Below are 72,089 nucleotides of genomic sequence, written 5' to 3'. Positions count from 1 at the left end.
AAAAACGATTTAAATAATTTAAAAAAGGTATAACTCACATTAGTTATGATTAAATAATAGATCTCTTTTTTTATATAAAATAAGAAATACAATATACAGGTTGAAATCAAAATTGTTAATTATACGTAAAATTAAGAATGTGCCCATGCTATAAAATATATAATATTAGAATAAAAATTTCATGAATCAAAAATTCAAAACGAAAGTATAAGCCATACTAATTTAAAAGTTGGATTTGCTACGTTAATATCGGTAATTTCAAAAATATTTTTCTTATTTATCGATCCTTATTCCTTTGGAAATATATTCAATTTCAGTGACAGAACACTCAAAAGAATGGTAATAATTTCGATATCACCCTTTATATATGTATTTATTTTACATGAGAAACCTATGTTTTGAGTCCGACTCGCACTTAATCAGATTTTTTAGTTGACATTGGGCTTTATTATATATTGCTTTAAATTAGGTACTTTATACAACAGGTTTATGCTTGCTCCTCGATGTTGACATTTGCGTGACATTTCGAACTGTATGCTAGTGACGTGGAGCCGGTGCGTGTGCGCAACTACATATATGAAGAGCTAGTTTTACTTATTGTACACAAGCTACATAATTTATTAGATTCCCTTTAAGACAAATCTGTCCTTTTTAGTTAGCTTAAATAGCCGTCCATTTATAACAGAGTGAAGATTTGTGGTTAAAGACACTGTTTTCAGGATTTAAGGAGTAAATTTCGGATAACTCGTTATTGTTTGTTACCTCTTTTCGCCGTAATAACTCAACTAATCGTCTATACATACGTTAATTAATATATATAAATAAAATTGTACATGGTAAACGATGTATAAACAAACATATATAGACACAAGCGTATTTAGAAGTGGGCCGGGTAAACCATGCCGCATCCCAGAATATAGAGGGAGTTTACAGTTAAGTATATGCAAAGATAAGTCTAAGAGTATATATGCTAAATGAAAAAGTAAAAAATAAATAATATTATTATGCGCCTTTTTAAGCCCTCCCCCCAGCTTTAATAATTTTAAATACGCCAATGTGTATAGGAAATTTTTCGTACCTATTAAGCAAACGAAGTCGAATGCGCAATTAGAAAATACTCGTATATAGAGTTATGTCGACTTAAAAGTTTTCCAATTTCACTAAAAGTTCTTATATTCTATATCTGCATAAAAATCTGTCAGTTGAATGACTGACTGATTGATCTATTAAAGCACAGCCTAAATCGCTAGGATTAAAAACTTGTAGTTTATTTAGCATGCTTGCATCAACATATCCCCAAGAAAGGATTTCCCGAAGTTCTCACTGAAACGGAAAATAACGGTTCTGTAATGGACGAAGTTGCGATATAAAATTAGTCGCTAAACTAATTTATATACATTTGGCCTCGTAGTGTAAGTATATCAAAAATATAATAAGAGGGTTTGACCAGACAAGCGGCCGAGGCGGCATGCAGACCGACCTTCGTATAACACTAGCTCGGACACTTTCACCTTACTACCATGTTAGCCCACTTGCGCTTATGGTTTAGGTACCCTAACATTACACTAAAGGACGATCAGGACTCTCCAGGTATGCAACAAGTCTTATATAAACTTTTAAAACAACTTATTACAATTTTGATGTCAAGTATGACACTATCTACAAAATGCAAATCTGTCCAGAAATCACGGAAAAAATGGCGTGTCAAAAATAACAAAAACGAGACTAGCCAATAAATTCATAACTTCTCTTTTAAATTGGTAAAAAAAAAGTTCTTTGTCTTCTATATTTAGACATAAATAAATGATGAACTATTGCCGTGAAGTCCCGGCATAGAATGAACCATCTCTTCCTTTCCCGTGGATGTCGTAAGAGGCAATTAAGTAATGTTATTGTCCGAAAAATGGTGAGCAGTGTCTCTTTTAAAATATTACCAAAGGCTAACTACTGTCGCGAATCCGCAAGCCTGCAAATCCTGCAAGCGTAGCAACTACTGGCAAAACCCCCTTAATGGGTGAGACCTATGTTCAGTAGTGGACAGTTAACAGCTAATGTGATGATAATAATAAAATGATGCTCTGTACTATTTTTTCTATCATAGTATATACAGTACTCGAATTTTTAAAAAATTGTGCTAAGCAAAATAATAGCGGCTTCAGTCATTACTAATATATATAAGAGGCAAGACTTTATCTATTTTTGTTTGTTTATAATGAATAATCTCATAATTGTTTAACCTATTTGAAAAATCTTTCATCTTTAGAAAGCTACATTATCAGCGAGTAACATATGCTATATATTATTTAAAAAAGATTAGAAATTTCGAAGAAAATTACAACAATATAAGCCAAAGTATCTAAAATTTTTCTATTAAAGCTAATATAAAATATTAATTCATCTTTATATATCCCCGTGCAAAGTTGGGGGGGATCGCTGGTATTAATTTAATTAACTGTAGATTTAAAAAAAATTTAGACTCGGTTTAGAATTTACGAAGACGTCATGTACTAGGCATAAACTCTCTTCTTTTTGGAAACCGCTTAAAATATTAACGCCTCCTAAAACAACTAAAGAATAAAAAGGCGTAGTACCATTTTCTTACTCCGTTAATTTTAGTTTATTAATGACATTAAGAATAATTTGATTCTCATTTACATAATAATACAATAATTTGAAGGGCAATTTTGCCCTCACGGATTTCCGTTATTATCACTACTCCGTTGATAACTATTGTAAGAACGCTACGTACAAATACCTACTTTAATCAATGTGTTTTAATTTAAATGTATAAGCAAGCTGTTTTTAATTTGTCGCCTATGATACTAATGTACCAGCTGGCTAAACATTAAACAATTATTGTAATTATGCCCATAGCATCGTTTTGTTTCTCAAGGTTCATGTGCAACAACCGTCAAAGTTATTTGTATCGGGAACAATAAACCCGTGACAAAATTATTATAATAGCAAAGATTATTTATTTTAGCAAAACTTGCATACTACACTACATATTAGAGAGTCACAAAAAAATAAAAAAAAATTACACTCTATGGAACAAAAAAATAAACAAAACCAAAAACAACATAATGCAATAAATAGTGTGCATGCTTTGCAGTTGTATTTGCACTATTCTCTAAAAATTACTATATTCCAATTTACTACCTATTATACTTATTACAACTAACCCTTTATAGAGATCATTAATAAGTCTATAATAGATCATCATCATCTTCTTACCCTTATCCCAATAATTTGGGGTCGGCGTAATATGATTTTGTTCATATTACAAAAAGACTTGGTTTTTAGTTTTACTACCGGCCACCTGCCTGACGTCAACCCTCTTTGGGAATAAGTCTATAATAGATATATTTAATAAACAGTATTACTTGTATAGTACAAAATAACGAATATTATATAAATGAAAGTGAGTTCCTTTGTTCGTTTAATTATTTGTTTCTTACCTCTTGACATTTTAGCGACTCGATCAGGTGTTATGAAATTTGATATACACGTAGTATTTGGAATGGATGAGGACATACGATATTTTTTTTATCCAATCACGCAAACAAGTCGCGGATAATTACTAGTAAAATTAAAAAGATACACGACTTATTTTATTAAGCTGTAATATCAGTTTAAAATTTGTCACGACAATTACATAGTAACAGTAGCAATACGTGTTATATCGCAATTAAAATTATAATCTATAGTTATAAAGTAATGAGTTACGTATTGTAGATGTAACATAACAGTGAAATAGCATTACGTTTAGTTACATCTACCTATCACACTATATATATCACATTATATTTTTATTCATGAATTGTATTCATAGAATACAATTCAATATTAATAAAAAAAAACATTGTATTAAGATTTTCTTTCTCAAAAAAAATCTTAAAAACAATAATCTTTCATTACCCCATCAAGGTTTACAATTGTGAGCATATATATTTTATTTTACTCAATTAGGCTTAAAAGTCTAAATTTACTAGAATAACATTTGGTAGTTACTTAGAGCACCACAAATTACGTTATATTTTAATTTCTGTGTACAAATTTAATTTCTGAATACAATAAATTTTAATCGGATGCTCATCATTAAAGTCGTATTTGAAATATTTCTTTCCTACATATAATTATAATAATAATCTTATAACTCTTTCATCCATGACATACTCTATTCTGCTAAAATCTATTGTAATACAACAACAATCATCTTTTTATTCATGACTCGGTAAGAAACATCATCTCGGTCACATTCATATTAAATGGATTACTTGTAAATCTGCTTATAAGTAATAGAGAAATAATCATATATTTTAACAAATGCAAACATAATTTCGAACGTTCGTTACAGTAACTCATATAATAGTATTCCATACAAGTATAATAAATTGCGTAAATTTATAGTAAATATGACTGTTTAGACCTAAGGGAATATAACTATTCCTTAGGTCACTGTTGAATAATTATGATAATTTATTATTGATACATATGGATTACTAGCTTCCACTTTGTGACTTTGGTATTCCATGTGTAAATCGTGTACTAAATTTCATACAAATTATCAACAAATATCTGGACATCTAACAAATGTTAAATTTTTAATATTAGTACGATTATATGACATAACATAAGGGAAGAAAGTTTTTAGAGTGTGTATAGAGTCTATAGTCAACGTACAAATGTTACAGCTCTATTCATGTCAACCTATAGCTAGCTGAAAGTGAAGGTAGGTAATACCACTTTCGCTAATGTTCGTCGCGCCCCGTAGACTCAGATTGATGCTTCGTAATTTTTTTTATTTAGTCTTTTTTAACTTTCTATAAAATATAGACTGGACACTTACTTGACTATCATCAGATTAGTTTATTGTAATTTTACAGACTTATATTATTGTATTTATTTTATTTTCTTATAAGTAGTAAAAACTTTTTTTTTTTCAAATTTTCCTGTGCTGTTCATGACATGTTCACACAATAAATTACGGACATTAACTAATTAAATCAGCTATCAGAAACCAGCGGCCCATGGTTGTTTGTAGATTTTCATTTACAAAAGTTTTCAACCAACTTCAAAAGGAAGAAGATTCACAATTCGGTCATATTTTTTATGGTTGTTACCTCACAAGTCCGTCAGTTCTAAACCGATGTGGAAAATCCTTTTTTTTTTATCTAAACTTACAGTAGCCCAGTTTTACAATCAAAGTACCTGCTTTTGTCCCAATTGTTTTTGTGGGAGAAAATCTTCAAACATTTTTTATTTTATTGGTTACAACTTCTTAAACAATAAATATTTTTTTTAATAAGTATAGTTGTTTTTTTTTTAATTTTTGCGTAAGTTTATAATTATTTTTCCTTATTTTTTTCAAACAAAATGTTTTCGCATTTTTAGTACTATCGATATAGGAGACAATTGTCATAAGTTTAGACAAGTGCGGTCCGCTTTTACTTCAACTGGCCACTAAGCGGCCTTTGCCTGCCAAAAATAGCTTTTCAATAAGTACCTAGGTGGTAGAAATATCGTATGTTTATAGTATAGCCTTCGTGGTACAGAAAAAAGTATTCTGGTAGATAGAGCTAATTTTTTGTATAAAATAATTATGAATTTCACATAAGTGGAATTCTTACAAAATATAACCTTATCGTATTTACTTGGAAAATGCTTTATTATTAAAATAACAAATTACTAATTTACAGTACGATATTAATAAAAATTGCTGAATACTTTTATTATTTTAATCTCAAAATATCAAAAAAATTAAATATTCTTAATGGGTTAAAGATATTAAACTAACTTGAAGAACATTGTGAAATTATTTTTTATGTATACAAGATATTTATATATTATTTTATAAGCTGAATGCGGATTTCTGTTACAAAGTTGCAAAAAAGAAAGAAACATTTAAATGTGGTCCGAAAATTATATAATAATATATACTTTTCAAAATAATAAAGCAATAATAGTAAGAAGACATATATTATCTGGCAAGAGTATTCAATTGCAGTTTTCTGTGTCAACTTCAAATGAATTAGTTTATTATTTCCTTGTAAATAAAAAAAAAAAATCAATACTCTGTGGAAATAACAGAATTAACGGTTTCATTTAGTTAAAAAGGCATAGCGCCTTACCCTTTTAAAATCACTTCGGAAACGAAGCTGAGTCATCTCAACTTTTTAATATTACTTGACCATCAGTTGCATTATTTCCGGCATCGACGCTCTCACTCTTGACAGTAATGTAATAATGGAGTATTACTGCATACAAATATGATAGTATATAGGTATGTAATATAGGTATTCTATATTGGATATTATTGCACTTATCTATGTGCTTATTACCTTCAAGCAAAACTAATGTTGGTATTTCAACATTGAACGTGAAGTAATAAATCTATTCGTAAAGGAATAAAAATTATAACACTTGCCATTGTGATGCAAACTATTCTGTAATTGCCTTTTTAATGCAATGGTTACCTCCAGAAATCTACATATGCTTAACATAATTAGTGCTTTACTAATCAACACTGCCTTGTGGTCCCGGCATAGAATAGGCTACTCCTTCCTTTCCCGTGGGTATTGTAAGAGGCGACTAAGGGAGGGCGAAGAATGGGCAGCAACGTCCCTCTTAAAACATCTTCTAAATCTCACTGCGACTACCAATCCGCCTGCCAAACGTGGTAACTACTAGCAAAACTCCCCAAGAGGGAGTCTCATGTTCAACGGTGGACAGTTTAAGGCTGATACATATTATCTACGCATTCCATAAAATGAAAATGAAGGGTATAATTTTGCGGTACACAAGTAAGATTTTCAACATTATATATATTATATATATATATATATATATATATATATATATATATATATATATATATATATATATATATATATATATATATATATATATATATATATATATATATATATATATATATATATTACTCCTAAATTCATAGTAACTGTAATATACAGATCACATATCGAATCAGCCGTCGTTTTATGCATATTACTCCTTATAATATAGTAGGTATGTAGACACAATACACTTAATTCAAATTTATTTATTATAAGTTAACAAAATATATAAAAAAATTATTAAATAGCTATCTAGGTACTGAGAGAAAATATTAAACGGTTAAGATGTTGGTATGTTGAAAAAAATTATATGCGGCCAAAGCTTTGGTCTTATCAAATTGAAAAAAATACTTATCAAATTAAGATCAGAATTTATGAAAATATCAAGTCACATACCTTGAGTACAGAAAATATAATTTCTAATACCGTTTAAGAATACATATTTTATTACTGACAATATTATCTATTTGAAATAAGTAGGTATTATTATCTCCGAAAACCGCTGTCATTAATCCAAAAGATTAGATTAAATATATTATACATAACATAATTGACAATGGGCGTCTGTACACTCTTTTGAGAAAAAAATGTTTGAATGAATAAATTTTCTTCATTAATTAAATAATTACAGATATGCAGGTCTTTATAAATGCTACGTTATTTGACAAAAATTATTAAGCACTTATATCCATGGGCATTAACTCTGACTAAAATTTAATTCAAAATTTCTGTTTACAATTTTATATTGAAAAAATTAGAAGAGTTGACAAAAGCAACTTTACAGAATAATATTTTTAATAAAGTCAAATGCAAGCGACTATTAATAATATTTTATAATATTTATATTTATTATAATAATATTTTATATTTATTTACTCTAAATACCTATCTACCTATAATAATGGTCTAAGAAATTTATCTAAAACAATAAATAATCAATTATCTTTGATATAAAACATACGTATATGTGTAGCAGTAAAATTAATAGAGTTAAGTGCAAAGCATACGCAATTAAACATATAAATATTCAATCATATAATATTTATCTTAATCTAAAGACAATATATATTTGATAAAAATTGTCATAATAGGTTTTAGGGTTATATAAAGTTTGTATTTTCAAACTGACTTTTGAGGCGATAGAATATTTTATGTATTTAATGTATTTTCGTGTATTTTATGTATTTGTATGATTTCAATTTCATTCCAGTTCTCAAAACGCAGTTAGTAGATTCAGAAAATGAAAATATTATTATTAATTATATCTCGAAATCGATTCGATTATCGATTACATTAATATATATCTATTATCTACGATAAAACTAATGTACATATATTTATATGTGACTATGCTATTAGTGGCTGCCTTGTATTGAATTTAAATTCCAAGCTAATTCATCATGGTCATCATCATCATTATTTCAGCCATTATCCGGCCTCTACTGGACAGGCCTCCCCCATAGACTGCTATAAGGAACGTTCTTGAGCCACCTGCATCCACGACCTTAAGTGCATTGCATTATTATACTATATATATTTATTATACTACATATATTTATATAACTCCATTATATAAATATATATTTATTTTTGGTACTACTATATCCTCAGGTACTACAGCAATACCATACTATTATACCTATGTGCTTACTCAGGTATATGATCAAAGGGATGTAGGCAAAAAATCCGCGCAAATTTATGTCGTCAAGGTGATTACCACCTTAAGCATTGAAGATAGCATCGTGAGGAAGATAATTTATATGATATATATATAAATATACTAGTATATACTATATTTTATATAAATAAATAAATAGTTTTAACTGTTTAGCTATTCGAGAACTAGATCATCTACTTTCCCAGCGAAAATTTCTGAAGTTCCGAATATCCTTAATCTGATTGAATAAATATTTATTTACCTGTTATTAATATAACAGAAGCTGCTATTTTAACTATATATTTTATTAACACTAGTTCAAACCTATTATACTGAATTAGTAACCAATATATGGAAAGTATAAGCAGAAATCAAGTCAATGCACAACTGAAACTGTTGGGTAGATAAAAAAAAGAGAATTTTGCAGAGTTTCTTAACTAAGTTCCTATAATGTAAGAGAGCATTAAAGAATTATTAAAATTCTCATAGAAATGAGAGTTTCGCATTCCGCTCATGCGAATGCCGACTCTTGATTCCGTGAAATACAAATTGATAGATACATCTCAACTTTTATTATTACAAATTTAAAGCAATCTCTGTAATTTCTTTTATTTCAATGTAATGCATGGTCAAACATACTTGCAATGTAAGTACCTATTTACACATGTGTAATATTGATTTATAGCAACCATAAAACACTGTAGATAATATAGTTATCGCGTGATGCAGGGGAATTGATATTCACTTCACTACTGTTACGCTTAATAGGCATTTTGTTACTGTTGGGTGTTGTATTAAATCAATTTTAATGAAAACATTAGCAACTAGTAAAGGGTGCAGAATAGAAAATTCCTCAAATCTAAGATCTAGTAAACAAATATAAGTAGCTGTCTACTTTAAAAGCAAAGCTCATTTACTATTTATTATACGAGTACGTCACACATAATAAATCTAAGAATAAAACTTCACAATAAAAAAAGTCACATCTAAAATATAATATATATATTTATTACATGTTATTTTTTACATAACAGTAATGGCAAATAAGCATACGGTCTGCCTAATGATGAGCTGGAAATATCAAATAAGGATTTAAGAAACCATAATTTCTGTACGTGTAATGTGAGTACAATAACGTTTATTTATAAATAAATCAAAGATTGATAACTGACAAAGGAGTAGATATAAAGACTTTGTATAAAAGTCGATTGCTTGGGTACCTCTGTCCTATTCGTGTTTCTACCGTGAAGCAGTTGTGTTTCGGTTTGAAGGGTGGGATATGGCGTGAATTTACAGGGTACAGAGGAATAACATTTGAGTCTCAGGAATGGCAACGCATGGGGAGATACAGAGATATCATGGGCGAAACAGTCTACTCTGTTATGTCCATGGTACTGCTCTTGTCTATAGGCGACGGTTACCACTTTTCATCAGGTGGGCCGTATATATATATATATATATAAAATTGCTGTAAATTTGTTATATTTTATTTAATTTTAAATTATAGAAGTAATAAATTGCACACATTAAAATAATAAAAACGAAGGTCTCATTATGTAAACTAAAAATTAAATGCCAAGGACAAAAATATTCATTAATACCTAATTTATATCAAGAATTCTTTTCACTTAAATACCATGTATTTTTAACAAATTGAAATATATAGTAGTAAATATATAACTGATTATTACTAAAGTATCTATCTTCTATTTAAGTTTGCTATTGTAAAGCTATTTTATTGATTTTGTTTAATTAAATACACAGTCAACCCCCAAACTCAGGAGAAAATTTAAGACACTCTTCTAATAAGTTTAACTGTCTAACAAAAGAACAATTTAAAAGTGACTATAAAAAAACAACCTATTGACGAGTATAATTGAACCAATAATTTGCCTTTCACTTAGCATTCGAATTTGACACGTACACAAAATTTCGAATATAGTATATAGATCAAGTAAACTCACCTTGCAGGGGTTCTAAGATCAAACAAGCCCAATATTACACAAGTTTTAATTCACAGTGTTATCATAGTTGAAACGGATTATGAATGTAGAACGAAAGTGACAGTTTCCGTGTCCGCGGCCAGCGAATTTAATTCGAGTAAAAGTGCCAGCGGTAAGAAGCGCGGGGCGCATGCACTCGCGACGACTACTCGCTTTGGAGTGGAAGCCTAGAGGCTGCCTTAACCGACTGACATACGAGTTAGTGCTGCCACACAGCCTCAGGTTCATTTATTATCACTCTTGTTTTCTATAATATAAAGAAGAACAATAAAAGTCGGTAAGTAATATCGCTATGAAGTTTTATTTGTTTAATTTCTTATTGTATTCTGCTATCTAGTCCCAAACTTCGCTTTCCTTTGAAAGATGGATTTCGCTGTTTTTCGAGGCTTTAGAATTTTGTCCCAAATATATATAAGAGCAGAAAAATGCCAAAAAAAGATTAATAGACTATTTATTTCGTATGATCGGAAAGAGAGTGAATACTAAGATAACTAGAGAAATAAATAATTAAGAAAAAGAGAAAATGCAACAGGATGATAATAATAACTTGAAATATGCTTCCTTATAATTATATAATGCGGGGGGAAAGGGATTGTTAGGAATGGAGTCAAATAGCCTCATTACTAGCAATATACCCTGTCAGGTCGAACTCCACGTGATTTCCCCTGGAAACCATTGTGGCTGATTCTGGTTGAATTCGCCAGGATGGGCTAACTGACCTGATTTCATTCTCATCAATCATCTATTACTGGTGCCCCGCTAGTGTGTACAGATAGCGCAGACGGGTTACCATACCATTATCACCCATTAAAAAAAAAACTACATAATTGTAACTAGAATAAAATTAAGAGTAGCAATGCCATAGATGGCGCAATATATACTAGGTATGTGATTATGATGTGTATAGTTCGTCTCCATGAACGACTTTTATTAAAAAAAACAAAATGTTTTACTTGGGTAGGACTTATTTTTTTTAATTTTTAGTTTATTTTATGATTTCTTGTATCTTCAATTAATCAAAGTTACTCAATTATTGACAATTATTTTGTATTAGTCAGTATGGAACTCACGAGCTCCGTTTAGTGGGTCAGGCAGAGCCGTGAAACGACAGGTTATAACACTCACCACTGTAATTATAGCACCTTACTGCTTGCAGCTAAATTCTTACTTTATAAACATTTTTATTTTTTCATCTCGTTGACTATTTAGCCACCATTTTATCTTTCATTACTTTTTTATATTTCTGTATATAAAATGTATTTTTACTTATAAGGAGACAATAGCGTAATTTACTATATAATAAATATTGCAACTGATCTCTTTTTCTATAGTGTAACTTGTCTCTATATAGTTTATCAGGCGTTGACGTAGTTTTATAACACATTTTTGTTTTTATAAAAATACCCGATACTATCTTTAATTCTTTTTTTTTTTTTACTGAACCCAGGCAAGGGCGTAAAATTTAATTATTTTCACATTCTATATTTTGTTTTCATCCCAAACCATAGACGTAGTATAACATACTCGCGTACTACTCGTGTATAATTTAAAGTTCAGGCACACATATATAATACCAATTACCAATTTGACAATATACCGATTTATTTCGATGTTAGCATTTTTTATATTACCTGCAACATTTTTAATTGTAAACATATCATTTCTTGCTGTATCAATACTTTATACAATTGTGAAGCAACTTACCTAAGCATTACATAATATATATTGCAAAATTATTTAAAAAACATGTTTGCAACCGACATATCGAAACTAGATGATCTGTTTTTTTTTTAATGAGTGATAATGGAACGGTAATCTCGCCTGCGCTATCGGTATACGCTGGCGGGGCACCAGTGAAGGATGATAGGTGACAATGAAAGCAGGTCAGTTAGCCCATCGTGACAAATTCCACTAGATATAACCATGATGGTATCCAGGGGGAAGCGCGTGGAGGTCGACCTGACAGTGACGGTGTATTGTTAGCAATAGGTCAGTTAGACCCCTTTACCAACAATCCCTTTCCCCCCACTAGATGATCTGTTAATGTTATGGTTAACAAATTATAAATAAATATGCTCATGCCTATAGTTCATAACGAGATAGTTAAAGGTACTCGACATACAACGTGATATAAGGCGATTTTGTCACAATCATTATCACATTACACAATTATTATCAATGAAAAAAGATTAACAAAAAGGGAGCTTAACCTTAAAATGTTTTTCAGTAAACTCGATGCAAGTGATGAAGTAAATTGGTGCTGTGTACAACTATACAGAATCCAAATTTTACTAATTGAAATAAACGTACTTTGATTTTCATGGACTTTTTATTATTGTACTAAAATTAAGTTCAACTAATAGAACAGTTTTTGTTTTTACTTATTAACACTATAAATTTTATTTACGCTGAAAATATAAAGATAATTAAATTAATTAAATTCATACTTAAATCGTCTAATCTATACTTCTACACTACATTATAAAGAGAAAAATGCTGTCTGACTGACTCATCAACGTACAGCCGAAACAAGTAAAGTCAGAATTACCAAATTTAGACAGTAGACTTCTTATATGAATGTGATAATAAATAAGAAAGGATTTTTCAAAATTCAGTCTCTAAGGGTCTAAATACAAAGATGAAAGTGTGTGTGAGAAAGTATATTTTAACTAACCTAACCTATTTTCTTGAAATTAATAAAAATGAATTTCAGTATTTCTCTAAATTCATCTCCTAACTGTATATGTAAAAATACTTTTTTACATTAACATTACGAAATTTGTTTTACTCTTTTAATAATGTATATATATTAGAAAACAAAGATTTCATAAAAATTCAAGGTGTAAGTTAAAGGATAAAAATTAACGTGGAAGTTACGACAAATATAAAAACACTACAAATAAGAAAAATGTACTTCATACCACGGTGTGAAGTGCTAATTTAAAATATTAATTTATATTTTTATCATTTTGTCTGTGCCAAGCCAGGGCAAGTCGCTAGTATTCTACAATAATTGTATAAAAGTTCATTATCATTTTGAAACAACATATCATAACCTAAGCTACCACAAAATAAAAAGTAATACCTACAAATCATTAAAATATTGTTTAGTTTATAAACTCATACTTTCAGGAAGCAATTGCACAGCCCATACCATCAGGAATAAGAATATGGACTGGAACGCTGGATCGCCGTATTGGTAGCCACCCCCAAGTAATCCTTTATAATACCCTTATACGGTTAAAAATTAGGACCACATCTAGAAGCAAGCTAGTGGCAAAAACTTTTCTATAAATCATTTGCCTTTTACCTTCGAAAACAAGCAAAGTTACGTTGATCTAAGAAAAATGTACAACCACAATATAAAAGTGTAATTGTTATATTATCGTTTTAATTTCAGTTATCTTACAAGACATTAATAGTTTTAACTAACTTCAATAAAGGTGGACGTTTTGCAACCAACATCAAAAAGAAGGTTTTGAATTCGACTGTAATTTTGTTTTTATACATATATATATTCTAAGTTATTTGCAATTCATTTAAATGGGCATTATTAATGAATTATCACAATAACTAAGTGATTTACAAATCAGACAACGTTAGACTGAGATCAGGGTGTCTCAAGATCAAATCTCAACTTTCTGAAATTACAAATTCATGTTTAGAATTTGTACCTCTTATACATTTATACCTCTTTATAATTGGTGACCATGAATTTGTATTATTTAATCATTGCTGTCAATATTTGAACTTTAGCAACATGGATTTTAATTATTTTATGTATCAATTAACCTAACTTTATGGACAGTCATTATTATATATGGTTTCTTCCATACATGTGCTTACGAGTATATTACTTGCATACACCCACTCTAACTTGCCTACTTCGCTTTGGAATTATAATTTTTGTTTCTATAAATAAAATCCGTTATAGGCTGTATTCATAAGAAACTTAGCATGTAAGTTATTTTTTAAGAGCTGTGGATTTTGTATAAAATAAAATAAAAAAAAGAACATTTAAAAATTGCCATTTGCTTCGTAATTTAGAAGACACGTAAGATCTACGTTCGGTAGGCCACGTCAAAGACCTTCGTGTACAAAGAAGGTAATTTAGAAAATCAGTCAAAAGTTTCTACACCAGAAGTTGACACCCTCGCAATCTCACTTATATTTTATATTTTAATGCATATTTTTATACAATATCACTCTTATTATACAATGATTTCCTTACGTACCTACCTACATCTTATCGCCTCCGTTTCTAATCTAGCCATACGATTTTATACAGACTGACTATATCTATATGTGGCTACTAATGTAATAAATATTATATTATGTTATAAAATTAAATATGTTTATACTTCCTTGTAAGAGATATCCGAAATTAGCTTGCACGTTCACCATAAAGAAAACGCCATGTGCCGGCATTTTAGAACACGTCCGTTACCATTGCCAAAAACAATTCTTGGCGTTGACATTTCTAGTACGGTTGAGTTCCGAAGTAGTCTGAAGAACAAAACAAGCTGGCGTTTAGCAAGCTCTGAATGCTAAATAAAGCGGTGCAGCAATTCACCCCTGCACAAAGACTGCTATTATAGTCATAAGTCCAACCCCATATGGAGTACTGTTCTCATATGTGGGCAGGAGCTCCTGGAAACTAGCTTAGTCATCTTGATGTGGTCCAGATGCGTGCTATGAGAATTGTCGATAATCACAAGTTAAATAGGCGGTATCAAGCGGGTGCTCGATACCGCTAATTTAAGGCGAGATTTTGCTTTACTTTGCCTCTTCTACTACCTGTATAACGGATTGTGTTCTGAAAAACTCTTTAATATGATGCCTATAGCTACTTTTTACCATCGTACTGCTAGCCATCACCAGGGAATCCATCCTCACATTTTAGAATTGGAATTGTCACGAACAGTGCGGTTTCAGAGGAGTTTCCTCCGCGAACACTCAGGTTGTGGAATGTTCGCCAATTTCCCTAAAAAAAGCCTTAACAAGAAGATCCCTGCTAATACATTCCCGATTTTACAGACATCCATAGACTACGGTAACCCCGTTTACCATCAAACGGGCTGTATGTTTGTTTGCCATCATATTAGTATAAAAAAACTACATTGCTATAGAAATGTACCTACTAAACATTCGTGTACCACTTTTACTACGCGTCCCTTACAGACTAAAGGCCTTTGTGATTCATTATTCAATGCACACATCTCTTGCTTGATCCGCTTTCATAATCTGCTCTTTCAATCAATGATATTGGTACATATAACCTTGCTAATTAATCCTGTACTTCTAATGCATAAAAACATAAAGATGATTTTTATTTTATTTTGTAATGGATAAACTCAAAAACACTTAACCGATTTTAAAAATTCTTTCACTTTTATAAAATCCTTTTATCAGTGAATAACATAGGTTATATATTATTTTCAAAAAATTAAAGATCCCTACGAATATTACAATATTGTAACCCATAGTATCAAGTATTTACCTATTAAAGCTAATATAAAATACTAATTTATCTATCTGTCTACCCGTGCGAAGTCTGGACGGATCGCTAGTTACTAATTCCCTTTCTCCCTATAATAGTCATTAGGTACAATGCAGCCTAGTTGCCTTATACTATTTAATCATTATTATAAATACTAAAATTAATGCTCCTTCCACTCAAGATTTGCAGTAAGAAATCTCTTACAGAGTTAAGCTTCCCTGTTGTACATCTTTACTTAAAATAAATTATAGTAATGTATTTTTTTGTGTACAATAAATTATAAATAAATTAATAAATATATAAAAACTATATCGACAATGAATTCATTCAAACCAATGTACTAACACACATTAAACTACCTAAGTACCTAAGACACATTAAATGGAGAAAACGTCAATGTTGATAGTCTATAAAACTAACAGTAACAGTTTTCCGACAACCTTCATACATGCTGCAGCTGATAGGAATAACAATCACTATTAAAATGTACAGTTCCTAATTTAACTTTACATATTGATATAATGAAAACAAAACAGGACAATAAACAGTGAAATTAGATGTTTAAAGCACAAATAAGAAGCAATTGATATCTAATTTATCATTAAGAAAATTTTGCACAAAAGTAGACAATATATCAGAAAACGTAATATCTTTTTTTATAAGCGAATTTCAAATGGAGGAGATTCTCAATTGTTCCCTACATTTTGGATACTACACGCTTACATCACCCATTCGAAACCAATTTTATTGTTTATTTTTAATATCAATAGGATTTATTCCCGTGTTAGTCCCAATCATAATAATGTCAAGATTAAACTTATTTTTCAATATGTAAACTCAAATTATTACTTGTGATTAAATCAAATGATCTAAGCACGAAACAGATAATAACATTTCTGTATTGGTGCTTTGATACGTAGATTATTTGTATTTGCAATTGACTTGGAAATGCATGAAGAGTAACAGTTGGAAATGGAATTACGATAATGAATCAGACGAATGCGATACAATGTCACAACGAGACTGTTTCCAGCGTCCAATGAACGAAAAGGTATTGTATTATTACGGGGCCGCAACAAGCCGCGACTCGCTGACTCGTGCAATGCAATCCTCAAGCAGTCATAATGACTAAGAATATATAGACATGCCCAGATAAAAGAATTCTAATAATATTTTAAATCTTAAAGTTTGTAAAGATGTTTGGATGTCTGTTACTCAATCATGCTTAAGCGGCTGAACAGATTTGAATGAAATTTGTTACACGGTTAGGTTATGTTATAACACATAGAATACTTTTTATATACTAATTTATGCGGGCAACGAGGCAAAAATAGCCAATAAATAATAATGAACTGTACATATACCTGCATCCTGCAAGTATATGTAGAGTTAATTAGTTTAGGAGATGCTTGGAAGAGGTGGCTCATCGTAATACTAAATCGTATTTTGGACCATAATTAAAACTGTTACATACACTTTTTTAATTGAGAAATGTTACCTGGAAAAATTGATAAATTTAGATATGCCTTTGTTACAGAAAATCCATATGGTTAGCACCCGTAAACGCTGGAAACATAAGAATCTAGATAATTTAAAAGTCAACAGATCCACGATTATAGTTATAGTTTAGTTAAATTAACACAAAAACACTCCCTAAATGAAATTCTAGGTAATTTCAACAACAAATCAAAACTTTCAATCAATTATTATTTTTTATTATGAAGTATAATTAATATTAATAATTTAATTAATATGAATTATATTATTGGACCACAGAAAACTGGCTTTTAACAGATTACTAATACTAGGAAATTAAATGCTGACCACTGCCAAATAGTATTAACATAAACGTGTTATTATATGTTAGGCATGCCATGCGGATGCTAGTTCGCATTATAGACAAGTAAATACATAAGCACTTATTTGTTATTTACCTACTACGAGTATACCTATTGTTTGTTCTCATATAAATATGTAATAATATATAATGCCATGTAAATATTAAGCCGTGTAAGTCCCAGTATAGAATAGACCACCCTTTCCTTTCCCGTAGGGGTCGTAGGAGGCAAATAATGGAGCTTATAGTCGAGGGATAGGCAGCAATGCCTCCTAAAACATCGCCAAAAGCCAAACTGCGTTGCCAATCCGCCTGCTAAGCTTGGCAACTACTGGCAAAACTGGGGAGTTTAATAAGGGGTTATAGAAAAGACTAGGTCCAGCAGTAAACTGTTAACGGCTAATACTTGTTTGTCATTTTCAATGTTAGAATGTCATTAAATACTTGAAATTATAATATTTATTAGCAACCTAAAGATGTGACTTTTCAGGTTGCACCCACGCAAAGATTCAAATAAGATTGTGTTCTTAAAAAAATACCATCTTTAATTCTATCAAAACTATTTTTATTTAAAAATTAAACTACTGAACCGGTTTAAAAAAAAACTCTATGAGACCAATCTATGAGTGTATCCTTTCAGATAAAACCAGAGTTATGAGGTAACAAGGGAGGTTGAGAACCTCCTTTTTTAACTCAGTTGAAAAATATAGTTTTGTCAAGTCGACTGAACAGATCTTTTTAATTTAAAGAGTTTTCTATTGTATCTGTCTAATAATCAATTAATAAATACATATAATAAAATCGTAACTGGTCGCTGTCTGTACAAAAAAGATATATAAGAAAAACTATTATATGGGGCTTTATGAACGCAATAGATCGCAAAACAATTATTTTTAGAATATTTGTCTGTCTGTAGGTTTATGCACGCTAATCTCAGAAACGACTTAACCGATCAGAATGCGGTTTTCACTAATGTGTTGCAGTTTGCCTCACTTAATATATAGTGTTTATTTTATTTTAATCGGTTCATAAATAAAAAAAATCACATCAATCTAAAGAATCACATATAAAATATATTTAATATGTCCATTAAAGTAGCTTATTTTGTGAAATCTAATATTAAATTATTAAAGTAGGCATGACCCTATTAAATAAAACATTAATAATTTCTACCATTTCAGTTACAATGTGTGATGTTACACATTCTTCAAAAAGAAATTCTCTATAATATAGAGAACTAGCGCGATTTCGTCTACGTGACCGGAATGTGTTAACTGACCGGGATAAAAAGTAGCCATGTCCTTCACCATCCTATATAGTACCTGTATTCAAATATTTATACTTCGTGTTTGGTTAAACCGTTAAGATTACAAGAAGTAACAAACATACAAATTGACTCAACTTCACATTCTTGATTATTAAAAAGTATTCTTACTTTTGTCGGGTGGTCCCAGCATAGAATAGGCCACCCCTTTTTTTTTCCGTGGGTGTCGTAAGAGTCAACTAAGGAAGGGCGATGAATGGGCAGCAGCGTCCCTCTTAAAACACCTCTAAAGCCTAACTGCGGTTGCCAATCCGCCTGCCAAACGTGGCAACTACTGACAAAACCCTCCAAGGGGGAGGGTTTATGTTCAACAGTGGACACTTAAAGGCCGATATAACGGTGATTCTTACTCTTATTTATTTAATGAAGGTGTTTCATTCGTACGTAAATTGTATCACTACAATTTTTAGTTATTGGGCATTGTTGAGTCTCCTCAACAAAATACTGATTAGCAATTCAGAAAACCCGAATGGACAATTTTGCACTATTTAGTGTCAGCGATGGATATTGCTTTTATTACGTATATCGACTAATAATCAAAGCTTACTGATATTAGTGATAATGTAAGGTGTAATAGGTAGATAGGTAGTTTATCTATACAATTAATGTCGTCAATGACATTCATTATTTTAAAATAACATTAGTTAATTACATCTAATAAGGAAGAACATTCAATAATTATATTGATGCCTATTTTCACCGTCATTAGTGGTCATAATTACTGACTCATTACAGTTATCAAATATTAAATTTAAATAAAGAGGCCTCTAATTGTTTTTAAGCCAAACACGAATATCTGCTAGCAGCGAAGTTTCGATAAAAAAAAATAACAACACAGTCACTTAGTTCAGTGTCGCAAAGTAGTTGCCAGTTATGTTTGGGTCTCTACAGTCTTCTGTTGCGTTGCTTTGAATTATATTTTGTTTTCACTTTACCTATCAAATACTATACCATACGCTATGTCTTACGCGTTTCTCATTGTTGTTTCCGTGGCTATTACTGTGAAATTGTTATTTTTAACTTTTTCTATGTATTTCACATTGAAACAGAGACGACGTTCAGCAACTCTGGTGAGTAATTTTAAAAAGTTATTAATATTTCGAATCGTGTTTAAATTTCTTTGGAAAAATAATCTGTAGTTTGACTTAGACTACAATTAATTTCACTATTAGAAATTAATATTTATTATATTTATATATATAACTTATGAGATTAATTAATTTCCAAACAAGCCGACTATGAAAAATGGTCACTGTTAACAGTACACATTAACAGCGCTATGTACATCACAAAATAATACTGTGTTGCTTTTATTTTAATGGTGGCTATGGAATATGTGTTCATGTACAGGAATTTCACCGCCATATTTTATTTATTCTTCAAACCGAAGCCATTGCAACACAGACTTGCCAAAACAATATGCAAGTACGGCTAGGAAACTACCTATTAGTTTTTTTCTAGGATTCTCTTTGTTTAATACTTATCGCAAAAAACCTTTAGTGTTGTACGGCCTTATGCAACCGACAAGTTTTATAATAGACTAACGTCTTACCCCGTTATAGCAGGTTTATGAAAATAAACAGCCTATGTTAATGGCTGATTAAGTATTTAAGATTTTTCTTTAGGAAAAAGAAATCAACTTTCATTTCAAATTCTACCATTTTGAGTGGCATTTACACTCTCAACATCAAATGAAATCGAGACTGAAACAAAATAACAACTGATTTCGAAACCTATTTCACACTATTCCCGAAATTTATCGTCATTTCATCCAACCAACTTTAGTTCTGTGCGTCACGCTATAAACGAGGTTGTTTGCTATGACCATGAATAATAAAAAACGTTCTTACCGAAAGTTAGAACAGACTGGAACTGTTACGTACTTATTTGAAAAAAGTATTCTGCATATCAATTTATAGTTCATTTACTCAGATAAACTGAAAGTAATCTGCATGGGCTCGCCTGTTACTCTTGAACTAGTGTCTATGAATTTGATGGATGATAAAGGAATTGTAACCCCGCCTGCGCTATCGGTATACACTGGCGGGGCAACTTGAACTAGTGTCATTAAGCAGCTCTATATGCATGACTGTGATACGATTTGAAGAAAAAAAATCTTTATGATAGAAAAATCACAAAATACAGGGGAATTACACTGTAGTCCTCAGAAATGTCAACGCATGATGAGACCGAGAGGAGGCACAGTATATTCCCTGTAATGTCGATGGTGTTGTTAAGTTCATATCTATAAGCGAAGGTTATTCCTTTCTAATTGGAATAAAAAAAAAATTAAATAACTCCACAGTATCAAGCAGGTACTAACCTTAAGGACCGATCTATACAAGGTGAAATGAAATTATTAACTTAATTTAAAATTAAGTTAATAATTTCATTAACAGTACTCTATTAGTGAAAATGAGCATTTCTCACAAAAAAACATCAGATGAAAATAAAAAAAAAAATACCTTATCTATTGATACCGAATTTACTAATGGCATGCATTGCTTGTTACAGTCTGATCAACAAACTACAAGACGAAATAGGTCTATGGCGATAAATTGGAAGCACATACCACGGATGCTGTTACCGAAATCATTATATTGCAGCGATGTAAACAATAGTAGTAATTATACCAATAAATTATGATTAATATAAACCTACTTTTTGTATAATTTTTAGTGATAATCTTTTGCACTAAATAGGTAGGCTGTGCAAACCTACCTACATGTCATGTCAAAGTTTAGAGAATTGACATAAACAGCTTTACAGATAATATTTGAAAATTTTATGACACATTTTTTGTAATAATCGATTTCACAATAACAATTCATGACATGTATATGATAAAGTGTAGGATCTATTTTAACAAATACATCAATATAGCTCAGTTGCTACATATAGATTGTTATAAAGAATGATATCCGCGTGGCTAGGCCAGGGTTTAAAATAAGCACTAATTTTAAACACTGATCTAGACTTGCGTCATCTCAAACTGAAGGTAGTATACCTTCAGTTTCAGATGACTTATATCCATATACCATTAATGGAACTGTCATTATGACAGACCCATTAATAGTTTCTATAAATATTATTCAAAAAGTTGAACTCAACAATGTACTTATATAATTTTACAAGACCTAAAAACTACAATAAAAACAATCATTATTTTATATATTACTTGTATATTGTCAGCTTTGTATCTTTACATAATACTTAGCTTTATGATTGTACAAAAACTAATATAATAGGAAATGTTTGTATTTAACTATTATGTAATCTAATATTTACACTATTATATTATGTGCTATTTACATTCTTTCATTTTCATATTTGTCTACAATAACTATTTCTTGAAATTCACATACTTCCCAGTCATCAATGGTTAATCATAATCTTCTACTAATAGAAAAGTCATATCTCTAACAGCTGTCGGCCATTTTACAGTCTTTTTTTGTAAATCAAGTTTTAAATTTTTATTCTTATATTGGAGAGCTTTTTTCACAATCAATCTATTAAATTCATGTACATGTGGATGATTAGTATATTCTGATACATCCATCCATTTGCAATCCTTAACTTCTCTTGGAGAAATAACTATTTTGTCCGAGAGTGCCCTCATCATTAACAGCATATAAATATCAGAGTTGCCAAACATCATATTATGTGTGTGTCTAAATGTAACCAAAGATATAAAAGCTGCTTCCACGCCAGTTTCCTCTTTCACTTCCCTTACAGCTGCCTTCGCAATGTCTTCTCCTACAACATAATAGTATTGCATTTCAATTTGTTTATTTATTTATTTTTCTTTATTGACCACATTACAAAAAAATGTCTGGTACAAAATGCGGACTTAATACTATATAGCATTCTCTCCCAGACAACCTTTGGCTAAAAAGAAATTTATTGTGCAGTTATTATATTTAAGTATCACAACACATACAATGGAGAACTACTTTATTTATTTATTCATTAGTACAAATATGTGTACAGGGCGGACTTAATGCTAAAAACATTCTCTCCCAGTCAACCATAGGGAAGTGTCAGAATACTCGAATGTGGTACTACTAATTATTGATATACATACATACTAAAATTACATATATAAACGAATAAATATATATGAATAACAAATATACTTACACATATATGATATATACTATATTATACACGAATTTGGGAATAATATAAAGTACTACTTCACATTATGATTAAATAAATATACATACATGAATACATTAAACAAATATTACATAAATATACATACATACTTATAGGATTCTATACAATAACACAAATAAACAATGATAGAGATCAAAAGTGAAATTGATGATGAAGATGATGAACTGCTTTCATAGATTTTTCAAAAGATATTCGTATTTGTTCACATATCATGACTATAACCAACGCACATGTCACATAGTTACTAAAATTTTTACACTTGTGCAAATTTTAAAAAATATTACATATATTTTGTATTATAAGTGAATTAATTTTATAAACAACTTCATATAATTTTATCCATAACTGAGAATATTTCTATTAACATTTCGGTGATAAAAAATCAAATTAGTCTATGTTACGGCGGTATTACAGTGGCGCATGTTAAAGAATCAATATCGGCAGTTTCACCTGTGCATAATTTTTTAGTACTTTGCAAAAGTTAAACTAATAAAAAATGATAACAATTTTCATATAAAATAAAATTATATATTACCACATGAAATACAGTGCAAATACATTAATAAACCCACAAACAATAACACATTCAAAAACGCTTTTTTCACAGGTGGTAATATAAGGAATATTTGGATAATATTCTTATGGTGATAGTAATATTTATTGATAATAACAAAATTAAACTGTAATCTTAAGCGAAGAATTAATTATTTATCACTCTAATTAGTTAATAAACAAACATCAAAACTGACTAAATTAATACTTGTTATCTAACATGTTAACATGTACTATTCCCTTATTCATATAAGCTGCATGTATCACAATCTTGTAAAAATCTGGGACAAACCAAAGGCCAAGTGATATCTATTATATCAATATAAATATATATTACCAAATATTTTTAAACCAAAGTTCAATTCATGTTGTACTCTATTAAAGTTACAATTATTAATGTATAAACAGGTTCATACCTCTTTCAACATAGCCACCCGGGAGCTTCCAATGTGGATATTCATAATGTTTCTCTGATATAGCAAGAATCTGGCCATTATCATTGAAAACCATTGCACCCACACCTAAGTTAGTATGTGCTGCTGGTGGCAGATTTGGTTTAGAGTCAGCTGGCAGCCATTTGTACATCATTACAAAATCATCTCTGGCATGATGAAAAGTAAAGCCTTTCTAAGAATGTGAAGCCTTCATTTAAAATAAATTATCACAAATTAATTTTATGTTGTATGTTAATAATCTAAATAAATTATACATAATAATTAAAATATTTTTTTAATTGTGATTGTTAAAGAAATATGTAAAAATCGCTAAATAACTGTCAAATAATATAACATGTTAATAATTTTATTATTAAAAATATTTTCTATTAATAAATTAATTTTTCTTTTACTTACATTTGCTAATATAGGTACTTGGTAAGAATCATCAATGTTAACCTTAAACCATACACATCTTATTTTTTCTGTTTTCCATTTTGTTAATGATTCTGTAGGAAAGAAATATCATGATATTATAATGTAACAAAGCAAACTAATCCTCACTAACATTTTAAATGTTAAAGTGAATATTATAAATGTTTATAATATGACTTTAGTCAATTCATAAAATTCATACTTAATTTATAATATTAAGTATGAATTTTATGCATAGCATAGTATGGATCTTTGTAACATTTGTGAAGAGTCTCACAATCCCAGTCTTTTCTCTTTATAAAAATTTGGATTCTTTTAGGAGGACATTTAAGTACTCACCATGCAGCTTTTCAGCAAAGTTCTGTTGATGACATTTCTCCTTGTGAGAATCAACAGTAATTCCTTTAAATCTATCTATTTCACCAATAAAAATCCTTTGCACAATATGATTAGAGTATTTACAAATCCTGAAATTTAAAAAATAACAGTGTTTAAATCATTATAGCTTTCTATATCAAAACATTAGTGGAACATTTTCCACTAAAGAAATTGCACTTTGAATAGTATAATTGTTACATGATGAAAGGTTGTTTAAATATGGAATTGGAATAGAAAAAATGCAAAACAGTTAGGTCGTTATTTTAATTTAAAACTATTCCTTTTGGCGATAGTAGTCTGTTTCTAATGTACATATTTGTGCAGCATAAGAAAAATACAGGTAATAAAATAAAGGCAAGATATACATATTATAATTAAAAATTTTAATGCATCGTTACCTGGGTATGGAGGCTCTATGTTTATTCAGGAAATTAAAAATATTAATCATTTTGAGATTACAATTTATATAAATAGATTAGGGAATAGGTATAATATAAAATTAAAATAAACAAAAATAAAAATATTTTCAATATAGATACGTTCGATAATCATCGATGTTCAATGATCATCTAACGACAAGGAATTACATAGAAGGAATGATAAAATAAAATCTGTAATCATATGATTGCCTCCTTCCTTCTTATGGAAATATTATTAGTAAAAAGAACAAAAGATACACCATCGGTTGCTATTTTTCTCAATTCATAACATGCTAATGTGTAGAAATGTTCGATATGTCAATTATTTGTCAATGACAAATTTTAAATTACTAGATTATATATTCGACACAGTTTATGTAAAAAGTATGCAAGTAAGTTGTACCACTAGCCTGCTATGAATTGACAAAAAAAGTAACTGATGGTGTATCTTTCGTATTCTTTTTATTAATTATTTTTGCATAAAAAGAAAGGAGGCAATCATATGATTTAGTTTTTGATTTATTATTCTTTCTTTGCAATTCTTTATTTTTAGATGATCATCAATGTTGAAAGGAAAAACTACGATATTTTAATATCGATGTTGCTATACGAAAAATATCGTAAATTGATGTTAACGTTAACGATAATCAATTATAACATTTTATATCAATGTTACTCACAGTCTCACGAACGATCAATGCAACATACGAAACAAATTATGTATTTTATTGTTTGTTGGTTATATTTTATATTGTGTGGTTGTACGTGCGTCGGACTATTTGAGTACTATCGCGACATCAACGCCATCCGAAAGAATCTTTTCAAAAACTGGCTCTACTCTTTATCAAAGAAATAAAAGATTCTTTTTTATCAAAATTACATTTCATTCAATCAGTTGTAAAAAATATTGGATTATACAATAATTTATTCTGTTTCTTAATTAATTTTGAACGATTTTACTGTATTTTATTGTGTTGTTAATCTGTGCTAAAATAATACCCAAAATCGATTTCGGTTTGTGATGAATATCAAACATCGATGTCGAAATCAATGTTTTTCAAATATTGATTCCTATTTGAATCTTTTCAGTTTCTTTTGTGCCGTCATGTGTCATTAATGTCAATTTGACATCTGTCATGTGACAACAGCTACAAAACCACTCCTACCTAAATTCGAAATAAAATACTTATCTATCATATATATTTGCCATACTACCTAAATACAAACTGAATTTAAATATCTATAATATGCAGAATAATACTTACCTAATAATGTAATATAGTTTCTCTAATTTTTTAATGTAATGCTGGAGTAAATGTAATAAATTGCAGGTATAGTATACACAAATTATCTTTTTAGGACACCTAATTTATTACCATAATTTTTAATTCATCTCTCTCATTTTTATTAATCTTGTTTTTGTATCTGAATAAAAAAATGTTATGTTAGAAAAGATAATGATTCTTTTTTTTATTTTAGATGCCTACTTATTTCAACTTATACTTCTTATAGTTAAAGTCACCTACAATGAGTGATAAAACGTTCAATGGTGAAGTCGACAGATACAATGGTATTACAGTAGACTCTCAGAGTGAAAAATGTGAAAAGCATGAGCTTACTAAGCGACTTTGCGGTAGGTAACATCATGCCCAGCTGAACATATACATTTTTTATACTTATACTACCAAAAGATTTTGCTTTAACATGACCTAAAACAATTTTTCTATAAAAAAAATAAAAATCATAGATATATTTAGGTACACCAGCTTTAAATTTAGATTTCAATATATTTACCTATATGATTATTAATAAATTGTATTTATGTAAAAGTTATAATTTCCAATTACAGCCTCACTTAAGAAATGGTCTGAGGAAAAAAGAAGATGCATTTGGTTTAAAGTTCACATCAAAGATGCAGAATGGGTCCCTCTTCTAGCAAAGGTATAAAAATATCTTTACATAATCAATAATTTTCTATTCACAGTAAAAAAAATGTAAGGTACAAAGTTCACTCTAATGGGAAAATGTCTGCTTAAGAAATTTACATTTGAACATAAATAATTAGATGCCTAAATGTATAAAAAAAATAGTGAATTATGTATTAAATTTATAAAAATACACTTATTTGATTGGTTAAATCATTATGAGCCTAAGAGGTAAATATACATATATTTTAGTTAGCCCTCATAGCTTTTCTCTCATTGTACTCACAATCATAATGTAAATGTTTGTCATTGCGTATTAACATATTGCATTATATACTTACTAAAGTGTATCTCTCTGCCTATTCAATACTATAAAGATAAATATGAAAGTTATTACATTACAGGAGGGTTTCGACTTTCACCACTCTAGGAACAGTTTTGTTATGATGTATAAGTGGTTACCCACTGATAGTAAGTCAAATCTCCCTCCAGCCTGTCACACAAACTTAGGAGTTGGTGGTATGGTATTCAATAATAAAAATCAAATATTGGCTGTTATGGAAAATCATATTGATTTCCCTCATTGGAAACTTCCTGGCGGATATGTTGAAAGAGGTAATATAATTGGTTAAATAACTTTTAATAAAAAAAAAAAAAACTTAGTAATGTTAGAAGTTTCTAAAACATAAATCATCAATTAGGTATACCTTTCAATCTTAGAAATTTTGTTATGCTGTAATGCTGTCTCCATTGTTATTTATAATTGAAATAATTGATTAAATTGATACCCATTTTTATTTAAGAATAAACACCCCATATCACAAACTCATATAGTCATCTATGCAGTTCATTAGTTACAGTTTTTTTTTTTGCAAACACAGCTTGTTGCTGAAACACTGTTGATTGTCTTATCATGTATATGAACAAAAACATTCATGAAATTTATGTTTAGTTTTGTATCATAAAATACATTACATGAAACTTTTATTTCAAACTTTATCAGAAAATAACTTTAATATAAATTGTAATATTAAATTACAGGAGAGGATATAAAGGATGCTGCCATAAGAGAAGTAAAAGAGGAAACTGGCATTGACACTGTCTTTGAATCATTAGTGACCTTCAGGCACACTCACAACATGATGTTTGAAAATTCTGATATATATGCAGTAGTTTGTCTGAAAGCAACTTCAGAAATAATTACAAAATCTGATATTGAAATTAAAGAGTGTAAATGGATGGATCTAGAAGAGTTTCTGAATCATCCACATGTACATGAATTTAACCGTTTCTTAGTAAGACAAGCCATGGATTTTAAACAAAGAAAACTTAAATTGAACTTGCATAAAAATACAATAAAAGTACATACATGGTCAAGAGAAATGACTTCTCTTGTTTTGGAAGATTTATGATAAACAACATCTTAGTCCTCAGGAATGGCAACCTGTGATGGATATTATGGGTGACAGTCTACTCTATTATGCCCATGTTCATATCTGTAGGCAATGGTCACCACTTTCCATCTGGTGGACCATCAGCTTGTTTGCCAATCTAAGTTACATAAAAAACATTGATCATTATCATAATTTTATCTCTTTTGAGGTCTAAGTTATATACACACACATATAAATGTATAATTTTACATTTATACATTACAGTAAGTATTGAGTTTCTTGCAAATTCTTCAGCAAATAACAACATACCAAACCCAGTAGTAGAATCATAAAAAAATATTTAAAAGGCCTTTTAAAAGTCTTACTATACTGGAAAGCATAGTATTTCAAAAGGTTAAAACATTTTGTAGACTCTTACAGTTATAATGCAAGACATTGTAAACAAAAGTGTACCTGTGCATTAAGATGGAAAACAAAGATTTTTATGATAGTATATGTAACATGATTGTCATAGATATTTGCATCAAATATAATACTAGTACAGAAGATACTTTGTTTTTGTAAGGAAATATATAAAGGTATTTTTAGTGAGAATCAATGGTATCAATTTTATATGTATACCTACCTCTACAATTACCAAAATTGCTAATTATTGAATCAAGTTATGCTTAAGTGCCTTTATTACACATTTTGCCATAGGTACCAAGAGTATTAAAAAAAATAAATTGGGGCTGCCTATATTTATATTATCATAATAAATATGATGCTAGATAAAAGCCGTGACTTGATCTGATTCTTTTATGCCTTAAATTATGTTTATAAACTTACAGTCTAAGAACACCACCTACACGAAGTTCTTAAGGTAATTGTTGTTATTAGATAAATTTTATAGCTGAAGCTGGTTTGAATTATTCCAATAAAATCCAACAGCCGTAAAAACAATTGAGAATTGGATTCGTTTTAAATATTTATAAGATGACAATCATACTGACAGCAGTCTCTTCAGGCAGCAGATGTTAAAGACGCCAAAAAAGGCAAATGCGGAAAACAATTTCCAACTCATAATAAAATTTTTATGGTGCCTTTTAAGAGGCACGGTAGTAGTTTTGACATTTGCAATAATAGTAGATGTTTGAGAATTTAGGGATTATTATTTATTTGACATAAAACCGAAATAAAATTACATGAAGTGATAGCGTCGACCAAAGGGCGCAGGAAGGTAATATCGTATTATCCTGATTAAGGGGATAGAACCGGCGCTGATGGTAACAAAAATATGTAACTAAATGTATATGTTCATGATATCTTTGCCAATTATTAACCGATTTCGATAAATATGTTTACATTTAATAACGCTTACTACTTGATGATGCTATATTTTATCACGATTGAAATCGCTGTTTATTTTATAGTGCAATATCTTAAATTATTTTGTACCTAAATTATTTTATTGTTACAATTTTTTATTATGATTTAATATTGTGATTATAGTTTAATAGCTGATTATAAAAATGAATTCATTGTTTAACCTTGTTTGACATTCCTAGTAATAAAGGGTCTATTGTTTTTAATACGTATATTTTATTTAATATACTTTTACCAAAATAACAGTTGTACGTTTATTTTAGAGAAAAATGCTTGTAGTAAATTATCTACATACCTATATCTAACTTTTTGCTAATTATTGAAATGAACATCAGTTTTCACGGGACACAAACCAGCTCTTTCCTAATGTTTTAATAATTTTATGTAATTTCTATTTTATGAACCATCATAAAATAAAATTATAATCATTTCGACTTAAATATATTAGAAAATCTGTTCATATTGGTCCTTAAAATAGTTTTCGCCGTGATATTAAATTGAAATTTTAAGTTTAGAATTTATCTAAAATTAAAATTTCAATTTGAAGCCACAAAAACCAATCCTCTAATGCTCACATTGACCAATAATAATCGGTCAATATGAGCATTAGCTTATTTATTTTCCAGAGACTAGCCCTTTAAAAAGATGTGGGCTTTCAGAAATATCTTTGCAAAGCTTCGCTCGCTCATATTCGGACGGGTACCAGACAATTATGAAGTGAGAAACGCTAACTCGAGGATGGCCTTTTATATATGTCTAATAGGTGATGATTCCCACATATAAATGAAGAATAGATAGAAAATTCTTTGAATTTTAAATTACGCCAAATCTTGCCAATATAAAGAAATATAATAAATCACTTGCTCCATAACATATAATACAAAAACATTTTATTACTATGAACTTATTCCATGTTACTGATAAAATTTGTCCAGTAAGTACATATGAGTATATATATAGCTATTGAACAAAATTATTTTATTACCGAGAATGTACTAGGCAGTTCACAGAAATTGCTACGAATAATTTACATCACATACACACAGAGGATATTATACTAACTCGAACACAGCTGAAAATTTATACAAATGAGATTACAGATAGGTTTCATTCCTTTTGGCAAAGTCAACATTTCGTCGTAAATTTGAATTTTGTAGAAAAAAAAAAAACTTGCTGCATTGCTTCAACCCCTGACTGACCTTGGTAAATGCAACTAATTTGCGTATTTTTTGTAATTATAAATCAAATTCGTATGGTGCCATGCCAATTAACCCTCGATTTATTTTTTACCAATTTTATTACAAGTTTTGTATGCAATTATACAAGAATTTTCAACAGTGTAAGCAAAAAATATATTGTGATAAAAGCATTACATTTCAGAGTCTCTTCAATTATCCTCCTTGATACTTCAACCTAAATTGAGTTTAAATATTGGTTAAGTAAGTAAATATACATCTTATATGTTTTGCCAATTATTAGTGTTATTATAATTTTGGCGTGGATCTAGTGGCAGAACTGTAAGCCAATAAGCAGTTAGCCAGTTACAACTGCAAGTGGTCAAGCACTGCAATCAGCATTCTGGTGTAAACTACAAATTGTGTCCATATACTAACTTTAGAATGATAACTAATATTACCACCAAAACACTGAACAAGGCGACGTAAATTTACCAATTTATTCCATGGTTTTACGAAATAACGTTGTCATATTGCATATATGCTATCTAATTAATTCTTATATTATTAAACTTTAATTACAGTGACATTTACCAAATAGAATCGTAACACCAGAACTTCATTTACATAATAAAAATATTGTTATACCTACTTTAAGTGCCTATTGCTAGACTTTGAGTATATAGTGAAGCTTAGAATTTACTGTCTGCTGCGTAATCTTTTTGTTAGTTATAGGTATATAAGAAAGATAATAGGAACTAGTTGATTTGAAAAACTTATTTAATAACGGTTTCTCGTAATATTAAGTGGCTGCCCACATTCTTTCAGTTCACCCTTTGACTTAACTAGTTAAACTAGTTGATGTAAAAAAAGTCGAATTAAAAAGAAAGTAATTCTTTTTGTATTATAGCATAGTGAAAGTTGGCTTTTACTATAAAATGAGTAAGACTTTTATAGAATTAAGTAAGTGTAATTGACAATTTCTCACAATCAAAGGTTTGTTGAAGCAAAATTATTAAATCATATATTAATTCAGTAATGCACTCCACAGTAATAAACTTCTATGTTTATCTACTATTAATCCCTCATCATATATACACTGTACATAACATATGGTATGTTGTCCTTATTTTAACAATTTCAACCCAAGCAAAACAGGGATATCTTCACAAATCAATAGTTAAAAAAAACTCCTGCCAACAATACATTACTGTATTAAAACCACCAACCTCAATTGGTGGCAGTTATTTAAATTAAAGAAGAAAAAGAAGCTGTTTTAGTATTTTTTGTTTTTAGATTTAATTACCTGTCACCTACACCTTACTATATGTTATAGCAGAATATTAGAAATATAAAACGATTTAACACATTGATATAAATTTTATAAAGAATTAAATATTAAAATCTAAACATATAATCATTGTTACATTTACAGACAAATGTTTTCCTAAACCACTATCTAAGCATTATAAGTAATGAATGGCAAAAAAGTGTTTAAGTATACAAGTTTTCAAATGTTGGTAAATATAAAGCCCTTATTTAATTTGTAATGTGGCACATTTACCGTTTTATGTATATGTACATTTAATGTTTACTTATGTGAGTGTGCATGAGTTTTGTTTGTTTAATGGTTTGTTTTTAGGCATCTTTACTCACTATATACTCAAGAGTTATATAAAATAATATCAGAATAATTAACTGTAATTTTATGTAACAATACTCAGGATTAATGAATAAATTATTAAATTATTTTGATGAATATAAAAAAAAATAGTTATTATGACTAAAATTGAACTTTAGATTGATTATTTCAGCTTGGGCTGATATGTAGATGGAAACGGATACAGTTCTATATAATACATTTCAATCTAAATCTGGAACTGTGGCATTATGTTCATATTCTCCATCTTCATCAGAACTATCAGCATCACCAATAATAGATTTTAGAAGGCCCCCAAACACAGAGTTTGGATTTCTGGTTTTACGTTGAACTTCTATTCCAAACCAAATACGTCCAATGTTGTCTAAATACACTGAATAGTTAGGGTCTCTTTTTATACTTATTGCATACCAACTTCGAAGTATTTTAAATTGATTTACATGTCTTCTGCAAATAATATATACAAAAAACAGCATTAGCTATACAAATAATATATACAAAAAACAGCATTAGCTATACATTAGCTATATATTATACTTATTTCTATAATATAATCATAAGAGTAGGAATTTTCAATAATTTTTTGGAAAAGTTATAATCATTTTTAAAATTGATGTCTATTTCATAGTGATTGGTTAAGCCAATAAGGTATAAATAAAAATTAAATATTTTATACTTACTGTTCAATTGCTCTCAATAGAAACCAGAGGAAATTTAATAATGGAAATAAATATGGAGGGCCTTTGTCATTTTTTATAGTAGGATGTGATTCAGTATATTTATCAAATGTTTCTGTAGCCATTTGTATATTTCTTAGGCAGAGAAATTGCAAAACAGCTTGAGCTATAAATAAGTCTATTTCTGATTTGAGGCCTTTAGTTGTGTGTAATTCTACTAGCATGTTAGCATATGCTGCTCCATCACTTGAATGCAAGAAGTGTTTATGGGCTGCAGTGTATTTCTTTTCCTTCCAATACACTTCTGCAATTTTCTGAAAATTAAAATTATCCAAATTTAACAAAAATTTAAAAAATGGCCCACCATTCTAATACTGAACACTTTAATTTATTAAAAATAATATCAGAAAAACTCCTTAATAATAATTAAGTGTTATATGAATATAGTAATATATGTGTAATGGAAATATAGTGACAGGTATTTATGCATAATATTCAAAGCTAGGTTTTAAGTTTTTTTATTATAAGCAAGATAACAAAACACTGAATGCCATGATGTATGCTAGGTTGACAAATTGAAACATCATCAAAAAATCTAACTCATAGAGGTTTATATTTGTAGAATAAAGTGCTAATAAAATTTAAAAAAAAATCATTCACTATTATTAGAGACAAATAAGTCAATAATAAATGTTACCTTGTGAAGTAAGGGATGGCCTTTTTTATTTGCATCCATTGACCATTTAACTGCATTAGTCAAAAAAATTTCTCTTTCTGGTATACTTGAGCTCATCATTTCAAAGAGCTTTGCTAACTTTTCGATCCACTCCTCACAAGGTTTGATTTCTGACTTATTTAAGACATCTATAAGCAATATTGCTAAATCTGCGCCACTGCCTTGTTGATCGTGTTGTAAAAGTACAGTTGATCCTTTGTGCAATAATTTTAATAATTCTGCGTATTTTTTCTGACTCAAATATCTGAAAGGTAGTATAATTAGAAACTAAAAGTTACCTTTGCACTGTGAAAACAAATAGGTATTGAAAAGGTATGATTAAAAATTTTCACCTGAAATATAGCGTTCTATACATTTGATGTGCTTCATAATATTGTCCCGAATTGACCGAAGCTTCTAACTTATCTAAAACTCGCACTACACCTCTTTCTCCACGCGTAGCCATAATTTATTTTATAAAGTTTATCTTCGATTTCCTATGCACTTTATATCAATTTACGCCATAACCACATTTTTATGAAAAGTCAAATCATTCAAATGTCAGTCAAACATAAAGATCAAAAAGTCTAATTAGGTCAGATCTCTTCACAGTTAGTGAATTCACCAGAACATGAATAATGCTCCATAAACGATCAACTGTGAATTTGTGTTTACACTTAAATCAAGCAAACAATTATTACCTACCCTGTTATATCATTATCTAATAAACGACAATAATGTATACTGAGACTGTTAGCACTAAAGCTGATTTTCGAGCATTTATAGTTTATAGTAGTTTATATTTACTGAAGTTCTTACTGGTGAACTAAAATGTTCATATCAATCATTTTATTATTAGCTATTTTTGATTTACATACGTATTCTCCATATACTGTGTTATAAATTAGACTTAAAATATTTCACGTCACTAATTTAAATTTCATATGCTATATCAAATCATATGTCACTCCATATACGTCGCTTCACAAAGGTTGCTCTAAATCTTTAAAATCAAACTGTCTATGATTACAAATCACTATAAACGAAATCGCAAATAATTGTTGCATTCGGATTTGTTCCGGACTCATCGGCTTCACTCGATTAACAGTAAAGTGACCTTAAGAACAAGAAATTACATAGAAGGAGAGATTAAATTGTCAATTCATAACATAGCCTGCTATATATATGCTATGAATTTAATGTATAGAAAATGTTATACGGCCGTATAATCCTACCAAATTTAGATACAACCTGTTTGCATACTTTCTACATAAACTGTGTCGAATATATAATATAGTAAAATTTGTTATTGACAAATAATTTGCATATCAAACATTTTTTATACACTAACCTGTTATGAATTGAGAATAGCAACTGATGATGTATCTTTTGTAGTTGTTGGGAGAAAATAAGTTTAACAACTAACTTTGTTTATTTACATATATTATATAAACAAGGTAAACATTAAATACAATGGAATATGTAAAACATAATATATAAAATCGGAAATTAGGAGTGTAAGAGGCGAGCGATCGAGATGGAGAGAATGACAGCAGAAATGAATGTAAGAAGTAAACGTGGCTGTCATGTCTGTACGACCAGTTCGAAAAAAAGAAAGAGGTGAAATATCTATGTACAATTTAATTAACCTACTCTATGGAAAAGAAAGTAATGATGTTGATAAGTGGCTATGAGGGGATGGAAAAAGGGCGGGAAACGTAAAATTTGGCTGTCGAGTTTTTCTGAATTATTTATTTATTTTTATTATAATATCGATCAGATAAGTTACAAATAGCATTGATATTAGTTTAATTTTGTATATATTAGTTTTGTGTAATAGTAGCTGTAAACTAGGTAAGTTTTTGTATATATTTCTTTTTAATATATGGACCCCCCGGATGATCCCGGGGGCACGGTCCCCGAGGTCGCTCTTCATGTAATTATTAGTAATAATGAGGACTCTATGGACACAGATTGCTCTGTTAATATTTCTGATAATTCTGGAACAAAACGAAAACGTAAATCAGTAGCCGGCAATGTTTGTAGGCATTGCAATAAAAAACGTAGGAGGAATCGAGGAGGTGAAAACAATAAGAATAAATTTTCATGTGAATGTTCTCAATTCAACGAGGAAAAGCAGCAACAATCTTCTAACAATAATTTAATAAATAATCAGGAGAATAACTCATCTCGTCCAAATAACTTTATTAGTAGAGTTTATTATGAACCTCATGATTCTGCTCCATTCACCGTTCACATACAAAAAGTTTTATCATCCCCGGATGATAATTCTTCACTTCACCCAATAGCCTTTGGTCGTTTCCTTCAGAGAAATACTTTCAAAAATGTAATTGATGGTAGTCTGAAAAAGATAGGGCGAAATAGATTATCATTAGCTTTCTCTAATTATACAGATGCTAATTCTTTTATAAATAGTGTGGATTTAAAATCTCATAATTATAAAGCCTTTATACCAGCATTCAATTTAACAAGGATGGGAATAATAAGGGGCATCCCAACTGCCTGGTCTGATGAGGAAATTATAGAAAATGTTTCAGTTCCATTAGGTTGTGGCAAAATTTTGAAAGTTAGGCGTTTAAAGAGAAAATCTCTTGTTAATGGTAAATCTGAATTTGTAATGACTGAATCTGTTGTTATAACTTTTGATGGTCAAGTGTTACCTAAGCGAGTTTTCATTTGTTATAATTCATTGCCTGTTGATTTGTACATATACCCTACCATTCAGTGTTATAATTGCTGTAGGTATGGCCATATTAAAAATCAATGTAGATCTGTTCCACGTTGTTACAAGTGTGGTCAGGGCCACTCTGGAGAATCCTGTTCTGTCCAAGAAGAAGATTTTTACTGTTGTTTATGCCAAGGTGCTCACCAGGCAAACAGCAAAAAATGTCCAGAATTTTCAAGGCAAAAGGCAATTAAAGAAACAATGGCTAAAAGTTGCATCTCCTATGCTGAAGCAAGCAAATTGCATGCTCCTTCTATTAAATCATATGCTGACACTCTAAGATCTAATCCAGTCATTGTAAATAGTACAGTAAACTCAAACCAGGATGGAATTCATAATGTAATTTCTCCTCATTCTAATAAATCTTATAAAAAAACCGTCATAGAAAAAATTCGTCGTCCTCCAAAACCCTCCTATGGGTTTGATCGTAGTGAATATATTACTTTAACAAAAGACTACAATCCTCCTGCTCCTGCAGATGGATGTGGTTATAAACAGCAGGATGAATCTAAACAATCTATTTCTGAAATAGTAATAGCTCTTTTAAATTTATTAACACAATTTAATATCATTCCACCGTCCAACGTTGCTTCTCTTTCAAATGCATTCATTAATATTTTAAATAATAAAAGGAACGGACAACCAAGCCAAAGTTCTGCAGTGGAACTGCCGTAGTGCAGTTAGTAAAAAAACAGATTTAATCTATTTAATAAACATGTACAAACCTCTTATATGTGCTCTTCAGGAGACATGGTTAAAACCCGTATCTTCATTTAGGATACCTGGTTATGCCTGTCTCCGTGAGGACAGATCTGATGGGTATGGTGGTGTGGCCATATTGGTCAGACATCCTTCATCCTTCACCCATATTCCAATTTTAAACCATAGTAATAATTTCTCATTAATTGCTGTTCAAGTTGATAATATTTGTTATGTCTCTGTATACATTCCTCATCCATCCTTATTAATATTTAATGAAATTAACAATATTATTTCTACTCTTCCCAAACCATTTTTAGTTTTAGGTGACTTTAATGCTCAACACCAATCCTGGGGTAGCTCTAATAGTAATTGCTATGGCAATGAAATCTTAGATTTGATAGATTCTCTCAACCTATGCATATTAAATACTGGTTGTCCTACCCGTCGCTCAATGCCTAATGAAGGCAACAGTGCTCCTGATTTATCCATATGTACCCCTAATTTAGCTTCTTCTCTCACTTGGCTCACATTATCTCTATCCTTTGGTAGTGATCACTTCCCTATTTTAATTACTTTTCCTTTCAAATTACAACCAACATCAAATTATACTTCAAGTAAGAAGTATAATTTGAATAATGTGGACTGGGACCTGTATTTAAATTATATCAAAAATAAAATTCCTACTCTTCCTGTAATATCTACAGATAATGAAAATGAGTGCTCTGATGCTTTTATAGCATTACTAACAGAATCTGCAGACCAATTTTTCCCTAAGATAGGTAACTCAAGAAAAGGGATCCCATCTCCACCATGGTGGGATAATGATTGTACGGTGGCAGTTAAAAAAAGAAAAGAGGCTGAGAGAGCATACAATCTGAACTCCACATGGGATAATTTTAACAAATACTCTGAGATTCTTAAAAGTACTCGTAAACTCTTAAAAGATAAGAAACTTGCAGGATGGCAAAATTTTTGTTCTTCAATTTCTCCTAATGTTAACCCTTCAAAAGTCTGGAGTAATATTAGAAGGTTTAGAAGTGCTTTTAGAGATTCTAGGTCAAATGTTCTTCTGCCCTCACTTATAGAACCATTTTTAGATAGGCTGGCTCCTCCTTATGTGCCAGAAAAAGGTTTGTTAATTAACTCTTTAGATATTTCCCAGTTAGATAACACAACACTTGGTTCTCCTTTCACTCTAGGTGAATTTAAGGCAGTATTATCTAAGGTTAAAGATTCTGCTCCAGGTGAGGATGGAATTCCATACTCTTTCTTTACCCATCTTGACAATCTTTCCCTCAATTATTATTTAGATTTAATTAATTCTATTATGATATCTGGTAATATCCCTAAATCATGGAAGTCACAACAAATAATCGCAATTCTCAAACCAGACAAACCTCCTTCAGATACTGCATCTTATCGCCCTATAGCCCTTTCTTCAGTTTTAATAAAATTGGCAGAACATTTAACAAAAAACCGATTAGAATGGTTCGTTGAGTATAATGAATTACTATCTAATAGTCAGTATGGTTTTAGAAAAGGGAAGAGTACGCTTGATAGTTTAAGTTTGCTGACAACTGATATCCGCTTAGCTTTCACTGAAAATAATTCAATTGTTGCAGCCTTTCTGGATATCAAAGCCGCTTATGACAATGTCTCCATATCTCTACTGAAAAATAAACTTATTGCTCTAAATATTTCACCCATCTTAATTAATTTCATCATTAATATTTTAACAGAACGGTCAATTAGTATTGATAATATTGATGTCAAACACTCAAGAGTTCTTTGGAAGGGGCTTCCTCAAGGATCAGTGTTAAGTCCCATTTTGTACAATATATATACACATGATTTAGAAAATTCAGTAGTCAATGATTTTAAATTTAAAATTAACATTTTACAATATGCTGATGACCTTCTTTTTTATGCCATTGACAGTTCTGTTCAGAAATGCTGTATAATTCTTACAACAGCATTAGAGCGTTTAAAAATTTGGTTAGATAAAAATAGTTTAGAGTTGTCCGTAACAAAAAGCTCTATAGTTCATTTTTCCAGAATGCGAATGCCCCCTCCAATTACAATTTACTTTAATAATAAATTAATTCCAGTTAAATCACAAACGATCTTTTTAGGATTAACTCTAGATTCAAAACTTTCGGGACTTCCTCATTTTGAAAAAGTTGCTCTAAAGTGTGAAAAATTACTAAATATATTAAGATGTTTATCCGGTGTCTGGTGGGGTGCCCATCCATATTCTTTGAAACTAATCTATAATGCCATTATTAGAAGTATTTTAGATTATGGTACTTTTCTCTTAGAACCGTGTAGTGCGGCTGGGTTAAGAAAATTAGATTTAATTCAATTTAAAGCGCTGAGAATTATTACTGGAGCTATGAAATCGAGCCCAATAAATGCCCTTCAAGCTGAATGCTGTGATCCTCCTTTAAACCTGAGACGTCAATTTCTTTCAGATAAATATTTATTCCGTATATCTCAATATTCTGAACATCCACTTTTTCCTAAATTACAAAAGTTGACTGAATACTGTGAAAACATGGATTATTGGCGTCATAAATCCACTCCTTGTCTGGTAAAAAGTTTTAAAAAAATTTCTTCTTTTTCTCCTCTTCATAGTTATCGTAAGTTCCCGTTTTTCTGTGCATCCTATGAAGCATTAACTCTCTCTCCAGAAGTTGAATTAAATATTAACATAACTAAAGGTGATCCCAATGCAAGTGTCATTTTTAACTCTTACATGTTTTTCAATAAAAAAGACCATCATCATATTTTTTGTGATGCATCTAAGCATGACTCATCTGGATGTGTTGGTGTTGGAGTTTACCATAATCAATTCAATATAGTTCAAAAAGTTAAACTTCCTCCTGAGACATCTATTTTTACAGGAGAATGTTTTGGTATGTTCAAAGCCATTGATTACGTTCTGACCATGAAACTTAAACAATCGGTAATCATCAGTGATTCCTTAAGTGCTTTACAATCACTATTGCAGTCTCCATTCAAATCAAATAAAATCCATCCGGTAATTATAGAAATTAGAAGGTTATTGCAGATGTGTCTTTGTAGAGGGTATTTGGTCTCTTTCGTTTGGATTCCAGGCCATTCTGGTATTCTTGGAAATATGACCGCAGATAGACTTGCTAATGAGGCTATTGGGTGCGGTGATATCTTTCCTTATAAAATCTTCAGTCATGACTTGGCGGCTTTGCCTGGCTCCTTTCTCCGAAATACTTGGAATGAGTCTTGGCCTATTAGCTGTCAAGTTAAGGCCCATCATTACTTTAGTATTCAGCCTATTATTCCTTGTAAACCATGGTTTTACCCTATTAATAGTATTAGTAAACGTGCTACGTCTTCTCTTATTAGAATGAGACTTGGCCATGTGAGTTCCCCTTCTCATTTGGCTAAGTTAAAAATTGTGAATAATAATATATGCAATTGTGACACAGATGTGGGTGATTTGAATCACATTCTCTTAAATTGTCCTCTCTATGACCATTCTATTCTTTTCAATTCCCTGCTTTCCCTCCGTATTCCCTTACCTACATCAGTTCCAGTATTATTGTTTCTTGATAAATTAGAAGTATATAATTTGATTTCATCTTTTATTCTTATCAATAATATTAAGTTGTAAATTATCTTATTTTATGTACTTTTCATATACATATATATTTTTAAGGTTAAATATATTGTAATTCCTATTTAGATATCTGTCCTTTTCCTTATATTCATTCAACTCATTCATCATTCAACTTTTCTGATCCTTATCCTAAATTCCTTCGTTCAAAACTCCTTCCTTAAAATGCTGTTTCCCAAACTTTGTTTTTGGCGGATGCACTTTGTGCCGTGCCATAAGAAAAGAAAAAAAAAAAAAAAAAAAAAAAAAAGTGGCTATGAGATAAATATAAGATGAATATGTATAATATTTATTTACAGACGCCACACTTTCGTCTTCTTTTTACTAATTATATTTGCATAAGAAGAAAGAACAACCATATGAATTACAGTTTTTATTTTATCATTCCTTCTATGTAATTCCTTGTTCTTAGTTCCTTCTATGTAATTCTTTGTTCTTAGAAAGTGACATGGCATCAGATGGCCGACAGGACCGTGCAAAGTGAGCGAAAAGAAACTATCACGCTGTGTTAAAGAGTCTATTCGCTCACTTTTATTATAAAAATCTTATTTCATATTTTACTTTTAATAGCAAATAGTAGAAAGTATGACATTATGTCATATCGGCCAAAAATCGCCTTTGTGATTTGTCACTGTTGCTATTACAGCAACACAATAATTTCACCAAAAAATAATGAATTAAATGTAGCAATAAATACCTACATTAAATTTGTTTTCTCTAATTCTATAAGATACTTATATATATAATAAATTAACATTATAATATTTTTTATATGAATCTATTAGAAAGTTAATTCAATCGATTCTTACAATAAAGATTTTGCTGTGACATCAATTTCTATTAATCAAATTAAAATTTCATAATTTTATAGTTAGATAATTTTTGAAATGTGACACCACAGAATTACTCCAATATTAATAGTAAATAAATCCTTAGTAATATTATAAATGGTTCTACACAATTACAAGTAGGTATACAAAGACTTCAAGTTACTCGGCGAACTATGGGGAGGGCTATGCTTAAAGTTTCTTTGCGTGATAGAATCCGAAATGGGGGTATCAGCAGAAGAACCGAAATAACCGACATAACCAGAAGGATTAGTAAGCTAAACTAAATAGGCAATGGACTAATTACAGTTCGAGAAACCAACAACCGGCAAGAAAGGTTCGTGAGTGGCGACCTTGTACGGGCAAACGTTGTATAGGACGACCCCCCACTAGAGAGCAAAATTAAGTTCTCAAAATAAAATTGTATGATGGTTTTCTCCTGCATTTTTTATTTTGTAAAATAATATTTTAAATAATATATATAATAAGATTTAAATTAATTTAAAATAAGAATTAAAATAAAGCAGCTAATATACCTCTAAAACATACCCCGCCCTCAAAGGTTTCGGATATGGATTTGAATTATATTGCTTCGAATTTGTTCAATTTGGATCTTAAATCTAGCGCTTTTAAAAAGGTAACACAAAGATGGTGAAATGCAAGACTTTATGGAAGAAAAACTTCTGCAGTAGACTCATAAAAAAGCAAAAATAGAATATATAAAATTTGAAGTTAATAAAGCCGGTAAAAACAGTAAACAGCTACGGAGTTCTATAAAGAAGGCAACAAACTATACAAACATCTGAACACAACTATTAAATTATAAATGAAACTAAGATTGAAGAGTTTCACAATGAGATTGATAACTATTTCGCCAATATAGGCTTGGCTTAAAATTTGCTTCTATTACGCATATATATACGGTGTCTCTGCTATTGAGAGCGCCCTCTGTTTGTATGTCTTTTGTACATCTAGTACTGATTCTGTAATTGAGATATTGATATTACATTTAAAGCATTCTTCATCGTTGGAATGGAATAAATACCAAAACAAACTTCTTAAAGAATTTAGGGACATCGGAATTCGGAATATATGAGTAAAACTAAAACTTCTGAACGACTATCTAAAGAACCGTTGACAATATGTAAAAATAGATAAACACTTTAATGAAGATGCTGCAATTACAAACTTATGGCATCTCGCAGGGAAGCATTCTCGGCCCTACACTCGTTCTTGTCTATATTAACGATCTCTATGATCTCATTCTTTAACAAGATAAAGTAATTTCATACGCAGAAGACACATCACTTTTATTTTCAGCTTATTCTAGGAATGAAGTTTATCAAGCTGCTCAAAAAGGTTTAATTTGGTTTTCTGAATGGCTTTATATTAATAATTATTATTTTATATTACATTGAATTCAGAAAAAGCAACATTTAGTGGAGAGGGAGGCATAGTAGGGTATTTAAGACAATACACACAATAACTCCTTTTTCTTATAATAAGGTCAAAAACTCGCAGTAATAAAATATGTATCTACAATTCCAACATTTAAGTATATTCTCACAAATAGATTCTGTTGTTATTTCGAACCGCAATTTAATTAAAGAATAAATTATAGGTATATTAAAATCGATGTAATAGAATTCAATATACCTATAATAAATCCTCTAAATAAAATAAGAATGAAGGGGCAGAGTTGTAAGCTGGTTAAAAGAAAAGAATTACGATGAAACGGAAGATTTATTAAAAAACTAAGTCTAATAAAAAATACAGTTATAAAATAGGCACATAAAATTATAATAATATTCATAATCTAAATTCAAATTCAACCTTTAAATTGATTAATTAATGTTATAGTGTATAAGCAATTTTATATACGAGTATTCTCCCGCAAACATACCTTCAAATTACACACTACACATAGGAAGTAAATTTTTTGACAATTTTCAATACCAAATCATATTTGTAATTAGATAAATTAACTGTATATAAAGTCCGTGTGGTCCCAGTATAGAATAAGCTACCACTTCCTTTCCTGTGGGTATCGTAAGAGGCGACTAAAGAAACTTAATAGTAGAGGGATGGGCAGCAATATCCCTCTTAAAACATCTCTAAAAGCGGTTACCAACCTGCCTGCCAAGTGTGGCAACTACTGAAAAAGCTTTCCTGATAGGGAAGCATATGTGCAGCAGTGGAGAGTGTTAACTGTCAGCCATTAGGCTGAAATGTTAAAAGTCAATATTTAATATGTAGCACTAAAAATTTTACTGAACTAATATTATAATATTTAATTTAGAGTTGAGTGCTGTTATATTATATGAGATAAAGTTTTATAACCTTGTTCAGATATAGATACTTAAGCTAATCCAAATGTGTAAATAAATTGAAGTGCTTACTTTTACTGTTATTCTAGTACTGAGTTTGTTACAATCATGGTTATGCAATTAAGTTATTGTAGGGGGGAAGGGATTGTTAGTGATGGGGATTAGCAACCCCATTGCTAGCAATAAACCCTATCAGGTCGACCTCCTCGCGGTTCCCCCTGGAAACCATCGTGATTGGTTTATTGTTGAATTTGTTACGATGGGCTAACTGACCTGCTTCACCCTCATCTATCATCCCTCACTGGTGTCCCGCCAGCGTATACCAATAGTGCAGACGGGGTTACCATTTCATTATCATCCATTAAAAAAAAAAAAAAATTAAGTTATTGTTATTAATAACATAAATCCTAATGCAGTAGTAATCAGGAAACGAGTCAATCCGGATGCTATACCAATGACGGGATTGTTGACTTTTGCGGCCATTAATTTAATAACGCTCAACATTCCCTATTTTTATTTTTTTTTATATATGTATAATAAATGTTAATCGTATTTTTAGTAAAATATAGATCTAAGTAAAAACTTGACAAAATGAATTTCAGTGAAATACCTACGCATTAGCATACTTAGGAAAAACATCTCTTTCGTTCAGTGAATATAAACAGAAATGCGTGTTTTTTTTTACTTAATTCGATATCTTATTAAAGAGTACGAAAATATATAATAAATAATTATTGGGTTATAAATAAATATTTTCTATCAATTTAGAACAAAAATGCTAGATGCTTAGACGCTACGCCGTTGGATAAATGAGCTTCATGTAGTGTAGTATTCAGAGCTATAAATATGTAATTCATAAACTCACCCTTAAATCGCACTCAACTAGTTCACAATTTCTAGTTCAGATTTATTGTTTTGCCTAAATAATTCATCATGATCATAATCATATCGGTCGTTAATTGTTCATTGCTGAACAGGCCATGACCATAAGGGAGGGTTTTTTCAATAGTTGCCACGCTTGGCAGGCAGATTGGAAACCGCAATTAAGCTTTTGGTGATGTTTTAAAAGGGACGCTGTTGCCCATCTCTCGACCATTAAGCCTCCTTGATCGCCTCTTACGACACTCACAGGTAAGGAAGGGATGACCCATTCTATGCCGGGGCCACACGGCAAACAATTGCGTACCTGATATTACGATGCATCTTCCAATATCATAAGATGGTATCGTAGCCTGAAAGATTTTTATACATTTTTTATAGTTAATAAGATCACGACTGTTAATGAGTATGAATGACAATTTTTATTTCGGGATCGAGTTGTAAATAATTGAAGAGTGGAAAATTTAGTGTATTTAAATTGTATGTATTTAGTTTGCTTATTGTATCTATTTTATTTCCAAAGTTCTTTTACCCCAAAGAGATGGAAATATATTATTTATTGCCGTCATTCAAACATTTTGTTATCTAACTTACATTTGTTTAGAAATTAAAATTATTTCATTGTTGTGTTCTTCTCGTTGGTTGAAATAGGTACATAGGTACAATAATTTCGATTTACATATGTATATACAGATTTTTTTATATTTGCATAAAGCCTAAACAAACGTAAAGAGGTACTAAGGCAACCTTGTATATAGAAAAGGAAAATACCTAGAACCCACGACGTATTGGGCAATGGTAAACATCGGTAAATAATGAATGCCACGAGGATTTACGCAGGTGTAAAGAAAAGACATTGTTCTGGGACGGCACCCCTAGGGAGGGTTTTATTTTATTCATAGATGAGAATTCGGTATCTCGATGTAGGTACGTGAGAAGTTGTCTAAAGCTGTTCTTCTACTTCAAGTACCTACATAATTAAATGTATACCGGAAGAGTACACAACTAATCAAGATGTTTTAGTATATACAGGCAATAAAATATATTCGTAATATACATAAAAAGTAAGTATATTTTAAGCAAATTGAAAGAAACTTGGAAAATGTTCTAATTTTTAATTAATTAAATTAGCTGCTGTGTTCATATCACGCCACGAGATGTCGCTACTAACCAGCCGAGTGCAAAACATGCCGAGTCAAACCCAGAAGGGGCGCTAAAGCTAAGCCATACAAACGAGTGAATTGTTAATTTTGTTGTCAGTCTATGTAGAGTATTGAGCATAGACTTAGTATATCGTACTTAATCTAAGATATAGAAACGAGCCTATGTCTAATAAAAAAGAAATGCTGTCACCGTATCTGTTTTGTAACACTGTACAAAAATACTACCTAATAATAGTCTAAAATTATTCTTGAAACAAATTTCGTTAACATCGATGTTAAATCAGCGAAGACATAAGGATAAAAAAATACGAGTATAGATACAATTAAAATCTTCTTTTTTTTAAGTTATTTAATAATCATGTTTTATAAAAATATACACATGCCTAATTATTTCAATCATTATCATAGATGCTATATATGCCATTAAAAGTTTATTATATTGTAACATTATTGAATCATCATCATCAATCATCATAATTGAATTATGTTTTCATAAATATATACCTATATGTTTCCAAAAATGTAATCTATTCGCTCAATATTTTTTAATATCTACTTGGCGCACCTCTTGCCTATTTAATCAAATGTTATACCACTACAATTTATCACTCCGTGATATTACATATATATTCTTTATTGTACTAAAGGGTAGTTGGCATCACTGCCGAGTAAACACATCTTTGTACAGCGTAATATTAAATAATGAATTGAATAATGAAATACGCCTGTTTCAAGTATTATTTTGATTATAAACTAAAGAATAAGTGATGATAAATGTGTATATATGTATGTTATCTCGTTAAGAAATACTATTTATCCAAAATATTTAAATACTTGACGAAATATTTATTACGGACAGTTAAGTGGTAAGAAGAAAAAATATATCGACACTTAAACAGTATTAATAATATACATAATATAATGAGGAGTGAAAAATTAAACTCGAGAAAGAAAAAGCAAGTTGTGTTATAATTTACTTGTTAAATACATGTAGCGAGATGGCATAGACATACAGATAATAACTTCACCACAGAAGTGAAGTGATAATTATAATATATAAAGTAAAAGTGCAATAACTAGTAAGTGTATATATAAGTGTATATAAGTATATATATGAAACTAATTTGACTTTATACGTTACTATTGCAATATGTTTTTATAATAATTGTGGTGTGGGTATTCGGAAAATTAAAAGTGCACGTCATCCAACAGTAATTTAAAATCGTTAACGGATCTATTACGAATGATAATACTTATAGCTGAATTCACACATAATGGTAGTTCCTTAACGGTGTAACTTATGTAGCATATTTGAAAATACGGCGATGACGACGGCGGCTCGAGTTCGATTACCAATACAGTTCACTTTTTGTATATGTTTTTTTTTTTTCTCTTTTTTTTTGCCTTATTGTTTAATAATAATAGTAATAGCTGTTGTCTGATATAAATAATTTATAATGAATTATTAATGTAATTGGATTTTAATGGAATATTGTTTATGTATTTGTACTGTCTAGCGATATGTATATGTAGATGTGAGTATGAATTATTAGGTTGACATTATTATAAATAGAATAAGTGAAATGTTTGTATATTTTATGATTTGTCTAATTAATTGTTTATTAATTTATTTGTTATTTTTTTTTAATGACATTATTTGACTAATGGTTTCAATGTCACTGCCGACCCCTTCAGGTCAGGTATCGGATTCCCATAATGTCGCAGCGGGGACAATGTCATTTGATGGTTATGAGCGATGCACAAGTTGTGCACACCCACGTTTTTTTAGAGGACAGAGGGGTTTAAATATACATATTGGAAAGGTGCATAAACCTCAATCTTCACCTTTAGTAGATGGCAATATAAATCCATCAGAAATTTCTGTAAATTCCAATCACTCAGACTATAACATACCCCTATGGGAAATTTTGAGTCAGAACAAAAATAACGTTCCAGTAATAAAAAGGATTCCACGGGGGGCCAGGATATCGGTGGCTACAGTATTGAGGAAATGCATTGATAAAGTGGTTTCTAACAATGATATGTTAAGTTGGATACAACTTTTAACTTTTAGTTACAAAGTTCTCAATGTAAACAACAAAAAGGAAAGTGATATATCGCTTACACAGAAAATTAAAAACAATTGTTCTGATGAGATTGTTTTTGCTTCAAACCAACATAATCTTTACAATCAAAGTATTAGAAGGACTAGGCCAAAATTTGATATTATTAAGAGTATTGAGACCAAGATAAATGACGGTGACGTAAGAGGCGGTGCGCAGCTGATTTTTTCCAATGAGACCATTGCTCCGTTTAATGATGAAACATTGCAAGCCTTAATAACCAAGCATCCAACTGCATCTGTTCAGGAACAACTAACAAATCCATCCCAGGAATTAAACCCTGGGCTACAAATTCTTGCGAGAGATGTTGAAGTTGCTATTATGAGCTTTCGCAATGGGTCTGCAAGTGGATTGGATGGGTTATCTCCACAACATTTGAAAGATTTGATATCTAGTACGACTGGTGATTCTGGAAGAGCTTTGTTGGAGAGCCTTGTGTCTCTGGTTAACCACATGTTATCAGGAGGTATTTTGGAGGACATAAAAGAAGTATTTTATGGTGCTAATTTGTGCGCCTTAATGAAAAATAATGATGACATTAGACCGATAGCTGTGGGTACAACTTTGAGACGCTTAGTGTCGAAAATATGTTGCAAAAATATTAAACCCAAGCTTACGGAGCAGTTCCAGCCTAAACAGCTGGGTTTCGGGACTATGGGAGGTTGTGAAGCAGCTGTTCATGCAGCGAGAACTTTCATTAATTCTGGCAATGTGGAGGTATTTTTAAAGGTAGACGTAAAGAATGCCTTTAATTCCATTGATAGACGTTCCTTTTTAGCGGAAGTTGAAAGGATTGTTCCAGAGGTATTACCGTTTCTAAAACAATGTTATGGCTCGCCATCAATATTAGTATATAACAATCATCCCATAAAGTCTTCTGTAGGATGTCAACAGGGCGATCCAATGGGTCCTGTTATTTTTAGTTTGGGTATAAATTCTATAATCAAGAAACTTCTTTCACCTCTAAATATTTGGTATTTGGATGATGGCTCACTAGGGGGAAACGCATCAGTCGTTTTATCGGATTTGGAAATTTTGATAAATGATCTAGCTGGAATAGGTTTGCAACTGAATTTTGACAAATGTGAACTTTATATTAAAGGTTCGATGTCAGAGGCAGACAAACATGATATTATTGCTAGATTTGATTCTCTGGCTCCTGGAATTAAAATAGTAGCCATCGAGTCCTTTAATTTATTAGGTGTTCCTCTCATGAACGAATCTATTCCAGCATACGTGGATGAGCAAATTGAAAAGTTTCACCGGTCTTCTGAACGTTTGTTTCATATAAATACACACATGGCATTATTTGTGATGAGGTGGTGTCTATTTGTGCCTAAATTTACATATGCTATGAGAAGTTCAATGCTTTGGAAGTTTCCAGAACAATTGATGAAACTAGATATGATATTAAAGGAAACTCTAATCAAAATTCTAAATTGTCAGTTGGTTGATGATGCTTGGAATCAAGCCACATTACCAGTGCGTCATGGAGGATTAGGCGTAAGAAAAGTTTCATCTGTTGCTATTCCGGCATTTTTGGCGTCAGTCCATGCTTCAAACCCTCTTTGCGGAAAAATCATTAACCCTAGTTCGGGTTCCGTAGAGATTTGGGGAGTGGGCGAGGCTGTGAATGCTTGGCAGTTGCAATGTCCTTCATCTGATATGCCTAATATATGTCACTCACAAAGGCAGTGGGATGAACCACTCTGTATTAAAACACAGCAGAACCTTGTAACCCATTGTGAATCCGCTGAAACTCGTGCCCGTCTTCAAGCAGTAGCTGAAAGGGAATCGGGATATTGGTTGCAGGCATTCCCGTCAACTAATACTGGAACGCTTCTCGACGATTGCTCCTTTACATTATTAATAGGTTTGCGGTTGGGTGTAAAAATAGTTCAGCCCCATCGTTGTAGCTGTGGAGCCTCAGTTGAAGAGCTGGGATACCATGGTCTGTCCTGTGTGAGAAGTGCAGGTCGAATACCTCGCCATGCCATGATCAATAACATTATTCATAGGGCACTTGTGATGACACAAATACCAGCGATTTTGGAACCAAATGGCATTTTCCGTGAGGATGGGAAACGACCTGATGGCGTAACTTTGGTTCCTTGGAAAATGGGGAAATGCTTGGTGTGGGATGCGACATGTGTAGACACGTTAGCTCCAAGCCATTTATCTAAATCGTCCTCTTGTTCGGGTGCTGCGGCGGTGACAGCGGAAGCAATAAAGAGGCGTAAATACTCACATCTGGAGGGGTCTTATTGTTTTCTGCCATTTGCTGTAGAGACGATGGGCCCGTGGGGCCCAGATGCAAAGAATTTTTATCGGACGATCGCAGCGCGCCTCATCGAGGTTACTGGTGACCCAAGAGCTGGTAGCTACTTTGCCCAAAAGATAAGTTTGGCAATCCAAAGAGGTAATGCTGCCAGTATCTTGGGTACGCTGCCTCGGTGTGGTGCGTTGGGAGATTACTTTTAATTGTTATTAGTATTTAAGGAATTTTGTAAAAAAAAAAAAAAAAAAAGAATTATATTTGTATTAGATTTGAACAAAAATAAATATGACTAAAATGTACAGTAATAACAACAAGTTAGTAAATGCGAACTTATCTCTAAAAGAGATTTCTTCCAGTCAACCTAATACAGGGGTATTGGAAGGTTGGTGGGCAGTAGTAGTGCTAAATAGAAATTAAAATAAATATTTACATAAATTACAAATTATTATATATATATATATATATATATATATATATATATATATATATATATATATATATATATATATATATATATATATATATATATATATATATATATTACCTACCTATAAAGAGATGGGACCCCTTATCTTATCTTTTATTTGCATATGGGGTCGGTAAGCCGTTGCACGTCGACCCATTGGGGTCTTTTATGCGTCTCCCTCCCTTACGAGTATACCATCTATTTATAGATCCTATGTGTTATCCCGCGTTATAAGAAATTTATAAGAATAACAAGCTCTAGATAAGCCGTTCCCAATAGACTCATACACATATTTACGAATTATAGTTGCATATCAGGTGTTCCATGGATTCCGATCCCTCATAATTTGCACAGTGTGTCCGAGAATAGACCCATCTTGTATAGTAAAAAGTGTAATATATGCCTTACTGACATATGCCCAGTTAAGGCACCCATTATGAATCTTGACTGTTGTCTGCTACCATTGTAATTAAGTTTTTCCCATTCTTCAATCTTGGCATTTAAGAACTTTTTAGAATGCTTGAAAATGGGACCCCTTAGTCCTTAGTACGTCGAGATTTGATAGTAGAAGCTTGTAAATTTTTGGTTACATATAAAAAAATATATCTTAGTTACATATATTAAAGCAAAGTCTACAAGCGGATAATATTTATTCTGTTCCTACCTATTAAAATACTCGCCGAGTAAATTGTAAGTTATTTAACATGTTGATGCTCGAACCGAAATTATTGTTCAAAACAGAGTTCTTTAATCAGTAGCCACGCACATTCTAACTCATCTCAGCGGGCTCGTATTTAATTAAAACTCTGCTTAGGAGCGGAAATAATATTAATATTACGTTCCCCTGGGATAATTGATGTGTTTTAATAGAATAAACTTTATTTAACTTTAATGCTCGATTGGACAAATCTAACTTCACAAAGCATTTAGGATTATTTATACACTAGTTTTATTTCGCGGCTTTGCGCACGTAAATCAATGTATAAAGTCATTAATCAAATTTCATATAAATATGTTTAAGCGTGATTAAGTAACAAACGTACAAACACCTAAACATTTAAACAACTTTACAAACTTCCACATTTATATTAGTAGAGAGTAGGATTTAATACTTACATATGTTATGAAAATATGTTTAAGTTTAGAATTTTTTTGAATTGCTCCAAGTATATAACTATTCATTAATAAATATTTATTTACCTAACGTACTGTATCTATATATGTAGGTATCTATTTTTAAATGCATAAGTAGTTATTATTCAGATTGTTCCATTCTCATAGGTATATCTAGGTATCATCTGATGTCTAAGTATATACATCCTGCTACTACCACCCCACCACACTGCACACGTATATATCAATTTACTAAATATCTCCCATCCGATATTATTCGCCAATAGCAAAACCGTTTCATACTCGAAGTTCCTAAAAACATATGCTCAATAAAAAGAATTATCCAATGATGTACACATTCTTTAACATTGTACAATAGTAATGTGCTATTGTTCCAAATACGTACTATACACATAAGTATGATGACATTATGAAGTAAATTCTCTAAACTTCTATAATATTTCAGTGAACATAGTAACCAGACCTATCACGTAGACATTTTCACTAAATAATGTGTAACATTAAACAGATTATTAAGTAAATTAATTCTCTGTATTACAAAGATACTTTGGAAAAGGGGAAAGTCCACGAGGCAAGTCCTCCGAGGCCTAAAACTGAAGCCAGGAAATAATTATAAACATTAAAGTAATTAAATAAGCGAAAGACTGTCTAAAAAATTTAAATGAGTTTAAAATTTTTATTTAAGCCACCGGGTAACCGGCAGGATAATTTTTATGGTTTAAACCATCTGGTCTTAGTAATTTGAACTTGGCGCACCTACCCTTTCCTTTTAATTACTTACTCTTTATAAAATACTAAAAGAACTAAGACATTCAACCATTATGGAAGTGAAGTTGAAACTTTTTATTGTATCTAAATAGTTTTACTAAAATGTGACTACTGCTTGAATCGAATTATATTGTAATCTTTGTGACATATAGAAAAAATCGAACTTCCCATAGCAACATACTGCTTATACCTTGCTAACGCCTTGGAATCTGTTTACTTATCCTCTATAGATCAATATAAATAAGTTAGTCCGTCGAGTATTAAAAAAAAATTAATAACAATTAAATTAAATAAATCATCGAGATCAAGTTGAAATGAACAATTGTAGGTTACGTATCTTCTTGTTTACTGTTATCATGCTTTTCTTTGTCTTACAAGAACCATAATCTGAAATTTTATTCTTACCGATCTTTGAACTCGTTGTATTTCTGTTTATGTATCTACATATAACATACACAAGACATACTAATACTACATATGACAAATCACGATAATAAAATCGTTTTGTTGAGGACGAGGCGATAACAGCCTCAATATGTTTGAAAATTACATTATGGTTCAGGAAGAAGATCATTTGTATACAATGACTTTTGGATCTGCAATATTGAATCTATATATTACTAGTATTTTATAGTTTATAGAGCGCCATTTTCAGTCATAAGTTAATTAAACCAACAGAAAAAAATAAAGTAGTATGTAAATGTATTTTTTACAATGTACAAAAAATAAATTATAATGCTTCGTGTCAATCGATCACCATTAGGCATCAATTTTAATTTTCGTTTCTGAGAACTTTTTTTTTTAATGGATTATAATGGAATTGTAATCCCGCGTGCGTTTTCGGTATAAGCTAGCGAAGTACCAGTGAGTGATGATAAATGAGGATGAAATCAGGTCAGATGGCCCATTACGACGAATTCAGTAGGATTTAATTTCGATGGTTTCCAGGAAGAACACTGTGGCGGTCGACCTGGTAAGGTATGTTTCTAACATTGATGATCAACCTTACTAACAATCCCTACCCTCACCGTTTCTGAGAAATACCGAGTATGTACTGCAGAGGATTGAAAATAATTTATTACAAAGGTAGTTTACAAAGAATGGTTGCTTAGCTATGAACGAGGCTGACGCATCCTGAATCCTAGTTTGCTAGCTGCCAGCAAATATATCGAGGAAGGAGGCAGTGTATCTATCTCTCTTGCTAAAATCCTAAAGAGTGCAAGCAACGCTGTTTGGACCATCTTAAACTAAAATTATAATAATTTTCATTATTTTTATTAGTTCAATAAACGATACAGATTAATTACAATAAAGATTTCGCTGTAATATCAAATTGAAATTTTAATTTCAGAGACAGGTTTAAAGAAATGGCGTTCTAGAAATTACCTCATTGTCTATCTATATCTACAATACATTTATTCGTAAAAATTTACTCTGCGCGGTGCGGTGGATGTAATAAGTTTTTAGGACAGATTACCGTGAATTAACTTTCCAGGAACAAACTTACGTTTGTAGATATTAACTCGATAAACTGATAATGGCATATAGAAAACTTCGATCCAACAAATAGTTAAGGCGGTCTTATATTTTCATAGAAGATATTAACTCTAAAAGACAGGTATGAATTAAAGTCTATTTCTTTCAACGTCTATATCTACTTGTAATCTATTAGTAGAATATCTCGCTTACGTGTAAATCTTAATATACAATTAAGCACCAAATATTTTAGAGAAAGAGAACAGTTAAATAGGTGTTTTGGAAAATAATGAAAAAATTACGTCAGAATTTCTCTAGAAGAAATTAATTTCCAAAGTATTCATTGGGACTTTGTGGTCCCAAATAAGAAGGTAATTGCACGAACAAAACATGTTGTCATACAAAACATTCTAAACTAAACCTCACATGAGACTGCCAGGAAAGTTATTATTACTTTGCTCTTATAATATTTTGGAATTTCGACGATCAAAATATATCAAAAGATGTTGTATCATCAATGTACGACTTTTCCCTATCTTCCGGGTTTTTTGTAAATAGGGGTATAATGGGCGTTATAAAATTAGGCGATGATTACTAGTTCCCATCAGGTGGGCCGTCAGCTTGTTTTACATTTTAATTTGTTTTTTTTTTTTTTTTTAGGTAGGCCGAACTTTCGTTTTTATTATATTAATTTTGTTAATCTCCTTGCGGTTTAAAAATTTTATTACATTTCAAATGTAAAAACATACTGATGAATATGATGGTGAGCATTAATATTTTTAAGTGAATAGATTTTGGTAATTGTTATGTTTTGATTTTATAATTTAGTCACAATAATTTATAACAATATATAGATTATTTATTGTAAATTCTGTGTCTTACATTTTGAGTTACTTCTTACCGAGCTTCTTTCTCGTTCAACATATTGCTTTGTAAATAAAACGTTTATTAAGCAACTAGATTTAGAAAATAGTCACTTAACAGCTCTTTGCTTGATATCTGAAACAATTGTCATTATACTCTTCATTACCTATTGTTTAAACTATTGTGAAAAATTATCGGTTTCTAATTATCTCTTTGTCAGATTTTTCCTAAATTGGTTCAGTCCCCTACTAAGCGATGTAGAATTTAATAGATAGACCCAAAAATTATCGAGTTTTCTACTTGATATTAGTTGATAAAGATGAAAGAACTTAACAACATTTTGTGATAAGCTTTTTTCATTAGGATGGAGAGAGATCGTAAAAATGTATAATGAGTGTAAAACGTTGCTTGTTATATTCCGTATCTCAGTAGATTCTTACCTACTGTCGTTTCATTACCTAATTTTTATGTTTAGCCTTTCTAGTCTGTTGCAGAAATCTGCTACTTGCAGTTTAAATTTTAAGAATTTTTGAAAATGAAACCACTTTTTAAACTACTTACAAGACCACACGTGCTCGTGTACTGTAATAATTTTAAATGACTTTCTAGATTCTCAGTTCGTTGAATTTTTTTAGCAATATTATATGATTACGCTACAAATTTTTAACTAATTATCATACGATATTATTTTTCAGTCGATAGAGTTTACTCCCGTGTCGTTTCAATATAATTTTTATGACGATTGAAACAGACATTTTTCTTTTTAGAGCAAAAGAAACTGCTTATTGTAAAGCAAAAATGGCTAATAAAATATTGCACCATTATTCGATAAAAGAAAAATGTACTTGTTGAAAAACAAATACCCATTCGTTTACAAATAATACACTTAATATTACGTATCGAGCATGGAATGATAATCTTGTATTTCACGCACATGCATATCCTCAGCTATAGTTTTCAGGATGCTGTCGTCATTTATCTTGTTGTGACTGACAACACAATTTAAACTAGTCCGTCCATAGTCTAACCCCTTTTTTTACAAACTTATTATTTTAATTCATACATTGTCACATTATTTCAAATTTACAATTTAGGACAAAACAAAAACAAAACATACTTATTTTATTTTTATTTGACGTAGGGGAGCTATAAAAGTAAAGAGAAAGGAAAAAATATTTTTTCGATATTCCCACAAGAACATGAAGAAACAAGTTTGAGACAATAGTTCGCAAGATAAATAATAATAATTAAATTAATACACACGGTTTAACATATTACATAGTACCATCTAGTGTAAACTTAGTGAACTTATACATGAATTACTAGATTTTCACGTACTTTAATAGATACTTTTTATTATTATTTTTTCAATATGGCCCATAAATACGATCAACTGAAAAGATAATGTTTTATCTCAATAGTTGACCACACTATGCCTACACACTAAGTGTTCTTTTAGGTTACGTTTGAAGGATCCGAGGTTATAGGAAGAAAAAAACATGTCTCGGGAAAGGCTATAAAATATAGATATTCTCATTTCGTCGGATTCTGTCAATAATACGAAAATCAAATCAGTAAAGGAGAGATAATGTGCTTTTAACTATAGTTTAAACATAAAGTTATCTACAAAATAGAAATAATTAAATTCCTAGTCGTGTACAATAATAACAGTAACATGTCATGTTATTAAATAGCAACCAAATGTCCAATAATTATATTTTCTTAAAAACTGAAAACTTCACAAACAGCAGTTTGTTTACTTTTCAGTATTCGAAAGCACCTGAAAGTCTGTAAAGATTTAACTTGGGACTTTTATGCAAAGATTGGGTTCTTGAACTTTGAACTATCTTTACATAATGTTGCTTTAAGCACCTAAATGTTAATATCAAATGGTTGTTTTATTTACTGCGCGGTCATATTTTTGTCTTATGATAGTTTCACGTTACCAAATAATGTTGTTTACTTACAGAGACTACTATGATATGTTATAACTCACTTTGTTTTCCAATTCAAATAATATAATAACATTACCTTTGTCCTTTTCCATCTCATATAATAAATATCATGATGAACAAATAACATAATAAACCATAATAAAGCTGCCAAATGAATAACTATGACCGAACATCTTATATTTATTCTAAGCAACATATTGAATATAAATTAAACAAAAGTTTATCATTGAAATGAACAACAAGAAAATTTGGGAGTCTCTCGTGCAGAAATAAAACACGAGCTTATTGTTAAACGCGAACAATTTCTCTCGAGGTTTGTATTGTTACAATATGCCTCGTCAATGATGTCGATTCTAGTTTGCGAGGGAACATGAATAATACGTCCACGTTTGTTTAAGTGTGAACTGTTGCCAATATCTACAAAGGGTAATATTTACATTCACAGTAGTAATAATAATATGAGATTCGATCCACAAAAGAGGCATATCATCCCACTATCTTTACTCGAGTAGTCCCATCGATATTTCCCCTATTTTATATGACTGCATGTCGTTACACAAACCCTATCCCGAAATTATCTATGGGTTTTTCTTCTCAGTTAAATATCTGATTTCCATAAAGGTCTATAATATAAACGATCAAATAATAAGAAGATACTATAAAATGCCAAAATAATAGTTAGAAGTCATCATATAAGATGTTTTTCTATACACAATCTATAGAGAGAATATTGGATGAAGTCTTAATAAAAATTTAAATGCATAATTTTATTTTATACCACAAAGGTGGCAAACAAGATTACTGTCCGATGGTAAACAGTCACTGTAACCTGTGGACACCTGCAACACCAGGGATGTCACGTGCGTGTTGCTGATCCTGAAGAAACCTTAATATATCCTTTTTAAAGAACCCCATACTGTAGTCTCTAGGGAAAACCTCGGCAGGAAGCTTATTCAACAGCCTGAGCATTCGTGGGAGAAAATTTCTCTGAAACCGCACTGTACGTGACCATTTAGATTCAAGCGGTAGCGATGAATTCCCTGTTAATGGCGAGCAGTACGATGATAAAAAATAGGTACACAAAGGGAGGCAAAGTTACACCTTAGACTCAAGGACTCGATACCGCCTATGAGCTTGGGATCGTCAACAATTCTCATAACCCGTCTTTGAACTAAGTCAAGAGGACCAAGCTAGTATCCAGATGCTTCAGTCCACAGATGAGAGCAGTACTCCATGAAGGGCCGGACTTGCAACTTGTACAACAATAGTCTTTGTTTTGGGGTGAAGTAACATCTCGCTGTATTGATTATTATTATGAATACGAGTATGCATGATTTTTCAATATTTTATTATTTATTTTATGATATTTCACCGCACACCTCTAAAGTAATATTTTCAATTTAAAATTTACTTTAATAAGAAATAAATTATATAATCATTACTAAAAGATATTGTTAATAGGATTAAAAGTAGTCTACGTGTTAATATATCAATTTAGTAGTTAAAAAAACGTGATTGACTAACAAACATCTAAACAATTTTACATTTATGTCTAGTATTAATAGAAAGTAAGTTTGAATGTTCACAAATTGTACAATTTCAATTAACATGGAGTTAATTTAGTCTCTGTGTTTTTGAATAATAAAATAATGTCGTCAAAGTAATATAATTGCACGGAGGGATTAACGGGGCGAGGAAAGTTAGCCGCATGATTTACTTCTGCCATTCGTCAGCATTAGAACAAGTTCACACTGCCACGACCTTTGAAACCGTTAAAGAAGATTATACGACTCTTTGCCTTTACCAACTTTGTAAAACACCCACTCTACGAGTAGAAGAGCAATATTTTTAGCCAGGGACTCAATTTTTATGTTTCAGGAAATAGGGTATTGTGTGCAATACATTTATGATTTATGACCGTAACGCACATATAATCGCAATGATATATGCAAAGGTACATAATATATAGAATGTTGAATAATATTTGATTGTTTATAATTTATTACTTTTTGTTTGCTTTATTATGATATGAATTTGTAATAAGAAACCCGCTTAAACTTATAAATATAAATGGGATGTTAAAAATTCGTAAAATTTTCATGAAGTCGGTTTATTTAGACTCCCCTTTTTTAGATAAAAAATAAAACAGCGTACTACGAGTCTTTAATTTATTACGCAAAGTATCATAAAAATTGTATAAATATGCGATAAGCACCACAGCTTGTATACGAGTATTGACCTTGTATCCTAGTCACAAGGACTAAAAGTCGGGACTGAACTACTAATGTTCGCATAAATGAATAGTAGCATTGTTTAGCATAAAGAGTGATAGTGGAATTCATTTACTTCTATACAAACAACAAGATTTTTTTTTTGATAGATGAAGAAGGAATGGTGTCTATGCTAATGGTATATGATGGCGGGGCACCAGAGGGAGATGTAATGATGAGAATGAATGCAGGTAAGCTAGCACGTCGTAGCAAATTTACTGCAAATTAACCAAGATAATTTACAGAGGGAGACCACGTGGAGGTTGACCTGACAGGGTATATTGCTCACAATGGGGTCTTATATTCCCATTACTAATAATCCTACAACAAGTATTACCTACCTAGGCCCACTCAATATAAAGTTACATACGGCACCATTAATCTTCAATTTCTCGGGTAGCATCCCAAAGGAGTAATTACGCGACCTGCTCACGACAAATTGGTAAACACATTGAGCTATCTTAGAAGGAATCATTGAATTTGCTTTTATGATATATATATAAACAAAACAAATGCAAATGTTGTAGATTATTCTCAGCAGATAACTACGGTTCCGGAATTACTTTAGTCACAAAAAAGGATATAATGATAATGCAAAAGAGGTAATAAACAATGTATCCTTATTTATGTTTTTTACATTGATTATGATTTCACCTGATAGAAAGTGATGGTATGGTCTAAGATGATGTTCTTAGACCCACGAATAATCTATTTATATTTAACTTAAATTGGTGCAGATTATATTGTATTTGAATGGAAATACTTAAGCGGGGAGTAAGTTCCACTCCGTGATCGTACGCACAATGAAGAAAGACGCAAAGATCTTCGTGCAGTAAATAGTTATATCTAAGACGTAATTATGGAGGCTTTCGCCCCGTCTGGTTGTCTAATGTCCTTTCATGTGTATTTAGCTAGCACTTCATTAAGGCTTAGAGGTAGGTATAGTTTAACCTTCGTTAAATACTTACATGGAAAGTTAAGTATTTAGAAATACCTATTCTCCTATTTACTTAAATCCAACACTTGTAAAAAAATATTGTATTTACACAAAAAACAAAAACAGAATAATAGTATTAAGTACCTTATTATCGAGGCCGGAAATAATGCAACTGACAACTGTTTGTTAATGAAACAACTCGAAATGTTCTTAATTTTAAAATAATAAACTAATTAAATAAACTTATAAACAAAAAAAAAACAAAAACAATACATTTGCCAGGTAAAACATATATTGTATTTTCAACAATCATACATTGTATATATTACACAACGTATTACATTCATAACACATGTACCCAGAATGTCTATATAATATTAGAAAGAATATTACAAATATATTTATTTTTGAACATATTTTGCTGAAAACGGTTACGCCATAAGTGCACCTAATATTTATTAATAATTTTTGTAATCGATATAACCTAATCAATATCTGTGAAAATTTCAAAATAATAAAGCAAGTTGACCTTAAACAGTTATTTAGAGTTCTACGAGTTCACTAGACAGCTGTCCAACTTAATGCGCAATTTATGCTGCGTTAATTTAAAACAAACTTAAGGTTAAGACAGAAATCAACAGCAAAAGCAAAGAACTTTGTTTCTCATAAATTATTACTCTGGTGAGGATAACCATTCGTTGCTTAAATAACTACACATATTTGCTGGTTTTTTTTTACTACAGGACGTATTGTTTTTTCTACCACGCATAACCTAGATAGTTTAAGTAAATGTGAATAGGCTATTTGTGGGCTCGCGTGTTGCATTTTAAACTCGTAAAACGTAAAATAGTGATCAATCGCAGGACCCTTCTACAATAAAAAAGAAACCTACCATATTCTAATAACAAATAAGGCATAATCATAAACAATTATTTAAATATTATATAGTACCTAAATGTTCTTATTAACATATCTTTAATTGTATGCGAAACAAATGACATAATTATATTTAATAAGTCGTAATCACGTTGAAACAAATCTTTTCGATTTATTATTATGAAAAATATTAGGGAATCAATAACTTTAATAGCGCGTAACTTTCTTCTTTTCGTTTTTTTTTTTATACCATTAATATTCAACTGCGAAATTTAATATCAAGGAGTTTTTTGATTTACACAGATTTATTTTATCCATTTCGACTTCTTAGCCCTTTTTCTTTTTCTCTTTATAACACCACTTTACATGATTGCCCTTCACTTCAGACATCAAATAACTCTATGGCATACCTAATGGTAAGTATAAATAAAGCACATTTATTTGTCAATGAATTACGTGATATGAATTATTTATATGGGAACTGATGCGAATGGGTTCGTTACCATAACTTCTTGTATGTGTATTCTTTGTTTATACAAAGTTTCTGGTCTAAAAATTAATAATCTAGCACTGATTTAACAACAAATGACGATGGAACTATCTTGTTTATGATATGTAATTCATGAATAAAGTTTAAGGGGTAGCTCACTGTAGTAAACATATAAAAGATTAGATGAAAGTGATGAAATTCTAAACAATTTTAGTTTCAGCGCTATGTTTTCCAACCACACAATTTTGATGAAATAGAAGTTTGACTTTTGCCTTATACTTATGGATCGTTAAAATTACTAATTTCAACTTTGTTGGCCTTATCTACAGTATAAGTTGATTTGAATTTAATTCTTACATAAATCACCTGTAATGTAATAGCCTTCTACTAATCAATAATACCTTTCTGATGACTTTCGGATTTATTTGGTATATTAAATGTGTGTCATTAATGGAAAATTAGTCGGAAATTTATACACGGTTAGTGGTACAGGTTATGAGTGTAAATATATTAAGTCGAAACCTATTGAAAAATTATATTCATAAAACTGAACAACTTTCCCTAAGGAATGAATTCTAAACCACAAAATAATTTTTGAAATTTTTATACCACATGGTATAAAAATTTCAAAAATTATATATTGATTTAGACTAAAAATATTTTCAGATTTTGACTATTATTTGTAGAGCACATTATTAAGTTTCATTAATATTTGCTAGATTTAAATATATTATTTTTTTATATTAATAAATGCTAGGTTTTGATTTGATATACCCTTTGCGACTAAGCCTGTATAAACGTAAAGTAGGTATCGACTATCAAGCACATGATTTTTATATATTTCCAGGCAGTCCTATTTATTATCGCAACTTGAATAATACAAAGAAAGAATAATGTCGCAAACATATTTCAACAAATTGAAAGCACGATAATAAAGCAAAACAAGCCTTTAATACATACAAATGAACCCACCGTGGATGACGTGCTCGGCATCCATAATTGCTATTTTATTGAGTATAGTGACGTAGCATATTTGTAATAAGATATACGTAGGCCTTAGCAACAGATGGTATCCTATATAACACTGTTTTTTTTTATATATTATCACTATTAAGTTTATAGCCCAATTTTTATACTTTTATAATAGTAATAATCTGGGGGGAAAGGGATTGTTAGCAATAGAGTTTGACAGCCCCATTGTTAGCAATATGCCCTATTAGGTCGACCTCCACGTGGTTCCCCCTGGAAACCATCGTGTACAATTCTTGTTGAATTCGTCACGATGGGCCAACTGACCTGTTTCATCCTCACCTATCATCCTTCACTGGTGCCCCGCCAGCGTATCCTGATAGCGCAGGCGGGGTTACCATTCCATTATCACCCTTTAAAAAAAAATAGTAATAATCTACAAAGACATACATAATTAATTTTCTTTCAAGCACCTACTACAATCGAAGTTATCGGTTGATATACATATATATCCAGGGATAACTTGTCAGGTTGTATGAATTCAACTTCTTTTGAGAGACAAGTCTAACTCATTTGGACAGTTTTCGGGTTTTTTCCATGTTACCAGTGATAAATGATACGGATTATTAATCTTGAAAAAAAACATCTGATTCGATGGAAAAAAGTGTTTTTGAGAAGAGATCCTTACAAAATAGCAATAACTAGATGTTGTAGGAAGTCTATGGGTGCAGGTGAAACAAATTTCGTACTTTGTTGCTTTGTGTCGAGACTTCTATTCAACACTAGACGATAAATGATCATTCTCAAACTAAACCTTATAGTGAGTAACATATATAAGCCACAATTAAAATTTCGCTATATGTATATGTAGTAGTAACGTAGTTGATATGAGATAATACCGTAACAACGGGGGGGGGGGAAGAGATTGTTAATAAGGGAGACTGAGAATCCTATTGCTAGCAATATACCCAACCAGGTCGACCTCCTCGCGGTTCCCCCTGGAAACTATCATGGTTAATTCCTGATGAATTCATCATGATGGGCTAACTGGCCTGTTTTCATTCTCATCTATCACTCTTCACTGGTGCTCCGCCAGCGTATCCAGTTAGCGCAGGCGGGGTAGCCATACCATTATCACCCATAAAAAAAAATACCGTAACAACGGGCGCTACTGTTACGCTACCACTACGCTAACGCTACGCTACGCTACTTCGCTCCGACTCTTACAAAACAGGATTTTCCACAATTAGGTATTTTCACTCAATTTCATTCGCTTCAGTTTTTATTGTATTACTAATATTGTTTTAAGTGTAAAAACAAATTTATTTGTTTATTTACTACCTCTCAGTACCTTAACATAGTATTTGGCGAATACAAGGTACTCAAGTTTATTTTTATGTCAATCAATCGATAATAAAAATGAACGGAACGTAAGCGAAGCTACATGTAACCGCTAGTAATATATAAACGTGACGTGCTCTGAATGTCGATGGATTGCGCTGAGAGTAGTGTACAACTGTGTTGGTTTAGTTTTTATTTTATTAATAAAAGACATAGAAAATAAAGATTTTCAAAATCCAAAATATAAAAATCATAATAATTGTAATAGAAATATTGGGTTAAAAAAAATCGAAACAAGTACCCCATGTTTCTTAGGAGGAGGAGATACAATTAAGCTGTAGCAATTGAAGTTATGCTCTACGACACTGCTCTTAAAAAAAAAAACGTAATATAAAAACGTCAAACTTCTAATAATAACATTTCAATAAGTTTAGGAGATTTTAGTTTTATGAATAAAAAGGTACAAATATGTATGTATTATTCATACGTTTGTTTATGTAATTGTATCCCATTCATACGACTTTCTTCTAATTGACCCTCTATTACATTAATTTAAATAAAATGTATATCATTACACTTATATTGTAAAACTTATGATAGTTTGAGATACAAACAAACCATCTGTTAGATAAAAAGAAATAATAAAACTTCTAAAGTAACAAGTATCTGTATACAAAAATCTAAAAATATTTAAAGAATATATTTAAATTTAAAGATTTGGAAATTATATAAATCAAATAATTCATCTAAATCTATTGGATTCAAACCATCAATTGTTGACTTCGGATCTTTTTCCATATTAGAGAAGGATTGGCGATATATGTAGGTACTACTAAGCGTTTTAGCCTAGAAGTATATTATTTACTTACGTCAGACTAATAAATAATTAAAAAGTTATTTATTAGTCTGATATATAGATATTAGCAAATTATATAAGGAACAAAACATTGTTTTAATAGCTATACTACTTATATAATTTATTCTTGCAAATTAATTTAAATGCCTGGTGCATGGACAAATTTTTATTCTATCAGCCATTCAGAGTTTAGTTTGATATGTTATTTAAGTTTATTAAAATTCGTTTATTTGTTCCGTATAACTAACATATTTACATCTTATTAATATTATAAAATAACTAATCAGTCAGGGCTTTTGCCCAGTTTCCAATAAATTCGTGAAAAATGACAATAATAAAAAGCTTTTCTGTGTGATAATGGTATCTATTAAAGGTTTAGGCCATTGGTATTCAATTTGGAAGGAATAGGTATACATTTAGAACAATTACCTACAACAATTCGAAATTTACGTGAGAGATATATTACCTGTATCAGCAGCATGAAACGATTGCGATAAATTTAGAAATTGAAAATGAACAACTAAAACATTTTTCTGTCGTTATGTGACGCAAAAATAAAAAAACTTAAATTAACAAATTGATATTATTAATAAAAGAACATTTGTTCTCTTTCCACAAACACACTGAATAAAATTTTATAAAATTCGTCAGTATATAAATATCGTCATTGTACAGCCAGAGTGAATACATTAATATCTATATATATATACAACACAAACTGACTGCCTTACTCTAAGATTTATATTGTTTTCGCCCCTTTACCATGTTATATTATTGATATTCGGAACAACTAATAAAACCACTTTGTACATTCTATCGATGCTGGAGATTTTTGGTGCATGGTAAAATATTTAATCTCTATGAAACACTTTACGTACTTGCGTATGTGGTCAATTGTCTGCATTTTGACGTTATGGCATCATAGTTTTAATTTTTTTAAATATTAACTAAATGAATCGAAAATTTTAAGTAATTAATATTAATTATTTAAAAATGAAAAATATAATAAACGAAACAAATCATCCAAACGATATAATATGTCGTTTCTGTCCTGAGTTATGATGAGAATGAAAGTGCGATCATAAATAGGCAATTATTTTTTAATTTTTGGACAATGGATTAAATTTTTTTTCATCTGGACCAAAATTGGACTATTACATACAAATATTAAAAAAAGAATCTCCAATCATTCCAACTGCATTATTAGGAGATTATTTGTCTATGTTTTATTTTTTATTTAATTATAAAATGAAACAAATATCTGTAACTAAATACCTATAGAACTTGCGCAGCTATATTTTAGCAGTAATAAAATAATATACAGGATATAAAAAATAATAAATCAGATAAATTGCGAAACGCTGATACTTTTGCCAAGAAAACATTGATTGAAAAACGGCGTTAAAATTATATTAATGGTTCCGATTTCACCTAGTATGAAGAATTATAGCAAAAACATTACTCGACAAGTTTCGCAAAATATCACAGGTAAGTAAAAGCAGCTTTTAAGCATTGAATCCGTTTGGCATATTAATAAATTCGCTTGTTCTGTTTATGCGAGTGGCTGTCGATAATAGGGGTAATCTAAAACGTTTATTCAGTAACGATATGTGGTGAACGAAATACGATAAACATGGTATGTGACATATCAAGAACGCGTTTGTATCTAGCAACTATTTTTTATGAGGGAAAACTTCATCATTCCTCATTGATGAGCGTGAGCGAAAATAGATAGTGAAAAAATAGATAGTAAGTAATTCGAATATTTATTGTATAATTAATGATTAAAAATTTATTAAGTATATGAATAACGTACAAATATCGTTGTTGCGTACTTTCTATAAAACTCATTCTATTTCCTATGTATTTGTTAAATAAACTAAAAAAAAAATTACAAATAAATACAAAAAAACCATCAAAACCCACGAGCGGTAGTTATGTTTTGACGTTTACGTTGACTAAGAAACAATTGACTAGTCAAAGCTGAGTAAGTATATTTTATATTGAGGTTCAAGGGTTGGCACGGGTCCAGTGTGCCGAGTCGAGCGAGCCCGTCGCAGCCGTCTGCACGCCTACTGGTGGCTTATTTTATAACTTGTTCCATCGACCGCGCCACCACTTTTCCCATTATGCACATTTACTTTACCACAACTTTACTCTTATAAACTTAATACTCAGAATTATATTACCACCATACACATTCTCTTTTATGTAATAAAACAAATGTAATTAGTTGTTAATTTCTTATTACGCACCTTTAGCAGGAAAATAGAGATTAATATTTAACTTTCGTGATATTTTCACAACACTTTAGCAGAATTAACTGTTAAATTAAATACTATTGGAAGTACTGTGAACGTTTTAAATGTTCAACGTGCTTCCAGTCATAATAAAATGCCAACAAAACTTAATTCATGTTTGGATATTTTTTGTATAATTACATTTTCGTAGATGAAAATACAAGGAAAGGTTAGATAAATATATAGAAAAGTAATAATAATCATAAGACAAAATTTTAAATAATATTCGAGAACGATTAGTAAGAACTGAAGATATTCGAAAATATGTTCAGTCGAGTGTTATGGCGTTTGAAAATTTTATTAGCATAACGTTAGATTTGCTGCAAATCACTCCATAGTACCGAAACATTTATCCCCTTTTCCTTTGTTTATACATTATATTATGTTCTACTTATACGGTACTCCGTTAACGATAAATCGACATCTGTTGATCGTCTCAACGTGCTCCCCTAATAATATCAACGGTAGGTTGTTATTTGAATCAAACTATGCGAAACTCGTTTGTGTTCTATCTAGACGCATATTATTTTTATGTCCGTGATTATTATCATTATAAAGATAATTCTTATTACTACGATTACATCTTTGTAATCATTTGGTTAACGACTGTTTAGTTGATTTCCTAGAAAAAAATGTTTATTCAATATAAACTATGGAAACTGGTAACCATATGAACAGTATGACAATCGTCACTGAATACACTGTAATACCCATAGTGTAACTCCTCAATCGTCGTCATTCCTAAGAAAAAAGATGGTATGCCTCTGTACCAAAAACTACTGTCTAACTCGTAGATTTTATAAAAACTTATTTATTGCTCAATATAGTATGCATTAATAATACAAAGAATAACATTAATTAATTTAATTTCTATATAGTCTTTCATTTTCATCATCATACAAGGCTGGTAAACAATAAAAGTTATCAATGTTAACATTATTAACTTGTAGACCAAAAGTCTTGTTTGTGACAAGTACCTGACAATTCATGTATTTTATATTATTAACCCAGAAGTCATAAACACACAAAAGTATAATAAAATATTCTCAATTTCACTTACAATTTAAACTAAGTATAATTATACAAATACAAGTATAATAATACTTCAGGAAAATTAGAGCCTCCTATCAAATAATTATAAGGAAAGTCTTTAATAATTTACAACAGATACCTAGTTATATGGTACCGATTTTAACAAACTTTCAAATTAATCAAACCTTTTAATTATATTTTCATATATAAACTTTGAACAACGCTGAAAACGTTGCCCTCTTTGAAGCAAAAATTAAATAAACATTTTAATGGTCTCGTCTTCAATGTACTGACAAAGTAAAAATATAACTAATCACCAATATCACAAATTTTCAAGATATTGTATAAGGCATCTAAAAAAAAAGTAAATCCAATGCTCTAGCACTTTCTAGGTTTTCGTTTCTAGTTTTTTTTCTCTAGAAAGCCTGAGAATGACCTATGCCATTCCGCGTGACTTGCGTAGCCATAAATAGACTGATATTCTCTTGTAATGAAGTACCTGTACCCAGTAATGGGCTATTTATACGTTGTTATGGAACGGTTTAGTCTATATTACTGAATAAAGAATGACTACGGTTTTCATCATAAAATTATTTGACAATCGTCGTGTTCATAGCTGTAGGAGTTTCGGCAATATCAAAATTGTCTGTACAGGATATATTTGAATAATATGAGTCCTTGCTTGCATAGAACCTGTTTTTTGATATTTTTGTAGGAATTTTAAAGAAACCCTACCTACTGAATACTAACATGATATTGGGAACAGTGATTGAATAATTTTTTTGAAATATAATTTTATTTTTGAAAGGTTTAATCCCTTCATGGTTCAGGATATTTTGTTATTATTCAGAGTGATATACCATAGACTGTGTAAATGCGGTAAATATTATTTTTGTACTAGTGTGGCAAAATTACTAGATAGGGCACTGATTCAAATACATACGCCCCGACTTAAGCCTTATATCCTATATATATAAATACGTTACGATAATAGTCTACACGAAACTCGAGATTTTAATAATATAATATTATAAGTTTATAATAGTAGTCCTACAGGATTTTGAGCGTAACATTTACCTCTGTACTGAACTGAATTATAATGGGATGGAAATAGGAATGGCGGATAAAATAATAATAACTTGTATGTTAATTAAGTATATATTTACTCGTACAATATATTGAAATCTCTTCCATTAGACAAATTGAGCATTGCCTGTGGCAATATTTTAATTAGGTACATGTATTAATTTATTTAGAGTGCAGACAGAATGCAAGGGTGCAAGCGAGGCAGTAGCAGCAGCGGAGGTTGCGCGGACGGGCCGCGCGGGGGCGCGAGGGTGCAGGTGCACCTGGGCGGCGGCCGGCGCGGCACCCGGCGGCCCCACGTGCCCGGGCTCGGCGCGTTTGCCTCAGTCGCTAGTGAGCCGCCGCCGCTGCCGCCGTCGAGCCGTCGAGCCGTCGCCCGGCCCGCGCCCGCCGTCGCGCCGACAGCGACAGGTGGCGCCTACGCCCGCCGCCCGCCGTATCCCGCACGCCGCCTGCGCGCTCCGCTCTCGTGCCCGTCTCGACCCGCTCGCCGACTTCACATGTTAAAATGTATACGGCCGGCTTTAACATGAAACTTTAATAATACAATAGTTCATATATCTTTGTGCGGTGCGAATCTGTTTTGCAGCCCCAAAATGATCAGATGATCAAGTGCCTGAAGTGGATATGGATTTGGAAATGATACCGTATACTTTTGGATTTTAAAATATCAATACCAGCAATCACTCTTTGAGTAAGTACGTTATAACGTTTAAGTACTAAGAATTACTTTTCGGTTTTATCAAATACATATCGCTAAGTTTCGTATGGGCGTGTAAAAAAATAACTATTTTTGATTATTTTTATACAACGTTTCGGAAGCAAACATACTTCTAGCTATAGTAGGTAATTATGTGATCAAAAATAATTTAATAATGGTAAATTGACTGTTTATAAGTAATCTTTACGATTAGACTTCATAATCAACAAAATATTAGGCAGGTAACTGATTTGTACCTATATATTTCTAAATAAAATTATTAATGGTTAAAAATACAATCTTTATTGTAACAATCGTAACATCTATAGATGTACAAACACTATAAAATATATTCCAAGAGCTAAAAGTACTTTAACAATTAAAATTTAAAAACGTACTAAAAAATGTAATCTGATCAAAATTATTAATGCAAGTGATACTGCGTGTTACTAGTTGTAAAAAGTGCATGTCGAGATTATAAAATAAAATATTTATTAGCCTATTAAAAAGTTACTAAAGAAGCCATAACTCGTAAGATTACCTCTCTCTTCATCCGGGTTGTCCGGACACATCGACATTTCAGAGCATCCGAATAGGCTTCCGGAATAGGTGGTTCGAGTTTCATTCTCATACAATTTTAATCCTTCGCTATGTAGTTCAGTGTGTAGGTGTATAACGCCCGTACGTACATATATTTATAAGGCAAAAGCACATTTCGCGTCGCAAAAAACAGCACATTCAATCGTGATAAAATAAATATTGTCTAATAATCAGACTGATCTACTGACTGATTATTTAAATTAAATTAGTAGATTAAAAAAATATATATAACGCGGATTCATGCATCTATAGATGCAAATTGTAATTTCTTAAACACGGTTGGAAATGTGAGCATTATTTTGACAATATTCTTAGAGATAAATCAAAATTGCCGTACTGGCCAGATACATGCGGGCAGCGGCCGGCAAAAGTTGTATGAAAATCCATATTTGTCGTGTTTTGGGGCCAGATAAATTACTATGTAAACTCATATCTGTTCTGTAATTTAAAAATGGAATGACCTTTTACTTCGAAACCAAGGAGGTAACTAATATAAGGTTTTATTTAAATTTCGAACTGGCTTGCAAATAGAAAGCTGTTTATTGAAAAAAAAACAAGAGAACATTATGGCGCGTGAAAAATTATTATTGTTCGTTATACGTCATTGAATTAAAAAAGTAAAATTGTGTTTTTATTTCCGCGCATTGTTTGAGAAAAGTACTATACAAGCCTTGGCCACAACTAGGCATTGATGGACTCACGTATGTGTGCCTCGGCTGCGCCTCGGCCCACATTTGCACGTTCGTCCATCAATGCCTCAGTTGCCGCTGCAGTAATCTGCTA

At 30.7% G+C, this 72,089-nt stretch overlaps 5 protein-coding genes and 1 long non-coding RNA gene across 9 annotated transcripts in view; 3 read left to right on the top strand and 3 right to left on the bottom strand.

Moving 5' to 3' along the window:
* Positions 1-10,700, bottom strand: part of LOC113512712 (class A basic helix-loop-helix protein 15) — a 21,175-nt gene extending 10,475 nt beyond the window's left edge. The window contains exon 1 of the mRNA XM_026896631.3: positions 10,479-10,700. The gene's annotated coding sequence lies outside the window, so the exon portion shown is untranslated. The remainder of the gene's footprint in view (positions 1-10,478) is intronic.
* A 9,040-nt stretch (positions 10,701-19,740) lies between these two features.
* LOC128202565 (uncharacterized) lies at positions 19,741-21,838 on the top strand. Its single transcript, XR_008253857.1, has 2 exons — positions 19,741-20,248; positions 21,693-21,838. It is a non-coding gene; the product is annotated as an uncharacterized LOC128202565 (long non-coding RNA).
* A 502-nt stretch (positions 21,839-22,340) lies between these two features.
* On the bottom strand, positions 22,341-26,143 carry LOC113512142 (uncharacterized). The gene is made up of 5 exons (XM_026895949.3): positions 25,555-26,143; positions 25,118-25,245; positions 24,761-24,852; positions 24,326-24,536; positions 22,341-22,934 (listed from the first exon to the last, which is right to left on the bottom strand). The coding sequence occupies exons 1-5, from the start codon at positions 25,602-25,604 to the stop codon at positions 22,561-22,563; spliced, it is 855 nt and encodes a 284-aa protein (XP_026751750.1). The 5' UTR covers positions 25,605-26,143; the 3' UTR covers positions 22,341-22,560.
* Positions 26,144-26,718: 575 nt separating this feature from the next.
* Positions 26,719-30,465, top strand: LOC113511035 (uncharacterized). Of its 2 annotated transcripts, none has more exons than XM_026894613.3 (5): positions 26,719-26,906; positions 27,088-27,208; positions 27,425-27,516; positions 27,905-28,115; positions 28,542-30,465. In XM_026894613.3, exons 2-5 carry the CDS (start codon positions 27,103-27,105, stop codon positions 28,910-28,912), a joined length of 780 nt encoding a protein of 259 aa, XP_026750414.1. In that variant the 5' UTR covers positions 26,719-26,906; positions 27,088-27,102; the 3' UTR covers positions 28,913-30,465. The 2 variants fall into 2 exon arrangements, with proteins under 2 accessions (XP_026750414.1, XP_026750405.1); XM_026894604.3 differs by having other exon boundaries at positions 26,720-26,906; positions 27,055-27,208.
* A 658-nt stretch (positions 30,466-31,123) lies between these two features.
* On the bottom strand, positions 31,124-35,049 carry LOC113512256 (Golgi to ER traffic protein 4 homolog). The gene is made up of 4 exons (XM_026896045.3): positions 34,840-35,049; positions 34,469-34,751; positions 33,775-34,085; positions 31,124-33,541 (listed from the first exon to the last, which is right to left on the bottom strand). The coding sequence occupies exons 1-4, from the start codon at positions 34,950-34,952 to the stop codon at positions 33,298-33,300; spliced, it is 951 nt and encodes a 316-aa protein (XP_026751846.1). The 5' UTR covers positions 34,953-35,049; the 3' UTR covers positions 31,124-33,297.
* A 35,112-nt stretch (positions 35,050-70,161) lies between these two features.
* The window catches only part of LOC113512412 (uncharacterized), a 23,496-nt gene continuing 21,568 nt past the window's right edge, over positions 70,162-72,089 (top strand). For 2 of the 3 annotated variants that reach the window (XR_008253883.1, XM_026896298.3), the window contains exon 1: positions 70,184-70,700. The gene's annotated coding sequence lies outside the window, so the exon portion shown is untranslated. Of the gene's footprint in view, positions 70,701-72,089 lie in introns of all 3 variants that reach the window. The other variant, XM_031909376.2, reaches the window with a different exon arrangement.

The sequence above is a fragment of the Galleria mellonella genome, unplaced genomic scaffold, assembly GCF_026898425.1.
Source record: "Galleria mellonella isolate WM207_F2 unplaced genomic scaffold, CSIRO_AGI_GalMel_v1 utg139, whole genome shotgun sequence".
Taxonomy (NCBI): Eukaryota; Metazoa; Arthropoda; class Insecta; order Lepidoptera; family Pyralidae; genus Galleria; species Galleria mellonella.
This window is presented reverse-complemented; position numbering and strand designations above follow the sequence as displayed.

Bases quoted from the DNA above. Each gene is read 5' to 3' on its own strand.
- LOC113512256 (XM_026896045.3), bottom strand. From the start codon at position 34,952: ATGGCTACGCGTGGAGAAAGAGGTGTAGTGCGAGTTTTAGATAAGTTA. The intron at 34,086-34,468 runs GTAACATTTATT...TTTAATTTTCAG, and splicing joins GCCATCCCTTACTTCACAAG to AAAATTGCAGAAGTGTATTG. The intron at 33,542-33,774 runs GTAAGTATAAAA...TATTATTTGCAG, and splicing joins CTATTGAGAGCAATTGAACA to AAGACATGTAAATCAATTTA.
- LOC113512142 (XM_026895949.3), bottom strand. From the start codon at position 25,604: ATGATTAATATTTTTAATTTCCTGAATAAACATAGAGCCTCCATACCC. The intron at 24,853-25,117 runs GTGAGTACTTAA...TCTTTCCTACAG, and splicing joins CTTTGCTGAAAAGCTGCATG to AATCATTAACAAAATGGAAA. The intron at 22,935-24,325 runs GTATGAACCTGT...ATTATGTTGTAG, and splicing joins GGGTGGCTATGTTGAAAGAG to GAGAAGACATTGCGAAGGCA.
- LOC113511035 (XM_026894613.3), top strand. From the start codon at position 27,103: ATGAGTGATAAAACGTTCAATGGTGAAGTCGACAGATACAATGGTATT. The intron at 27,209-27,424 runs GTAGGTAACATC...TTCCAATTACAG, and splicing joins GCTTACTAAGCGACTTTGCG to CCTCACTTAAGAAATGGTCT. The intron at 27,517-27,904 runs GTATAAAAATAT...ATTACATTACAG, and splicing joins GGGTCCCTCTTCTAGCAAAG to GAGGGTTTCGACTTTCACCA.